Source organism: Cloeon dipterum, chromosome 1 (assembly GCF_949628265.1).
Source record: "Cloeon dipterum chromosome 1, ieCloDipt1.1, whole genome shotgun sequence".
Classification (NCBI taxonomy): Eukaryota; Metazoa; Arthropoda; class Insecta; order Ephemeroptera; family Baetidae; genus Cloeon; species Cloeon dipterum.
The window spans coordinates 39979853-40051488 of record NC_088786.1 but is presented as its reverse complement, the minus strand read 5'-3'; the positions used below and the strand labels follow the sequence as shown (position 1 = coordinate 40051488).

Here is a 71636-nt window from a genome sequence, read left to right as displayed (position 1 = left end):
ATCGTTGATTTTGAGTCGAGTTAAATTTTCCATATTTAAGAGCAAGTCAGTGGCAAGTGGCTCCAGCCGTACTTTTTCGTACATTTTTTTTTCGAGGTATGACATATTTTGTTCCTGAATTTCGAGCTGTCGCAGGTTAGGAACAAAATCAACCAGGTATTGGAACAACTAAAACATAAAAGTTATATTTAAAATTAGATTTTAGCATCATAGGTATGATTTTTACCTCTTCCATCGATACACGACCCTTTGAAATCTCTCCTGTTTTACCCTTCAAGCAGAAAATGCTAGCAAAATCTCCAGTTGAAAAACTTTCAGTCGTCCTGTGTTGGTCAAGATATGGAAGAGCAGCCCAGAGTTGGTCTTCTCCAATTTCTTTTTTCCTTTCCATTGCTCTATCAAACACTATTTTGCGCATGGGAGGAGCTTAAAATTGATAAATATTAACATAAATCCCAAACAAAATGCTATTTTATATTACAAATTTTCTTCTGAATTAGGTCTCTGTAGCCTCCAATATTTGTGACGATTGTGTTGATCGCCGACTCTTGCAGGGAAAGAAGAGCAGGGATGAATCTCGGGGAGTCGTTACCACTCATCTGAAAAATAAATAGCATTAGGTTTTAGCCGGCTGATTGAATCAGACAATTCACGAAAACATAAACCAATATTTTTGGTTTGCTCATTATTTTCGCTCCTTCCAAATTCTTTGTGCCCAATCATTTCCATACCGTCAACATAAATAGATATGATCATTGGGTTAAAGAGGTGCGTCAGGGTCTGTGAAAATTTTAGTAAGTTTAGCTTTTAGTCGTCTGAATCGAGCACGGTGTGGTTACGGTCGTGAAAATTTTGATTGAATCGGCCGATATTTGACGCCCCGGGAACCCGTCCATACATATAATGCAATTACTGAGGCTTCTCAGAGTTGATTTCATCAAGTATAATTCCAAAATGACCTTAAATATTGTTGGAATCGAGAAATTAGAAAAGGAAACAGCGGACACGCACGCGACCCTCCGATAGCGAGTAGAGATGTAAACAAATCCTCTAGTTACGACTCGTTGGCGCTGTTGAGCATGCGAGCAAGAGTTGCCAGCTGATTTTTCATTAGATAATGAATTCTTCGGGTATTCAGTTCCAGAATAGTACACATTTTACTTTCAAATCCGGAGAATTTGATCATATTAAGCAGGTTTTCGGGTCCAACTCGTTTCTATCCTTAATGTTTATGAAGCAAACTATTTTTCGAGGATATATCTCTTAGCATTTTGGAAAGGGAATCAAAGACAACTATTTGTTTCTAATTTTTATTTTCAATCCAAATTAATTGAAATTTAAATGTTTATCAGAGGCGTGTTATTTGTATGGTTAGTGAAACGCTTAACGAGAGTATGTTGACAAGCCACTTCGCGCACTGCTACTTCATTGGAAAAAACTTGCTCGCGACGAACAAACACAAACAAAATGTTTCTCAATTGGATCAAAATAGTACCATCTCTATTCCGGTTTAAAAGTGTCTCTTGGTCAATCACATCGATTCCAACAACAGATTCCAATTTTTTGAAGGAGCGGCGCAGACAATATTGTGTCAAGCTTTACGGTGCCAACATTTTCCCTGTATTAAATAAAATAATACACTTTTTAAAATTCATTTGTTTGAAAATAACCAGCCCGTTGGCTCGCATTGTTAAGGCACTCTCAGGAGTGTCAAAGCAATGTGAGGTATTTGAGCAGTTCGGAGATCTAATACTGGCTACCCAATGTCAGAAATGGCAAAAAGTGGTTAGTTTAGTGACTCGAATTGCTCAAATTGCTCAACGGGCTGGGAGGCGCACCGGCGCCGACTCGCTACTTGCTGGTTTGCACCTTTCCAGCATGCGTGATTTGGCTTCACGGGACAAATGTCTAGCGTTTCAATGCAGTCCTCGGTGCGGAGGCAAGTGGCCCTTCGGTTGGCTGGGTCCCTGTGCGGCCTGGTGCGCCCATGTTATCCGTTCGCGGTGTTATTGGGACCCGGGTTTCAGCATTCGTGCTAGTGCAGTGCGCGCCCTTCCCGGTCCTCGGACGGACAAGGATAAAAAGAGCAAAAAAAAAAAAATGTTATGCTCTAGAAACGGGAGTTTTACTTTCAAATCCAGGGAATTTAATTATATTTATAGCAGAAAATCAGGTCTAACACGATTCTATCCTTTTATAACAACAACCTTTTGCGTCAGTTTTCACACGCGGCAACCCCAGAAGATGATGGGTGATTGCCAGGGTAGTTTTCATTTTTTTTCCTGAGAGCTAGAGCGGGAAAATTAAAAACCTTCCTCCTTTCTAAACACAAAATACATTTTACCCATTTTACTTCAAACACTGTTACGGCGGATTCATGGACGTGGCTTCCGCAGCAGGGTTCTACATTTACCACAGCGGTTTGACCTCTGACCTCCATACAAAATTGATTAATTAAGTGCAGAAAGCATAAAGGGAGGCTGTTCCCTGACGTGCTAAAAAGCACTGCTGCTACATTCTGCTGATTTCTGGTTTAGGGTTGTAATGCAGCCATCTTTACGCTTTAGTTTTCATTTATTTTCGGGAAATTCTGATACACTTTTTAGTTTCACTCTTAACAACACGCTTTCTACTTTTTTATGCAAAAATCTCCCAATTTTGCAGAGTTCTTATTTAGGGTACATGCAGTTTATTGGGATGGTTGATTTTCAGAACGGAAATGCAAACCTAGGGTGACCTTTTTCACTAGCCAATCAATGAAATATTTTTATTTAATATTTTTTTTGCTCTTTTAATCCCTGTCCTCTCGAAGCGGGAAGGGCGCGCACTGCACTGGCACGAATGCTGAAACCCGGGTCCCAATAACACCGCGAACAGATAACATGGCCGCACCAGGCCGCACAGGGACCCAGCCCTCTGAAGGGCCACTGGCCTCCGCACCGAGGACTGCATGAAACGCTAGACATTCGTCCCGTGAAGCCAAATCACGCATGCTGGAAAGGTGCAAAGCAGTCCGTTGAGCAATTTGAGCATTTCGAGTCACTAAACTAACCACATTTTGCCATCTCTGACATTGGGTAGCCAGTATTAGATCTCCGAACTGCTCAAATAACTCCCATTGCTTTGACATTCCTGAGAATGCCTTAAAAATGCGAGCCATTGGCTAAGCTGATTGTTTCCCACATTCAGACGCCATCTGCGAAGTGCAAAGCAATTTTATCGCGAATCCGGCACCCATGCACTGGCAGTAGGGTGGTGAGGTCAACATCAAAGTGTGCAAAAAGTGTCGTTATGGTATGTTTCTGGGGGAAATTTTCAAATCTGCTTGTGTTGCCACATGTGAAAATTAACGCAAAATAAGGTTGTTCTTAATTTTATTAAGGATGATATGATTGTGTTGGGCCCGAAAATCTGCTTTATATAATAAAATTTCCCGGAATTTACAGTAAAATGACCGTTTCAAGAACGGAACACTCGGCAACTTCATAATCTAAAGAAAAATGGCACCCCTGGACCAAGGCAAACATCGGGAAGATGGTTAGAACCCAGAACAGAGCCCTCCACTTCATCCACGGTCGCCACGTCCCGCCACCTGAGAAGCAGAACATGCTGTCCGTACCGGCCCAACTTGGCTACAACGACCTGCTATTTTTCAAGAAGAGTCTTTGTGGCCTCACAGATTACGACGCAGTGCCAGTGGCGCGCATCACCGAGGGCCGCGTGCACCGCGGTGACGACCCGCTGCATCCGCGGCTGCAACAACCACCAGCGCGCACCGATCTCGGCCAGTGTGTGTTTGATTTTCAAGTCATCGCTTTTTGGAATGCTGCACCACCTGCATTGAAAGACTGTTCAGCGGCACAGTTTCCTTCCAAGTGTAAGGCGTATGTGAGTGCGTGTTTCTAGTGCAGCTTAATTCCCCTTCTTTCAAGGCCCATTCCGGCTCTGCCCTTCTGGGTAGAGTTTTAGCGAGATGTTTGCCAGGAATGGTGCCTTTTCTCACTGTGATTTATATTTTTAGTTTTTGACAAATTGTTTTTTAACATGTATGTACATATCTTTTGGTGAGAATAAACAAGCAATAAAAATCAGCTGGCAACTCTAGCTCCTATTCTCGCGAGCGCCGCACCAAGCCGTAACTGTGAGGTGTGTGTTCGTGTTGTGTTTATCTCCTCTCGCAATCGGAGAGTGATCGCGGGCGGTGTTTTCGCTGTGTGCTGATCTCTTCAAATTTCTCAATTTTAACAAAATTCAAGGTGGGATTGTATTTAAATTTGATAAAATAAACTCGATTAAGCCTCACGGATTAATTTAAAAGTGTGTAACTGCGGTTTCCGTGGCCTCAAATATCGGCCGATTAAAAATTGATATCTTTTCGATTTAAAACCTCTCGTATTGTTGTTACAGTTCTTTTGGTTTTTAAAAGAGAAAAAATTCCCAAAAATGAATGCCAATATTTAAGGCTCTATTTTTTCGTTTCTGCTATTACAAATATCATTGAGTACCTATTTTTGAGAGAATGTAAATTTATTTCCAGATGAGTCAGAAAGATAACGATATGATCAAGTGGAAGCAGATGGTTTCCTTGCAAGAAATGGCCTTTGACACTATTGTGAAGAACATCGGTCGCTACAAGGAGTTCCTCAAGTCGAAAATTTGTAAGCTAAAATTATTAACCTGAGTGAGAACTGCGAATTAATTCCGTTATTTGAATTTTAGCTCCACCTTGGCGGAAAAGGTTGAGCGAAGAAATGATGAAAAAATGCGGGAGATAGGAGCGGAACAAATTTGGGCAGCATTTCATTATCTTGAAACGCACAAAACAATTGAATATTTCTCAACTTCAAATGTAAAATGGCTATTAAAATCAGAGGTGAAGCGTGGGAAGGCTGCAAAACCGGAGTTTGGAGTCTCAATTGAAGAAGTAAAATTATAAAAGGAAATCACCAAAATAATTTAATTTACATTTATTTTCAGATTCTTCAGTACCTTAAACAATTTGCGCCGAAACTGAAAAAACTATGTATAGAAGACACGAGGCAGTGGCATGAAAAAAATAAATTCAAAAAGCTTCGGCTCAACAAATGTGCCACCGATCTGATCTGCCAAATGAGAAATTTAACGCATATCTGGATAACGAGTGTCAAAGTCAAATTTTCGGTATTTGAGAGCATCTGCAGGGAGAACAAAATACTGCAAGAGGTCGAGGCAGATAGAATTTTGCTTGATACTGATCTCAAATCTATGAAGATGAACCTGGAGACTCTCGGCTCTGCATTTGACCACCAAGAGTACACAAATTGGAATTTTCCACGGAAATTTGGCATTGTCTTCAAGAAAACAGATGCTGTTCAACACTACCGGAGGGCGAATCACAAAGTTGGCTGTGCTCATCCTCATCCGGGTTTCTTTGACTCAATTCCAGAGATAACGCACCTGGAGGTATATTCAATTTAAAGATCTGTTGAATATCTGTAATGAATGTTTTATTTTTCAGATTTCAACCAAACCTATATGTTGGAGAGGGGAGGCAAAGTCCAGAAAAACCAGCGTCACAGCTGGACAGCCAATTTGATCTGACTGGTTTGTTTTCTTTTTAATTTAGTCTCTTTCTTAAAATACTTTTACAATTTACACCGACCTCAACAATTTTCATTGCAAAAATCGGATAATTTTTTAAAATTTGGCTATCAATATAATTTTCTAGAAATGGAAACTACAATTTCAATCCAAAAAAGTCATGTACGGTCTGTGAGCGGTGTCCCTGATTGTTCCAATCCAATAAGTCGAAAAGTCGTCAAGATGGGCGATCAGCTCGGGAAACGTCTTCTTCTTCTGAAGAATCGCCGACGCCGAAAAGAAAAGGAAAGAATAAGGATTTTAAACTGGCACTCTCATCGACAATAAGCTCTGCTAAGATAAATTTAAAACTCAAATATAGTATGGTTCAATTGTATTTAGAACAGCTGCAAAAGTCGTGCCTGAACATTCGAATGGTTTTCGAAAACCCAAAAAAATCGCCCAGACCAGATTCCAGCCCAGCCATCGACTGGTTTTCCGTAGAAATGTTCAACGCTCAACTGAAATGCCACGCACAGAAGAAATCCAAACAGTTCCGCCTCCACAACAAGAAAATATTTAAAATTGAGATGGTTTCAGATAGAAATCATTTTAATTTTCGGCAGTTCTGGAAATAAATAAGTAAACAAAATGAAGATTCTCTGCCTGAACAAATCCAATAAGAGTTCCATGAAGATTCCGGAACCAAGAGAATTTTCGGTGAGGAAGACCCAAAACTTATTTAAGTGAATTCTTTCTGAAAATTTTTTGTCGATTGGCTTGAACATGGCGTCGAACGAATCGAGACTGACGATGCTCTTGTTGTCTGCTATATTTTCATGAGCTTGGAGCAGAGCTTGTTGAGAGGGGTGAGAAAAAGATAGCCAGACTGAACGACGCCCCGCCTTCTTCAATCAAGATGATGAAGGTTATTCTCTTCCATCGCGCTGAATAATTCATTGCGAATCCCTTGTGACCAGCTGCACTGTGCCCCAACTGGCATTGCCCTTCGTCGCTTCCCATGTTTTCTCAATCCAATGTACGTTTTGTTTTTTAGTCAAGACACGTTTGTGAAAGAGCATGAACCGTATGGGCAAGTGATTCGAGCTGATTGGAATTTGAAAATTCCAGTTGTTGGTTGACATGAAATTGGCACATTTTTTTATCGAAGGTGTTCGAACTCTCGGCATTCTTGGTGCTCAACGCGATCACAAACAAGGCGATGACCCAAAAGTGAAGCATTTTTTTCTGAAAAATAAACAAAACTAAAATATTCGGTTCGTGTGCCTAAATTAATGGCTGCAGATAAACGGCCATGAGATATGTTCCTTTACTGGTGTTTATTCTTTTGGCTTGTTTGAGTAGTGGGTTTTCTCCTTGAAAAAATACCAGTAATTTATTTTTAGCCTAGTGCGCAAGTGTGGTTGTTACTTCTGACATGATAACCAAATTACCTCAGATTCCTTCCATGATAATACATAATTTTCAATAACAGATCGTTATAGTATAGTTGTCTATGAGACAGATTTCGTTATTCCCCATTTACCAATAATTGCGATTACCACTTTGTGTTCTAAAATATATACTTAAATGAAAAAAAAATAAAAAGTTGAATTATTGGTTTATATCTTTTAATATAGCCTTAATATAATTTTATTAGAACTGAAAATTAGTGATACACCAACCACACAAACAATTGTCCACGCAATTTACTCCGATGAACTGCAGGAATAAAATATATTCGTTGTGATGTCAGGGTAGTTGTAACTTGAAAGAATATCTGTCGATCAATATTTCTGTGACAGATAACTGGATTTATCGACTTGGTTCAGGGAGGCATACTACCCCGGCTTTGTTTTTTAACTTTGCCTTAAAAAACTGTAAAATGCAATCCTTATGCCCAGCATTGCCGTTTTCTTTCAAGGATGCGTTGCCGTGTCGTAATCCGTCTTATGGTCTGATTACAATAATTTTCAAGTATCATTCAGTTAATCATCGAAAGGGAAAACAAAGATAGTTATTTAAAATTGATTTTTACTTATTTTTTAACAACACAATACATTTATTTCAATTTCATTCTTCGTACAGAACAGCGCCATTCGTTTTTCCTGTTATTTAAAATTTCAACTTAATCGAGTAAGCTTTCCTGTTTACGCCTTCACTAATATAACCCTTAATCATAACGATTTTCTAAGAACTGATCCTAATCCGGTATCTTAACCCTTACAACGCCACTTGAGCGTAGTACATCGCCCAATTCGTGCAATTCTGCCACGTTGAAGTTGCCTTGTACTTGATGGACGTTAAGAAAAATCTGAAAGTCTCTCAATTTGGTCAAGATTGAAAGATTTCTTATCTGGTTGAAAAGTGACTCTTTGTCACCCAGAACCAAATTGGAGGCACGGATTTCAACTTGTTCAAGTAGCGGCGCACAAAAAATTCTGTCAAGACGTAGGGTTGGGCGAATCATACCCCTGAAAGTTAAATAAGAGTCAATTTGACATTCCTTTGTTTAAAAATATAATTCTTACCAGTCATACCACCAAAATTTTTTCAATTTTCCAAAAGAAGCGATCGGTTCATCAAGACTCAGAACGGAGTTGTATATGTAAAGGGATTCCAATTCATGGCAGTGTTTAAAGATATCATTGAACGTGATATTCAACTCTGGTCCTATATTATGCAGGGAAAGACGTTTCAAAGATCCTCCTACTCTGCGCAGGTTGCGCAGAAAACAGTCTCTTTCGCTCTGTATGTCTGCAGGTTCCTTGGCGCAAATCTAAAATAATTACACACGAGAATGAATAACAGTTCCACAGCCAGGAAAAATAATAATTACGCGTAGTTCTGTCAAAGAAGATGGGATCTGGTCGAGGAAGTCATTCGGTAGAGTTACACTTGCTTCTCGATAAGGTGTAGTATCGTTTGTCCTGATCAAAGTTATGCAAATTTCTCTAGGAAAATTCTGTGCAGTATACTTTTGGTAATCCAACTTTGGGTAGAGCGTCTCCAGAACATTCTTCATCGAACATATTGGTATGTCGACCAAAATATTCTCCGCCTGAAGCAACTGCAAGTTTCGGCTTTCTCTACAGAAACGCATAAATCCCGAAAATTGTATGTGGACACCGTTGATGAAGATTCGAGTTAAATTTTCCATTTTCAAAAGCTGGTCAGTGGCGAGTGGTTGCAGCCGTACTCTAACGAACATTTCCCTTTCGAGGTATGACATCCTTGGGTCCTGAATTTCGATCTCTTGCAGGTTTGGAACAAAATCAACCAGGTATTGGAGGAACTAAATCATAAAAATTATATTTAAAATTAGATTTTAGCAACATAGCTCTGACTTTTACCTCTTCCATCGAAACATGACCCTTATAAATCTCTCCTGTTTTCCCCTTCAAGCGGAAGATGTTAGCAAAATCTTCGGTTGAGAAACTTTCAGTCGTCCTGTGCTGGTCAAGATAGGGAAGTGCAGCCCAGAGCTGGTCTTCTCCAATGTCTTTTTTCCTTTTCATTGCTCTATCAAACACTAGTTTGCGCATGGGAGGAGCTAAAGTAAGATAAATATTAACATAAATCTCAAACAAAATGCTATTTTATAATACAAATTTTCTTCTTAATAAGCTCTTTGTAGTCTCCAATATTTGTGACGATAGTGTTGATCACCGACTCTTGCAGGGAAAGAAGAGCAGGGATGAATCTCAGGGAGTCGTTGCTACTCATCTAGGAAAAGAAATAGCATTTTGACAAGTTATCTGATTATGTAAGTGAATTTAACCAATAATCAAACCAAAATTGATGTTTTGGTCAATTTTTTGCCATTACTTTAAACTCGAATTTTTTCATGTGTTTGATCCAAAACTTGGTATTTTAGTTCTTTCACTAATGATGTTTCTTTATGAAAAAATATACTAAGGGAGGAAACCTGCAGTTTACGCCTAGAAAACGTTAGTATATTTAGCTTTTCAAACGTTGAATCGAGCATGTTGTGATTGCAGGCGTACAAATTTCGAATGAACTGGCCGATATTTCACTCCACAGGAAGCAATCTACCCGTTTTAAGTTATACCTGAAGCTTCTCCGAGTTAAATTAATCAAGAATAACTCCACACTCACCTTGAATTGGGTTGGAATCGAGAAAATATGAAACAAAACACAAACTCGACCCTCCGAGAGCGAGTGCAGATGTAAACAAACACTAGTTTAGACTTGGTGGCGCTGGGGAGCAAGGAGGCTAGGGTTGCCAGCTGATTTTTCTTTAAATTGTGAATATCCAGAGTGTTTTGTCCTTGAATCGGGCACTTTGCTGTTAAATCCGAGGAATTTAATTATATTACGCAAATTTAAATGCTCAACACGACCCTGACCTTAATAATTATAAAACACCTGATGGGTTAATTTGATCATGTGGCAACCCAAGCAAATAATAGGATCTTGCTTGGGTAGTTTTCATTTGTGTTCCTGACAGCTAGAGCGGGTAAATCAAAAATACCTTCCTCCTCTCTTTACACAACAAATTTTACAATGAGCCACCTCAGTTGCTGGAAAAAATATTAAATAATGCCACCCAATTTTTCCCTGGTGATTGCTAAACCACCCTTCCACCGAAATCTCGTGGCTGTGGCGGCTTCAAAAAGGGTTGGCAGCTGCTGTCATACGGCGCGGCTCAAGCAACTCGTTCCTGACATTGAATTTTGTCTCAATTCTAACACTTAAATATTTTTAATTCAATTTCAATGTGAAATCACGAATTCACATAGGAGTTTTCATTGGGAAAAAAGTTATCCATTTCCTCTGTATATTTTTCATCGGTAGAATTAATTTAGAAAATTGAAAAATGCAAAAATATTATTACGACAAAGTCTAGCGGCACGATCAAAATGTTTTTATTTGCTATAGTCTCTAAAGGTTAATTCCAATTCATAAGATTGAAACAACGAAATTCCCTTTTGCTTCTTAATTTTATTTAGCTTTCGCTTGCACAACATTCAAGCTTTCGATGGGCGCTGCCTGCCGCTCGTCCTCAGGATGCTGCTGCTTCTGTGATCCAACCGCCGCTTCGTTAGCCTTGATCTCCGACGCGTCCGCCTCCTCCTCCTCGGAAATCCGCATCGCCTGCACGATCCGGCTCTTCTGGTAGTCGAGCAGGTGCGGCTTCTCATCTCTCATCGTCGGAATACTTGGAGACCACTTCCGGCCGGGACGGTGGCACCAGCGAAATCTGCTCGTCAGAAGTGCTGTTGTTCATTCTGTCAACCTGAAATACATTGAAAAATCAGCATCAATTTACATGTAAAATATTAGTCGAGCCATTTTGGAATTTAAAATTTTGACTTTCTTTTTTTGGTTTGCTTTTTATAATTCTGACTCAGTCAGCTAGGCTCCACCTTGTTTATACAGACGTGTTTAAAATGTTGAGTCCAATATAATAGCAACATTGCGTAGGCAGTATGTGCATTCTAGATTAATTAATTGTCTTACTGCTCACCATTAATAAAAAAGACTCCAGATTGTCAAAATCTATGAGCAATAGCAAGGGAATTCCTTATTACCGGCGTAATCAGCTGTTGGTAAGAAAATAACAACAAACGGCATGTTGACACAACAGCTGTAGAAGGCGACTGTAGAGACATCTGCATACACCCAGTGAGAGAACAGTGAAGCTGAGCAGTCACGTGACTCACTCCCGCCTTCTCATTGGTTAAGAAAAGAGTTTCTTGTTCCATTGCTAACCCCTTTCCTTATTTCCGTGCCTGCTCTTGGCCAATCAGATGGCGGGAGTGAGTCACGTGACCTTTCAACTTCACTCTTCTGACTGGGAATGCGAAGATGTCTCTACTGTCGCCTGCGCACAATCTTTGGCTTTCTTGCGAGGCGAAAGGAGCTCTTTTCAGGCGTGAATTTCTAGGTTAATTCATTTCCCACGGTCATAGTTTCGAATTGAATAATTTGTACCCATTTGTTGGAAAACAATTAAGGCCCAGATTACCCCAGTAATTCCAATACAGAGCCGATAACGAAAATTAATTAAATTTTAGAAAATAAAGGGCTGCGTGAACTCAAATTTTTCTCAAATATTTTTGCGTCAGTAGTTTTTTAAGCGTGAATAAGTAAAGTATTTGATTCATCAGCCGATATTTGACGCAACAAGTTCAAATTATATAAACAAGGTGTTTTACAAAATATACCTCACCTTAAAATTGTTGAAATTGAGAAATTCGAAAGCAAAATAGCGGACACGCACACGACGACCCTCCGATAACAAGAACCAGCCCGTTGGCTCGCATTGTTCAGCGGCACTCTCAGGAGAGTCAAAGCAATGAGAGGTATTTGAGCAGTTGGGAGATCTAATACTAGCTACCCAATGTCAGAGATGGCAAAAAGTGGTTAGTTTAGTGACTCGAAATGCTCAAATTGCTCAACGGGCTGGTTTGCACCTTTCCAGCATGCGTGGTTTGGCTTCACGGGACGAATGTCTGGCCTTTCAATGCAGTCCTCGGTGCGGAGGCAAGTGGCCCTTGAGTGGGCTGGGTCCCTGTGCGGCCTGGTGCGCCCATTCAATCCGTTCGCGGTGTTATTGGGACCCGGGTTTCAGCATTCGTGCTAGTGCAGTGCGCGTCCTTCCCGGTCCTCGGACAGGGATAAAAAGAGCAAAAAAAGAAGAGATTTTAACAATTCCTCTAGTTACGACTCGGTGGCGCTGGTGAGTAGGGGAGCTAGGGCGTTGCCAGCTGATGGTGCTTTAATTTTGAATATCCCGATTTGTTGTTCTTTATACGGGCGTTTAACAGTTAAATCTGTGAATTATAATATTATATTACGCAGGTTTATATACCCAAAACGGCCCTAACCTTTAATAATTGTAAAACACCTTTGCGTTAATTTGAACATGATATTTTCAACTATATTTCATTTAATTATTGAAGAGGAAAACAAGGATAATTATTTAATTCAAATTTTTATTTTCCATTCAAATTAATAATAGTAATTGATTCTATCCTCTACATCAACACTTTCAACTCCTCTGAACTGTAGTACATCACTCAAATCATGAAAATCTTTCACATTGAGGTTTCGTTTTGCTCGATCGGTTAGATATAAAATCCGGATGTTTGTCAATTGGGTCAAAATAGTGTGATTTCTTATCTGTTTGAAAAGCGACTCTTTGTCGCCCAGATCTAGTTTACAGCCAATGATTGTAACTTCTTGAAGAAGTGGCGCTGAAAAAATTCTGTCCAGACGGGCGGTGCAGGCCGAATTACTTTAAAATAGAAAATCAACTCAATTTAATATTCTCTTGTGTAAAAGTATATATCTTACTCGTCATGCCAACTAAAATATGTCAATTTGCCAAACGAAGCTATCGGTTCATCAGCAGTCACACAGGAGTTGCGTATAGATAGGCTTTCCAAATCTCGGCAGTGTTCAAAGATGTGTTTGAACGTAACATTCATTTCTGGCTTTACTTGATTGAGGAGAAGACGTTTCAAAGATCCTCCTACTCTTTGCAGGTTGCGCAGTATACAGTCTCTTTCGCTCTGTGTGTCTGCAGTTTTCTCAGAGTGAAACTGTAATAACAAAACATGAAAATGAATAACAGTTCAAACTGGGTAAAAAATATATTACGTATAGTTCTGTCAAACGTGATGGAATCAGGTCAAGGAAGCCTTACGAAACAACTGCTACTCGATCAGGAGTAATAGCGTTTGTCTTCTTCAAAGTTATTTTAACTTTTTTTGAAAACTCGAAATCAAAATAGAACTCGTAGTCAAACATTGAGCCGATCGCCTCCAGAGTCGTCTTCATAGAATTTTTTGGCAAGTCGACCAAAATATTGTCAGCCAGAATGGACTGCAAATTTTGGAATTTGTGAATGACACGCACAAATCCAGTAAATTTGATGCAGACTCCGTTGATGCTGATGTCAGTTAAATTTTCCAATTTCAAGAGCAGGCCAGTGGCGAGTGTTTGCAGATTTATTTCATTATCAATTTCTCCTGCCATGCTTGGATCATAAATTTCGAGCTGTTGCAGGTTCGGAACAAATTCAACCAGGTACTGGAGGAACTAAAAAGAAAAGGTAAATTTTAAAGAATTGGATTTTAGAAGCATAGCTCTGACTTTTACCTCTTCAATCGAAACATGATCCTTAGAAATCTCTCCTGTTTTCCCCTTCAAGCGGAAGATGTTAGCAAAATCATCGGTTGAGAATCTTTCAGTCGTCCTGTGCTGGTCAAGATAGGGTAGAGCAGCCCAAACTTGGTCTTCTCCAATTTCTTTTTTCCTTTTCATTGCTAAATCAAACACTAGTTTGCGCATGGGAGGTGCTAAAATGTGAGAAATAATAATATTAGCTTTACCCTTAAATAAGAAATGATTAAATATTACAAATTTTCTTCTGAATTAGGTCTCTGTAGCCTGCAATATTTGTGACGATTGTGTTGATCGCCGACTCTTGCAGGGAAAGAAGAGCAGGGATGAATCTCGGGGAGTCATTCTCACTCATCTGGAAAAATAAATAGCAATTAGTTAGCCAGCTGATTGAATCAGACATTCCACGAATATATAAACCAATATTTTTTGTTTGCTCATGATTTTCGTTCCTTCCAAATCCTTGTGCTAAATCATTTCCATACCGCAAACATAAAAATATATATAATTATTGTGTTAAAGGAGCTGCTGGGTTTGTGAAAAATTTTAGTGAGTTTAGCTTTTAGTCGTCTGAATCGAGCACGTTGTGATTACAGTCGTGAAGATTTTGATTGAATCGGCCGATATTTGACGCCCCGGGAACCCGTCTATACATTTAATGAAAATGCTGAGGCTTCTCTGAGTTCATTTCATCAAGTACAATTCCAAACTCACCTTAAATATTGTTGGAATCGAGAAATTAGAAAAGGAAACAGCGGACACGCACGCGACCCTCCGATAGCGAGTAGAGATGTAAACAAATCCTCTAGTTACGACTCGGTGGCGCTGTTGAGCGTTGAGCGTGGGATATATGGTTGCCAGCTGATTTTTCATTAAATTATGAATTTTCCGAGTGTTTTGTCCTTGAAACGGGCAATTTACTGTTAAATCCGAGGAATTTAATTACATTACGCATATTTAAATGCCCAACACAACCCTAGCCTTAATATTTATAAAACACTTTTTGCATTAATTTGAACATGTGGCAACCCAAGCTAACGATCGGGTAATTTTCATATGAATTCCTGACAGTTAGAGCGGGTAAATTGAAAACCTCTCTTCTCTCTGTACACATACAATTTTACAATGAACACGGTGTTTTCATTGTTTTGAACTTTTTTCAGCAAAGTTTTAAATTATCAAACACACAGCCACTCTACGGGAATGCGGTCCAGTATTAAGGCTGGCCAAGCCCGGGAATAACATGAGTGCCTACAGGCGTAACGCAATAATTTCGTTCCGGTCAGGGTGCTAGAGAGGGAATAATTAGTCGAGGAGAAAGGGAGCAAGAGACGAGATTGGAAGTCGGACCAGTGGCGCAAGCAGTAGAGCCATCTCTCTTCCCTCTCGAATCACTGACTTAGCACGCATATTCAAATGTTGATTTTACATTCCAGTGAAAGAAAAAAATGTCTTTTGGCTCTTCAGGCCGTAAAGCTCCTTCCAACGTCACTTCTTTAAAATATTAAAGGCATCCGCGGAAGCTTGCTTATTCCACGTCGAGAATATTTGCTACGAATTTTAGATCCAGATATCGCCCTGTTCCTGAAACTATAAAGTATTAATTATCATCGGAAAGGAAAACAAAGATTATTATTTAATCCATATTTTAATTTTAAAATTAGTTACAAAATGGAGTGATTCAATTTGGAATTTAACCTATTTTTAACAATAAAAAACATTTATTTCATTTTCATCCTGATCTTCGCCCTTTGTTTTTTTCCAGTTTTTTTTTTGTAAATTCGGAAAATTCAGCTAAATCGAGTCAAACTTGCTTGATTACACCTCCATTAGCATATCCCTTTAGTAGCTTCGAGTTGAATCTGATCTGTATCCTATATCAGAACTGTTTCAACGCCCCTTAAGCGTAATACATCAGCCAATTCATGCAAATCTTCCCTATTAGAGGTGCCTTGTCCTGCATGGGCGAAATAATTAATCCGAATGTAAGTCAATTTGGTCAATATTGAACGATTTCTTATGTGGTTTAAAAGTGACTCTTTGTCGCCCAGATCTAACAAAAAGGAAATGATTTCAATGTGTTCAAGAAGCGGCGCAAGAAAAATTCTGTCAAGACGAGGGGTTGTGCCAACCGTAACCATACCCCTGAAAGGTAAATAAAAGAGTCAGTTTTTAATATTCCTTTGTTTAAAAATTTATACCTTACCAGTCATACCACGCAAATTTTTTCAATTTTCCAAAAGAAGCGATCGCTTCATCAAGAATCACAAAGGAGTTGTACATGTGAAGGGATTCCAATTCATGGCAGTGTTCAAAGATATCATTGAACGTGATATTCAATTCTGGTCCTATATTATACAGGGTCAAATGTTTCAAAGGTCCTCCTAGTCTGCGCAGCATGCGCAGAAAACAGTCTCTTTTGCTCTGTATGTCTGCAGGTTCCTCGGCGCAAATCTAAAATAATTACACACGAGAGTAAATAACAGTTCCTCAGCTGGGCAAAAGATTAATTACGGTTAGATATGTCAAAGGTGATGGGATCTGGTCGAGGAAGTCATTTGATAGAGTTACACTTGCTACTCGATATGGTGTGATAGCGTTTCTGCCCGTCCTCTCCAGAGTTGTGCTGATTTCGCTAGGAAAATTCCATGATCCATAGACTTGGTGATCAAACTTGTGGTAGAGCGTCTCCAGAACCTTCTTCATCGAACATATTGGTATATCGACCAAAATATTCCTCGCCTGAATATACTGCAAGTTTCGGCTTTCTCTACAGACACGCATAAATCCCGAAAATTGGATATTAACACCGTTGATGGAGAGTCGAGTTAAATTTTCCATTTTCAAGAGCAAGTCAGTGGCAAGTGGCTCCAGCCGTACTTTTTCGTACATTTTTTTTTCGAGGAATGACATCCTTGGTTCCTGAATATTGAGCTGTCGCAGGTTTGGAACAAAATCAATCAGGTATTGGAGGAACTAAATCATAAAATTTATATTTAAAATTAGATTTTAGCAACATAGCTCTGACTTTTACCTCTTCCATCGAGACAAAACCCTTAGAAATCTCTCCCGTCTCCCCCTTCAAGCGGAAGATGCTAGCAAAATCTTCGGTTGAGAAACTTTCAGTCATCCTGTGCTGGTCAAGATAGGGAAGAGCAGCCCAAACTTGGTCTGCTCCAATTTCTTCTATCCTTTCCATTGCTCTCTCAAACACTAGTTTGCGCATGGGAGGTGCTAAATTTTGAGAAATAATAATATTATCTTTATCCTTAAATAAGAAATGATTAAATATTACAAATTTTCTTCTGGATTAGGTCTCTGTAGCCTGCAATATTTGTGACGATTGTGTTGATCGCCGACTCTTGCAGGGAAAGAAGAGCAGGGATGAATCTCGGGGAGTCATTGCCACTCATCTGGAAAAATAAATAGCAATTAGTTAGCCAGCTGATTGAATCAGACATTCCACGAATATATAAACCAATATTTTTGGTTTGCTTATAATTTTCTCTCCTTCCATATTCTTTGTGCTCAATCATTTGCATACCGCAAACAAAAAAATATGATGTATAATTATTGGGTTAAAGGAGCTGCTGGGTTTTTGAAAATTTTAGTAAGTTTAGCTTTTAGTCGTCTGAATCGAGCACGTTGTGATTGCATTCGTGAAGAATTATAATAAATAGGCCGGTATTTCAAGCTGCGTGATTTCTTTTACACGTTTAATGTAATTGCTGAGGCTTCTCTGAAGTTAATCTCATCAAGTACAATTCCAAACTCACATTAAATATTGTTGGAATCGAGAAATTAGAAAAGGAAACAGCGGACACGCACGCGACCCTCCGATAGCGAGTAGAGATGTAAACAAATCCTCTAGTTACGACTCGGTGGCGCTGTTGAGCGTTGAGCGTGGGATATATGGTTGCCAGCTGATTTTTCATTAAATTATGAATTTTCCGAGTGTTTTGTCCTTGAAACGGGCAATTTACTGTTAAATCCGTGGAATTTAATTACATTACGCATATTTAAATGCCCAACACAACCCTAGCCTTAATATTTATAAAACACTTTTTGCATTAATTTGAACATGTGGCAACCCAAGCAAACGATCGGGTAATTTTCATATGTTTTCCTGACAGTTAGAGCGGGTAAATTGAAAACCTCTCTTCTCTCTGTACACATAAAATTTTACAATGAACACAGAGTTTTCATTGTTTTGAACTTTTTTCAGCAAAGTTTTAAATTAACAAACACACAGCTGCTCCACAAGCGTGCGGCTCTATTCCCGTCCAGGTATTAAGGCAGGCCAAGCCCGGGAAGTAACATGAGTGCCTACAGGCGTAACGCAATAATTTCGTCTCGTTCAGGGTGCTAGAGAGGGAATAATTAGTCGAAGAGAAAGGGAGCAAGACTAGCAAGAGACGAGATTGGAAGTCGGAACAGCGGTGCAAGCAGTAGAGCCATCTCTCTTCCCTCTCGAATCACTTACTTAGCACGCATATTCAAATGTTGATTATACATTCTAGTGAAAGAAAAAATGTCTTTTGGCTCTTCAGGCCGTAAAGCTCCTTCCAACGTCACTTCTTTAAAATATTAAAGGCATCCGCGGAAGCTTGCTTATTCCACGTCGAGAATATTTGCTACGAATTTTAGATCCAGATATCGCCCTGTTCCTGAAACTATAAAGTATTAATTATCATCGGAAAGGAAAACAAAGATTATTATTTAATCCATATTTTAATTTTAAAATTAGTTACAAAATTGAGTGATTCAATTTGGAATTTAACCTATTTTTAACAATAAAAAACATTTATTTCATTTTCATCCTGATCTTCGCCCTTTGTTTTTTTCCAGTTTTTTTTTTGTAAATTCGGAAAATTCAGCTTAATCGAGTCAAACTTGCTTGATTACACCTCCATTAGCATATCCCTTTAGTAGCTTCGAGTTGAATCTGATCTGTATCCTATATCAGAACTGTTTCAACGCCCCTTAAGCGTAATACATCAGCCAATTCATGCAAATCTTCCCTATTAGAGGTGCCTTGTCCTGCATGGGCGAAATAATTAATCCGAATGTAAGTCAATTTGGTCAATATTGAACGATTTCTTATGTGGTTTAAAAGTGACTCTTTGTCGCCCAGATCTAACAAAAAGGAAATGATTTCAATGTGTTCAAGAAGCGGCGCAAGAAAAATTCTGTCAAGACGAGGGGTTGTGCCAACCGTAACCATACCCCTGAAAGGTAAATAAAAGAGTCAGTTTTTAATATTCCTTTGTTTAAAAATTTATACCTTACCAGTCATACCACGCAAATTTTTTCAATTTTCCAAAAGAAGCGATCGCTTCATCAAGAATCACAAAGGAGTTGTACATGTGAAGGGATTCCAATTCATGGCAGTGTTCAAAGATATCATTGAACGTGATATTCAATTCTGGTCCTATATTATACAGGGTCAAATGTTTCAAAGGTCCTCCTAGTCTGCGCAGCATGCGCAGAAAACAGTCTCTTTTGCTCTGTATGTCTGCAGGTTCCTCGGCGCAAATCTAAAATAATTACACACGAGAGTAAATAACAGTTCCTCAGCTGGGCAAAAGATTAATTACGGTTAGATATGTCAAAGGTGATGGGATCTGGTCGAGGAAGTCATTTGATAGAGTTACACTTGCTACTCGATATGGTGTGATAGCGTTTCTGCCCGTCCTCTCCAGAGTTGTGCTGATTTCGCTAGGAAAATTCCATGATCCATAGACTTGGTGATCAAACTTGGGGTAGAGCGTCTCCAGAACCTTCTTCATCGAACATGTTGGTATATCGACCAAAATATTCCTCGCCTGAATATACTGCAAGTTTCGGCTTTCTCTACAGACACGCATAAATCCCGAAAATTGGATATTAACACCGTTGATGGAGAGTCGAGTTAAATTTTCCATTTTCAAGAGCAAGTCAGTGGCAAGTGGCTCCAGCCGTACTTTTTCGTACATTTTTTTTTCGAGGAATGACATCCTTGGTTCCTGAATATTGAGCTGTCGCAGGTTTGGAACAAAATCAATCAGGTATTGTAGGAACTAAAACATAAAAGTTATATTTAAAATTAGATTTTAACAACATAGCTCTTACTTTTACCTCTTCCATCGATACACGACCCTTAGAAATCTCTCCTGCTGTACCCTTCAAGCGGAAAATGCTAGCAAAATCTCCAGTTGAGAATCTTTCAGTCGTCCTGTGCTGGTCAAGATAGGGAAGAGCAGCCCAGAGTTGGTCCTTTTCAATATCTTCTATTCTTTCCATTGCTTTATCAAACACTATTTTGCGCATGGGAGGAGCTAAAAATTGATAAATATTAGCATAAATCTCAAACAAAATGCTAATTTATAATACAAATTTTCTTCTCAATAAGCTCTTTGTAGCCTCCAATATTTGTGATGATTGTGTTGATCACCAACTCTTGCAGGGAAAGAAGAGCAGGGATGAATTTCAGGGAGTCGTTGCCACTCATCTGGTAAATAAATTGCATTTTGATTAGTTAACTGATTCTGTAAGTCAACCATTAAATAAACCAAAATTTGTGTTATGCCTTTTATTTTTTCTCCTTTCAATTAATATATGTGATCAATCATTTCCATACCAAAATAGATGTTATCTTTGGGTCACAGGAGCTGCAGTGTTTGGCCTTGTTATTCACACAAAATTGACTTGCAAATAGTGAAAACGAAACTACTTGTTTTAGATTAGACATTGTAAAATCCCTTCTAACCTTATTTTGTTTGAAACTCATGAATTCTTTAGAAGTGAAGCGACTTATGTTCTCTTTTTGGAAACAGAATCATAAAAAAACATGCTTTGTTCAATTTTTGCCCTCACTTTTAACTCTGTTTTGGTTTAACTTTGCATTTTGGTCCTTTCCCCTTTCACTAATGATGTTTCCTTATTAAATACTAAATTAACGGAGGGAAACTGCAGTGCACACCCAGAAAATACTGGAAATTTTACCTTTCAGTGGTCTGAATCGAGCACGTTATAATTCCAGTCGTGAAGATTTTGAATAAATAGACCGATATTTCAAGCTGCGTGATCCCGTTTTCACGTTTAGAGTAATTACTGAGGCTTCTCTGAGTTAGTTCTATCAAGTTTAATTCCAAACTCACCTTGAATTTTGTTGCAATCAAGATATTTTAAATCAAAACAGCGGTCTCTCAGACGAGCCTCCGATAGTGAGAGGAGATGTAAACAAATGCTTTAGTTACGACTCGCTGGCGCTGTTGAGCGCTGAGCGTGGGAGCTAGGGTTGCCAGCTGATATTTCTTTAGATTATTAATTTTGCAATTGTTCTTTACCTTAAACGGGCATTTTAATGTCAAATCCGGAAAATTTAATTATATTTAGCAGATTATCAGTGCGGACACGATTTTATCCTTAGATTTATGAAACGCCTTTGCGATAATTTTTGCATGTGGCAACCCTAGCAGATGATTGGATTGCCAGTGTTTTTTTTTTAATTTGTTTTTTGAGAGCGAGAGTTGGAAAATTTAAAACATTACGTATCTTTAAACACAATAAAATTTACAACAAACACTGCTCTACCGCAGATTTCTGGGGGCGGTTTCCAGGGCTTTAAAATTACAGCAATTAATCTTTTGCGACCTCCATAAAATTAAGTACAGAAAGCAGACCGTGGACTGTTCCCTGACGTGCCAAACCACTGCATTTACGCTCTGCTAATTCCTGGTTAAAAGGTTCTTGACATTATTAACTTAATTTTAGTCTCGGGAAAATGCAATAATCAACACCTCTCACAATACGTACTTCTTATATGCAAAAATATCTCATATTTTCGGATATCTGATCTATAATTTAGGGTGCAGTTTTCGGACGGTTCATTTTCAGACCAGAAAATTCAAACCAAAAGAAACTCTTCAAGACGAGCTAATTAACGGAATATTTGAAAGTGAATCAAAGGTAAATATTTATTTACAATTAAAATAAATTGAAATTTTGATGTTGGATAAAGGCTATATAATTTCAATGTTTACTGAAACGCCTAACAAGCGTAGTTCACGAGCCAATTCGTGCAATCCTGCTTCTACACTGGGAACAACTGCTTGTTCGCGACCGACAATATACTTAATCTGAACGTGTGTCACTTCGGTCAAAATCTTACGATTTCTAATCCGGTTTAAAAGTGACTCTTTGTCACCCAGATCAAATTTGGATGCAACGATAAAAATTTGGCGAAGAAGTGGCGCAGAAAATATTGTGTCAAGTCTTACGATGCTAACATTTTCCCTGTAAATAAAATAATTCAGTTTAGTTAAAAATACATTTGTTTACAAATATTATATTACCGGTCTACCCATCCAAAAATCTTCAATTTGCCAAAAGATGCAATGTGGTCATCATGTCTCACACAGGAGCTATGCACTCCAAGGATTTCCAACTCGTGGCAGTGTGCAAAGATATTTTGCAACGTGATATTCAATGCTGGCATTAAACGATGGAGGGTAAGAGATTTCAATGTTCCTCCTTCTCTTCTCAGGATTTGACGCATACAGATCCTCTTGCTCAGTATGTCTGCTGGGTATTGGGCATAAATCTGTAATTGTAAAAAAATATTGAATTAAGACAGATCCTCAGCAGGACAAAAAATATATTACTTCTAGTTTCGTCAAACCTGACGGGATTTGGTCAAGGAAGTCATTCGGAAGAGTGAGTTTTGCTTCTCGATATGGTGTTTCATCGCTTGTCTTTTTCAAAGTTATTCCGATTTTTTTAGGAAATTTCTTTAAATCATACTCTCGCTGGTCAAACTTGGAGTCGTGCGTCTCGAGAATGTTCTTGATGGATTTTAATGGTTGTATGTCGATCAAAATATATGCTGTGCCTGAATCGACTGCAAATTTGGGCTCTCTCCACAGACACGCAAAAATCCCGAAAATTCGATTCGAACATCGTCCATGCTGAGATGAGTTAAATTTTCCATTTTCAAGAGCAAGTCAGTGGAAATCTAATTATATTACGCAGGTTTAAATACCCAAAACGGCCCAACCTTAATAATTATACAACATCTTTGCGTTAATTTGAACATGATATTTTCGACTATATTTCATTTTATTATTGAAGAGGAAAACAAGAATAATTATTTAATTCAAATTTTATTTCCCAATCAAATTAATAATAGTAATTGATTCTATCCTCACATCAACTCTTTCAACTCCTCTGAACTGTAGTACATCACTCAAATCATGAAAATCTTTCACATTGAGGTTTCGTTTTGCTCGATCGGTTAGATATAAAATCCGGATGTTTGTCAATTGGGTCAAAATAGAGTGATTTCTTATCTGGTTGAAAAGCAACTCTTTGTCGCCCAGATCTAATTTACAGCCAATGATTGTAACTTCTTGAAGAAGTGGCGCTGAAAAAATTCTGTCCAGACGGGCGGTGCAGGCCGAATTACTTTAAAACAGAAAATCATTTCAGTTTAATATTCTCTTGTGTAAAAAATATATCTTACTCGTCATGCCAACTAAAATGTGTCAATTTGCCAAACGAAGCTATCGGTTCATCAGCAGTCACACAGGAGTTGTATATACAAAGGGATTCCAATTCTGGGCAGTGTTTAAAGATCAGTTTGAGCGTGATATTCAATTCTGGCCCTACACTATTCAGAGTAAGACGTTTCAAAGATCCTCCTACTCTTTGCAGGTTGCGCAGGAAACAGTCTCTTTCGCTCTGTGTGTCTGCCGTTTTCTCAGAGTGAAACTGAATAACAAAACATGAAAATGAATAACAGTTCAAACTGGGTAAAAAATATATTACGTATAGTTCTGTCAAACGTGATGGAATCAGGTCAAGGAAGCCTTCCGAAACAAATGCTACTCGATGAGGTGTAAAAGCGTTTGTCTTCTTCAAAGTTATTTTAACTTTTTTTGAAAACTCGAAATCAAAATAGAGCTGGCAGTCAAACATTGAGCCGATCGCCTCCAGAGTCGTCTTCATAGAATTTTTTGGCAAGTCGACCAAAATATTGTCAGCCAGAATTGACTGCAAATTTTGGAATTTGTGAATGACACTCACAAATCCAGTAAATTTGATGCAGACTCCGTTGATGCTGAGGTCAGTTAAATTTTCCAGTTTCAAGAGCAAGTCAGTGGCAACTGGCTCCATCCGTACCTTTCCGAACATTTTCCTTTCCAGGATTGACATCCTTGGATCATGAATTTCGAGCTGTTGCAGGTTCGGAACAAATTCAACCAGGTATTGGAGGAACTAAATCATAAAAGTTATATTTCAAATTAGATTTTAGCAACATAGCTCTGACTTTTACCTCTTCCATCGAGACAAAACCCTTAGAAATCTCTCCCGTCTCCCCCTTCAAGCGGAAAATGCTAGCAAAATCTTCGGTTGAAAATCTTTCAGTCGTCCTGTGCTGGTCAAGATAGGGAAGAGCAGCCCAAACTTGGTCTGCTCCAATTTCTTCTATCCTTTCCATTGCTCTCTCAAACACTAGTTTGCGCATGGGAGGTGCTAAATTTTGAGAAATAATAATATTAGCTTTATCCTTAAATAAGAAATGATTAAATATTACAAATTTTCTTCTGAATTAGGTCTCTGTAGCCTGCAATATTTGTGACGATTGTGTTGATCGCCGACTCTTGCAAGGAAAGAAGAGCAGGGATGAATCTCGGGGAGTCATTGCCACTCATCTGGAAAAATAAATAGCAATTAGTTAGCCAGCTGATTGAATCAGACAATCCACGAAAACATAAACCAATATATTTGGTTTGCTCATAATTTTCGTTCCTTCCAAATTATTTGTGCGCAATCATTTCCATACCGCTAACATAAAAATAGATATAATTATTGGGTTAAAGGAGCTGCTGGGTTTGTGAAAATTTTAGTAAGTTTAGCTTTTAGTCGTCTGAATCGAGCACGTTGTGATTACAGTCGTGAAAATTTTGATTGAATTGGCCGATATTTGACGCCCCTGGAGCCCGTCTATACGTTTAATGCAATTACTGAGGCTTCTCTGAGCTAATTTTATCAAGTACAATTCCAAACTCACCTTAAATATTGTTGGAATCGAGAAATTAGAAGAGGAAACAGCGGACACGCACGCGACCCTCCGGTAGCGAGTAGAGATGTAAACAAATCCTCTAGTTACGACTCGGTGGCGCTGTTGAGCGTTGAGCGTGGGATATATGGTTGCCAGCTGATTTTTCTTTAAATTGTGTATATCCAGAGTGTTTTGTCCTTAAAACGGGCAATTTACTGTTAAATCCGAGTAATTTAATTACTTTACGCATATTTAAATGCCCAACACGACCCTAGCCTTAAAATTTATAAAACACCTTTTGCATTAATTTGAACATGTGGCAACCCAAGCAAACAATTGGTAATTTTCATATGTTTTCTTGACAGTTAGAGCGGGTAAATTGAAAACCTTTCTTCTCCAGTATTAAAGCAGGCCAAGCTGGGGAAGCACCAGGAAACCTGAAGACGTGAAACAAAAGCAACAATTTGGTGCCGCTAAGCGTGCTAGAGAGGGTATCGAGGTTGATCATTCGAGGAGAATGTGAGCAAGAGACGAGTTTGGAAGTCGGACCAGCGGCGCAAGCAGTATTCTCTCTTCCCTCTCGATAATCACTGACTTAGCACGCATATTCAAATGTTGATTATACATTCCAGTGAAGGAAAAAAATGTCTTTTGGCTCTTCAGGCCGTAAAGCTCCTTCCAACGTCACTTCTTTAAAATATTAAAGGCATCCGCGGAAGCATGCTAATTCCACGTCGAGAATATTTGCTGCGAATTTTAGATCCAGAATCCAGATTTTGCCCTGTTTCTCAAACTATAGAGCATTAATTATCGAAAAGGAAAACAAAGATTGTTATTTAATTCATTTTTTAATTTTAAAATTAAATACCAAATTGAGTGTTTTAATTTGAGATTTATTATATTTTTAACAATACAAAACATTTATTTCATTTTCATCCTGATCTTCGCCATTTGTTTTTCCTGTTTTTTTGTAAATTCGGTAAATTCAGCTAAATCAAGTAAAACTTGCTTGATTACACCTCCATTAGCATATCCCTTTAGTAGCTTCAAGTTGAATCTGAACTGTATCCTAAATCAGAACTGTTTCAACGCCCCTTAAGCGTAGTACATCAGCCAATTCGTGCAAATCTTCCATAATAAAGGTGCCTTGTCCTTCATGGGCGAAATAATTAATCCGAATGTAAGTCAATTTGGTCAATATTGAACGATTTCTTATCTGGTTTAAAAGTGACTCTTTGTCGCCCAGATCTAACAAAAAGGAAACGATTTCAATGTGTTCAAGGAGCGGCGTAAGAAAAATTCTGTCAAGACGTGGGGTTGTGCCAACCGTAACCATACCCCTGAAAGTTAAATAGAAGAGTCAGTTTTTAATATTCCTTTGTTTAAAATTATGTATCTTACCAGTCATACCACGCAAATTTTTTCAATTTTCCAAAAGAAGCGATCGGTTCATCAAGACTCACAAAGGAGTTGTACATGTGAAGGGATTCCAATTCATGGCAGTGTTCAAAGATATCATTGAACGTGATATTCAATTCTGGTCCTATATTATACAGGGACAAATGATTCAAAGGTCGTCCTAGTCTGCGCAGGATGCGCAGAAAACAGTGTCTTTTGCTCTGTATGTATGCAGGTTCCTCGGCGCAAATCTAAATTAATTACACATGAGAATAAATAGCAGTTCCACAGCTGGGCAAAAGAATAATTACGTCTAGATATGTCAAAGGTGATGGGATATGGTCGAGGAAGTCATTCGATAGAGTTACACGTGCTACTCGATGTGGTGTGATAGCGTTTCTCCTCGTCCTCTCCAGAGTTGTGCTAATTTCGCTTGGAAAATTCCATGATCCATAGCCTTGGTGATCAAACTTGGGGTAGAGCGTCTCCAGAACCTTCTTCATCGAACATATTGGTATATCGACAAAAATATTCCTCGCCTGAATATACTGCAAGTTTCGGCTTTCTCTACAGACACGCATAAATCCCGAAAATTTGATGTGAACATCGTTGATTTTGAGTCGAGTTATATTTTCCATATTTAAGAGCAAGTCAGTGGCAAGTGGCTCCAGCCGTACGTTTTCGTACATTTTTTGTTCGAGGAATGACATCCTTGGTTTCTGAATATTGAGCTCTCGCAGGTTTGGAACAAAATCAACCAGGTATTGGAGGAACTTAAACGTAAAAGTTATATTTAAAATTAGATTTTAGCCGCATAGATATGACTTTTACCTCTTCCATCGAAACATGACCCTTAGAAATCTCTCCTGTTTTCCCCTTCAAGCAGAAGATGTTAGCAAAATCTTCGGTTGAGAATCTTTCAGTCGTTCTGTGCTGGTCAAGATAGGGAAGAGCAGCCCAAACTTGGTCTGCTCCAATTTCTTTTATCCTTTCCATTGCTCTATCAAATAGAATTTTGCGCATGGGAGGAGCTAAAATGTGAGAAATAATAATATTATAGCTTTATCCTTAAATAAGAAATGATTTAATATTACAAATTTTCTTCTGAATTAGGTCTCTGTAGCCTCCAATATTTTTGACGATTGTGTTGATCGCCGACTCTTGCAGGGAAAGCAGAGCAGGGATGAATCTCGGGGAGTCGTTGCCACTCATCTGGAAAAACAAATAGCAATTAGTTAGCCAGCTGATTGAATCAGACAATCCACGAATATATCAACCAATATTTTTGGTTTGCTTATAATTTTCGTTCCTTCCAAATTCTTTGTGCTCAACCATTACCATACCGCCAACATAAATAGATATGATCATTGGGTTAAAAAGGGGAGCGTCAGGGTTTGTGAAAATTTTTGTAAGTTTAGCTTTTAGTCGTCTGAATCGAGCACGTTGTGATTACAGTCGTGAAGATTTTGATTGAATCGGCCGATATTTGACGCCCCGGGAACCCGTCTATACGTAAAATGTAATTACTGAGGCTTCTCTGAGTTAATTTTATCAAGTATAATTCCAAACTCACCTTGAATTTTGTTGTAATCGAGATATTTTAAATCAAAACAGCGGACACGCAGACGAGCCTCCGATAGCGAGTAGAGATGTAAACAAATCCTCTAGTTACGACTCGGTGGCGCTGTTGAGCGTTGAACGTGGGAGCTAGGGTTGCCAGCTGATTTTTTCTTTAAATTATGAATTTTCCGAGTGTTTTGTACTTAAAACGGGCAATTTACTGTTAAATCCGAGGAATTGAATTACATTACGCATAATTAATTGCCCAAAACGACCCTAGCCTTAATATTTATAAAACACCTTTGGCATTAATTTGAACATGTGGCAACCCAAGCAAACGATCAGGTTTTTTCCTATGTTTTCCTGACAGTTAGAGCGGGTAAATTGAAAACCTCTCTTCTCTCTGTACACGTAAAATTTTACAATGAACACGGTGTTTTTATTGTTTTGAACTTTTTTCAGCAAAGTTTTAAATTATCAACCACACATCCGCTCCACGGGACTGCGGTCCAGTATTAAGGCTGGCCAAGCCCGGGAAGTAACATGAAGTGCCTACAGGCGTAACGCAATAATTTCGATCCGGTCAGGGTGCTAGAGAGGGAATAATTAGTTGAGGAGAAAGGGAGCAAGAGACGAGATTGGAAGTCGGAACAGCGGCGCAAGCAGTAGAGCCATCTCTCTTCCCTCTCGAATCACAGACTTAGCACGCATATTCAAATGTTGATAATACATTCCAGTGAAGGAATAAAATGTTTTTTGTCTCTTCAGGCCGTAAAAGATCATTCCAACTTCACTTTTTTAAAATATTATAGGCATCCGTGGGAGCATGCTAATTCCGCGTCGAGAATATTTGCTGCGAAGTTTAGATCCAGATTTTGCCCTGTTCCTCAAACTATAGAGCATTAATTGTTATCGGAGAGGAAAATAAAGATTATTATTTAATTCATATTTTAATTTTAAAATTAAATACAACATTGAGTGTTTTTATTTTGGATTCGACCTATTTTTAATAATGCAAAACATTTATAACATTTTCATCCTGATCATCGCCATTTGTTTTTATTTCAGTTTTTTTGTAAATTCAGTAAATTCAGCTAAATTGAGTAAAACTTGCTTGATTACACCTCCATTAGCATATCCCTATGAACTGTATCCTATGTTAGATATGTTTCAACGCCCCTTAAGCGTAGTAAATCAGCCAATTCGTGCAAATCTTCCATAATAAAGGTGCCTTGTTCTGCATGGGTGACATATTGCATCCGAATATAAGTCAATTTGGTCAATATCGTAAAATTTCTTATCTGGTTTAAAAGTGACTCCTTGTCGCCCAGATCTAACATTATGGAAACAATATCAATGCGTTCAAGAAGCGGCGCAAGAAAAATTCTGTCAAGACGTGGAGTTTTGTCAACCGAATTCCTGAAAGTTAAATAATAGAGTCAGTTTAATATTTCTTTGTTTAAAATTATATGTCTTACCAGTCATACCACGTAAAATATTTCAATTTTCCAAAAGAAACAATCGGTTCATCATGATTCACCCAGGAGTTGCCAATAGATAGGTTTTCCAATTCATGGCAGTGTTCAAAGATATCATTGAACGTGATATTCAACTCTGGTCCTATGTAATTCAGGGAAAGACGTTTCAAAGATCTTCCTACTCTGCGCAGGTTGCGGAGAAAACAGTCTCTTTTGCTCTGTATGTCTGAAGGATCCCAGGGGGAAATCTAAAATAATTACACACGAGAATAAATAACAGTTCCACGGTTGGGCAAAAGATTAATTACGAGTAGTTCTGTCAAAGGTGATGGGATCTGGTCGAGGAAGTCATTCGATAGAGTTACATATGCTACTCGATGTGGTGTGATGGCGTTTCTCCCCGTCCTCTCCAGAGTTAAGCTGATTTCGCTACGAAATTCCCAATTTTCATACGTTTGGTGATCAAACTTGGGGTAGAGCGTCTCCAGAACATTCTTCATTGAACATATTGGTATATCGAACAAAATATTGTTAGCCTCAATCAACTGCAAGTTTCGGCTTTCTCTACAGACACGCATAAATTCCGAAAATTGGATGTGAACACCGTTGATGGAGAGTCGAGTTAAATTTTCCATTTTCAAGAGCAGGTCGCTTGCAAGCGGCTCCAGCCGTAGCATTTTGAACATTTTCTGTTCGATTAAAGGGTATGACCTCCTTGGGTCCCGAATTTCGAGCTCTCGCAGGTTTGGAACAAAATCAACCAGGTATTGGAGGAACTAAAACATAAAAGTTCTATTTAAAATTAGATTTTAGCAACATAGGTATAACTTTTACCTCTTCCATCGAAACATGACCCTTTGATATCTCTCCTGTTTTCCCCTTCAAACGGAAAATGCTAGCAAAATCTCCAGTTGAAAAACTTTCAGTCGTCCTGTGCTGGTCAAGATAGGGAAGAGCATTCCAAACTTGGTCCTCTCCGATGTCTTTTATCCTTTCTATTGCTTTATCAAACAATATTTTGCGCATTGGTGGAGCTAAAAGTTTTGAAATAATATTAGCATTAACATTAAATAGTAAATGATTTTATATTACAAATTTTCTTCTTAATTAGGTTTCTGTAGCCTCCAATATTTGTGACGATTGTGTTGATCGCCGACTCCTGCAGGGAAAGGAGAGCAGGGATGAATCTCAGGGATTCATTACCACTCATCTGGAAAAATAAATTGCATTTCGATTAGTTAACTCATTAAGTAAATTCAAACAATAATTAAACCAAAATTGATGTTATGCTTTTGATTTTCACTCCTTCTAAATAATATGTAATCAATCAATTCCAAACCAAAACAAAAAGATGGGATCTTTGGGTCACAGGAGCTGCAGTGTTTGGTTTTGTGATGTTTATTCACACAAAATAATCGACTTGCAAATAGTGAAAACGAAACCACTTATTTTGGACTTTGTAAAATCCCTTCTAAACCTTATTTTGTTTGAAATACATGAATCCTTTAGATTTCAAGTGACTTATGTTCTCTTTTTGGAAATATAACCATAAAAAACATGTTTTCATCAATTTTTGCCCTCATTTTTAACTCTAATTATTTCATTTGTTTTGGTTTATATTTGAATTTTGGTCATTTCTAGTTTCACTAATGATTTTTCCTTATGAAATACTAAATTAACGGAGGGAAACTGCAGTGTGCACCCAGAAAATAACGGAAATTGAACCTTTCAGTCGTCTGAATCGAGCACGTTATGATTCCAGTCGTAAAGATTTTGAATAAATAGACCGATATTTCAAGCTGCGTGATCCCGTTTTCACGTTTAGAGTAATTACTGAGGCTTCTCTGAGTTAATTTTATCAAGTTTAATTCCAAACTCACCTTGAATTTTGTTGCAATCGAGATATTTCAAATCAAAACTGCGGTCTCTCAGACGAGCCTCCGATAGCGAGAGGAGATGTAAACAAATGCTTTAGTTATGACTCGGTGGCGCTGGTGAACGTGGGAGCTAGGGTTGCCAGCTGTTTTTTCTTTAGATTATGAATTCTTCGGGTATTCAGTTCTAGAATAGTGCATTTTACTTTCAAATTCGGAGAATTTGATCGTATTAAAAGCATGTTTTCGGGCCCAACTCGGTTCTTTCCTTAATATGTTTATGAAGCAAACTACTTTCCGAGGATATATCTCTTAGCATTTCGGAAAGGGAATCAAAAACATCTATTTGTTTCTAATTTTATTTTCAATTCAAATTAATCGAAATTTAAATGTTTATCAGGGCCGTGTTATTTGTATGGTTACTGAAACGCCTAACGAGAGTAGTTGACGAGCCACTTCGCGCACTGCTACTTATTGGAATAAACTTGCTCGCGACGAAAAAACACAAACAAAATGTTTCTTAATTGGGTCAAAATCGTACCATCTCTAATCCGGTTTAAAAGTGTCTCTTGGTCAATCACATCGAATCCAACAACAGATTCCAATTTATCGAAGGAGCGGCGCAGACAACATTGTGTCAAGTCTAACGAAGCCAACATTTTCCCTGTAAATAAAATAAAACACTTGAGTTTAAAATTCTATTGTTTGAAAATATTATTTTACCTGTCCTTTCATGCAAAAATCTTCAGTTTGCCAAAAGACTCAATCTGGTCATCATGTCTCACAAAAGAGTTGAATATATATGAAGTTTTTCCAACTCATGCGGCAGTGTTCAAAGATATGATTGAACGAGATATTCCATTCTGGCCTTATACCACGGAGGGCAAGAGTGTTCAATGTTCCTCCTGCTTCTCTCAGGATGCGCAGCAAAAAGTTCCTCTCGCTCCGTATATCTACGTCTGCAGGATTTGGGATGGAAATAAGCTATAATGATAAAACACGAGAGTGAATGACAGTTCCACAGCAGCGCCAAAATTATATTACTTCTAGTTGGATCAAATCTGACGGGATATAGGTCAAAGAAGATGTTAAAAAGAGTAGGGAGTTTTGCTCCTCGATATTTTCGACCATCGCTTTTCTTCCTGACAGCTATACCAATTTTTTAGGAAATTTCCTAAAATCACAATGTTGCTGGTCAAACTTTTATGTTACAAATTTTCTTCTTAATAAGGCCTCTGTAGGCAGCAATATTTGTGACGATTGTGTTGATCGCCGACTCTTGCAGGGAAAGGAGAGCAGGGATGATAATCCCAGAGAGTTGTTACCACTCATCTGTAAAAATAAAAGGCATTTTGGTAAATTAACTGCATGATCACTGATCTGTTTATATTATATGGTTAAGCTCAATCAATCATCAATCAATTAAATCCAAAATTGTGCAATTTTAGCTTAAGAAACATGCGAACAAAAAATTAACTGCCCTTGTCTTTTCCGAACTTTGAATTTCCCCGCTAAATCGTTTATCACACATACAGATCACGTATAAGCATTTAAAACAAATCAATAGGTATAGTGTGTTGTAAATTTTCGAGAAAATCTGCCACAAACGTGTCATCTCAAATCTCAGACTTAGAGCAACACCAACAGTCATTAGCGACGTGCGTCCAGTCTTATCCGGGAATTCAGTGCGATCCATTTGATTGTTTTGTGCATATTCCCGCTCATGGTTGGACGCTTTGAGGAATATGCACATTAATTCTTCAAATTGTGCGAAATTTGGTGTTCGTGGTGCCTCTGTGGTGCTGGATTAAACCAAAAAAGGTTGGACTTATAATGTTCCACGCCGCATTTATTTTTATTCAATTGGGATTAATATCATAATGCAATGCGAACACTGCATGGGGGCGGCGAGCGATTGGGTGGCCACGCTGGAGGCGGCCAGCACCGGGGGTGGCGAACGTAGGAGCGGCCAGCCAGCGGTAGTGGCCAGCACCGGGGGGAGGCGAGCGGTAGTGGCGTGGCCGCAGCAAAGGCGGCCAGCAGCGGCAGGCTACCAATGACGCTTTTGTCATTTTTTAATTGTCAAAATGACGCTTAAAATTTTTAACGAGGCAGCCACCGCACATTAATTGGAAGCGTCCAGCGTTAGCTGCGGCGGCCAGCGTGCGGCGGCCTGCGCAAAGCGGCCGTGGAGCGACAGGCCAGCGTACGCGGCGGTTACCAGACCGTTGGCTCGCATTGTTAAAAGGCACTCTCAGGAGTGTCAAAGCTATGGGAGCTATTTGAGCCGTTCGGACTCGGAGATCTAATACTTGCCACCCAATACGTCAGAGATTGCAAAAAGTGCTGGTTAGTTTAGTGACTCGAAATGCTCAAATTGCTCAACGGGCTGGTTTGCACTGCGGCTGCGCAGCCCTCCAGCCCAAGCTCTGGTGGGGGTTGGTCCTCGGCGCGGGTGGCCGGGCCGGCAGTCTGGGGCGGGGGCTGGGCGGAGGGGTAGACAACCTGAGAGTGTCAGCCATCACGCCAGTGCAGACCAACGGCGGCACCAGCCACCACCCACCTGTGATGCGCCAGCATTCCTCCCCGGCGCCCATGACGCCCAGACTCGCGCTTGTCTCGCAAAATGTCCAGACCAATGGCACTGCCCACAGACACTCGACGGACAGCGCCTCGCACAGTTACCAGTCCCTGCAGAGGAACATCTTCAGGTTCAACGACCCCACGATCAACTGCCCCGCAGAGAGCCTGACCATCAAGCAGATGTCTCCGATGGCCACCAGAGCCTCCACCCTGCCACGAAACTCTCACCTGCCGCCACCGCGTCTGCAGGAGAACGGCCACCGGTCGCTGTTGCCAGTAAAGAGGGAAATCTCAGATGACACCTCGTCCAACGAAGCCGACCACAAGGGCAGCCAACTGAGCATTTCTCAGCTGTCCAACGTCGCTTCAGCACCTTTCCAGCATGCGTGGTTTGGCTTCACGGGACGAATGTCTAGCCTTTCAATGCAGTCCTCGGTGCGGAGGCAAGTGGCCCTTGAGTGGGCGGGGTCCCTGTGCGACCTGGTTATCCGTTCGCGGTGTTATTGGCACTCGGAATTCCGCATTCGTGCTAGTGCAGTGCGCACCCTTCCCGCTCCGAGAGGACAGGGATAAAAAGAGCAAAAAAATATCCCTAATAGCTCCTGCTTCTGTCAGGGTTGAAACAGTGGCCCAAACTGACAGGGTTTAAGAGGCAAAAAGGTAAATTATTTCCAGCGCAGTGGAAATTGCCAACCCTGGAAGCAGCGAAAGCTGTGTTTTAAAGTAAAATGTCTCGGTTTAGGGAGAAGCAAGGATTTCAATTTACCCACTCAGTTCCCAGGATAAAAAAATTAAAACTACCCTGGCAATCCCGTCATCTCATTTGGTTGCCACATGTGAAAATTAACGCAAAGGTTGTTCTTATTTATTTAGGATATGCTGATCTTGCTGGGACCGAAAATCCACCTAATATAATTTAACTTCCCAGAATTTACAGTAAAATGACCGATTCAATAACGGAACAATCGGGAAGTTCATAATCTAAAGAAAATCAGCTGGCAGCTCTATTAGCTCCAATTCTCGCGAGCGCCACACCAAGGCGTGAAGCCGTAACTGGAAGTGTGTTTATCTGTTGTGTTTATCTCCTCTCGCAATCGGAGAGTCGCGCGGGTGTTTTCGCTGTGCTGATCTCTTCAAATTTATTCAATTTTAACAAAATTCAAGGTAGGATTGTAATTAAATTTGATAAAATAAACTCGATTAAGCCTCACGGATTAATTTAAAAGTGTGTAACTGCGGTTTCCGCGGCCTCAAGTATCAACCGATTAAAAATTGATATCTTTTCGATTTAAAACCACTCGTACTGTTCTTGCAGTTCTTTAAAGGAATAAAAATTCTCAAAAATGGATACCAATTTCGGGCTGCAATTTTTCTTGTCAGCTATTACAAATATCATTGAGTACCTCTATTTCTGAGAGTGTATGTAAAATTTATTTCCAGATGAGTCAGAAAGATAACGATATCATCAAGTGGAAGCAGATGATTTCTTTGCAAGAAATGGCCTTTGACACTATTGTGAAGAACATTGGTCGCTACAAGGAGCTCCTCAAGTCGAAAATTTGTAAGCTAAAAATATTAACCTGAGTGAGAACTGCGAACTAATTCCGTTATTTGAATTTTAGCTCCACCTTGGCGGAAAAGGTTGGGCGAAGAAATGATGAATAAAATACGGGAGATAGGAGCGGAACAAATTTGGGCAGCATTTCCTCATCTTGAAACGCACAAAACAATTGAATATTTCTCAACGTCAAATGTAAAATGGCTATTAAAATCAGAGGTGAAGCGTGGGAAGTCTGCAGAACCGGAGTTTGGAGTCTCAATTGAAGAGGTAAAACTAAATTATAAAAGGAAATCACCAATCATTTGAAACTAATTTAATTTTTTTCAGATTCTTCAATACCTTAAACAATTTGCGCCGAAACTGAAAAAACTATGCATAGAAGACACGAGGCAGTGGCATGAAAGAAATAAATTCAAAAAGCTCCGGCTCAACAAATGTGCCACCGATCTGATCTGCCAAATGAGAAATTTAACGCATATCTGGATAACGAGTGTCAAAGTCAAATTTTCGGTATTTGAGAGCATCTGCAGGGAGAACAAAATACTGCAAGAGGTCGAGGCAGATAGAATTTTGGTTGATACTCATCTCAAATCTATGAAGATGAACCTGGAGACTCTCGGCTCTGCATTTGACCACCAAGAGTACACAAATTGGAATTTTCCACGGAAATTTGGCATTGTTTTCAAGAAAACAGATGCTGTTGAACACTACCGGAGGGCGAATCACAAAGTTGGCTGTGCTCATCCTGATCCAGGTTTCTTTGACTCAATTCCAGAGATAACGCACCTGGAGGTATTCAATTTATAGATCTGTTGAATATCTGTAATGAATGTTTTATTTTTCAGATTTCAACCAAACCTATAAGGTGTGACATAGTGCAATTGCAGCCTATCCTGAGCAAAGTAGGAGGTAATTTGAGAGAACTTCACCTTTTAAACTGGAATGGACAGCTAAAATTCACGTTCCAACTCATTTTTGAACACTGCAAAAACTTGGAGTCCCTCGTGTTGGAGGGGCATGTTGAGGGTGACGACAAGCCGATACATTCTTTTGGAAAACTGAAAGAATTACACTGGTTTCTTGGGTAATATAGTTTAAATTGATTTATTTAGAAAATGTAATTAATACCTTCTTCCAATTCACAGTGATTTGAAATACACCTTGCCACTGAAGAGCATTCTCTCTGCGCCGCTTCTTCAAGATATTCATATCATTGCCTACAAATTCGATATGGGTGACAAAGAGGCACTGTTCAACCGGATAAGAAATCGCGAGATTTGCACCAAAATTCGAACATTCATAGTTGAAGACAGGGCAATCCAGGATCCTGACTTGGCAGATTTAGAGGAATTGTTGTATGAAATTGAAACAAATTCTCCAGAGCCGATCTTTACTAAACTTAATGCTTGGAGATGGTTTCCTGCTGGCTATCTTGATTATTGTTAGGCGCCAACGAAAGTTCTCACCGTTATTTTTATGAGATTGCTATCATCTAGCAAAACTAAACAGCCCTTGTGCATGTACCAACGACTTAAACAAAATAGTAGTAAACTTAATTGCTAAGTAGAATATTGTTTAATTTATTTTTCGTTAGATGTAAAAAGTATTTGTTTTAAATAAATATTATTTAATCATGGCCGTATTTCCCAGAGTCTTGAGATTTCTACCATCTTTCCTTGATGAGTGACACGACCTTTTGTCTGGGAAGAAAGCTGCAGTTTGTGCAGGCGACAGTAGAGTCATCTGCTCATAACCAGCCAAAGCAGTGAAGTACACATGCATGCTTTTGGCGGAAAAATTCGCACGTCATGCTGGACTTTTTGCTTAGAAAAAATATCTCCTTTACTGAATTCGACCCTCGAAAATCGATTGGTGGGCTCAGAAACTTCGTCAAAGACGGTCTTTAACAGTGACGATCCGTTGCGTTTATATAATATGCGGCATCATGCAAAAGTAACGGAAATTCAAGGTTCGTGGGAGTTGGCCCTTGGGAGTTGGGACCCCAAAAAGCCTTCTGAATTTTCCGAAATGATATTTTAAGCATTTAAGTAAGCTGTGCATGCGTCCAGTCGTAATTTATTGCACAGCAACGCGGCGACCAATCAGATGCGCAGGCTCTCTAGTCCCCCTATCGTCCATGCATCACTTTAAGGCTCCTTGCCCGTGCTGACGACCGCTCTCACGCTCTGGTGTTACAGTGTAAGGTAACGAGAGTAGAAACTAGCAGGCGACAATCGCAGCGAAGCTGATACTCTGCTACTCCTTACCTTACACTGCGTACCCTACAAACCAATGAAATCCATCCTGGCAAATGAAATGTCGGCTAGGGGTGCCACATGCACGCACAAATTAATGCAAAGAGATATCAGATTAATATAGTTTCGGAGCATGAAAAGCAGGAAAATCTGCTCAATATAGTGAAATTACTAAATTGTAAAAAGTAAAACACCCGTTTCTTGAACACAACAATAGGAAACTTGACATTAAAAGTACCAAGCAGCTGGCACCCCTAGCTCCCATGCTCGCCAGCGCCACCAAAGCATAACTAGAAGGTTTGTTTACATCTCTCGCTGTCAGAGGTTCGTGTGCGTGTTCCCCTGTCCTTTTCTACAAATTTCGACCAAATTTAAGGTGAGATTGTAATTAAACTTGATGAAATTAACCGAGTTAAGCCTCGGTGATTACTTTAAAGTAAATTGATTTCAACGAAAGTGAGCGGGACGAGCGGGTGACACTGACAAATGCACCTGTGGCCGGCGTTTTGGCCACATGTTTCTTTCCCAAGCAGCTGTGCATGACGGCCGGCCAATGAGACGGCTCGATGACGTCACTTGTTGTCTGGTGATGCTTGCCTCACCGACGCCGCTCACTCCTGTTGTAATCACTTTACTTAAATCGAGTAATCGTGTTCCTGTGGCGTCAAATATCAGCCGATTGAATCAAAATATTCACGCTTAAAAACATCATGTGCTCTTTCCAGACAGAGTAATGCACAAGTTTGTAAATACTGAAAAAAAATCTAGAAAAATGCACTGGCTGCGTAGTAAATGGAAACAGCCCTTAAAAAGAAATAGAGTTACATTTAGCAAAATTAAACCAAAAAGTATATTTATCAGTGTTGAGGTAACGTAATAAATTTGAAATCGTGATCCCATATCGTGACAATGCGATTTTTTTTGTTGATCAACCTTGATACTTACAAAGAGACATATTATCCAAGTTCATTCTCAAGTGATTAACCTCAAATTTACATTTTTTCAGATGCTTGGTTGCAAAAGAAGAAAAACAAATTTGGATTTTCCTCTCCGTTCGCTAGGAAATATGGCCATAGACACAATCGTCGAAAACATTGGATGCTATAAAGAACTTATTACCAAGAAAATTTGTAATTTAATTTTTTAATAATTTGTAAGCATTCCAATAAAATTGATGTGATTTTAGCTCCTCCGATGCGCAAAGTGTTGTTTGACAAAGCAATGGAAAGGATCAAAGAGATTGGAGATGATCAAGTTTGGGCTGCTCTTCCGTACCTAGACCAACACAGGATGACGGAAAAATTTTCTACTAATATTTTCCCCAGCATTTTCCATTCGGAACGTAAATCAAGAATGCCAAAAGTTACAATGGAGGAGGTAAAAATTGAAGTTTCTTCTGGAAAAAGATGAAAATTTATTGTTTATATTTCAGTTTCTTCAATTCGTCGCCCAATTTGTCCCTAATGTTCGAGAGCTTGTTGTTGAAGACCCGAGTGTTATTCGGGAAGATGATGATAAGCAAACGCTAGGGCCTAGTGGCACAAAACAGATCTGCCTTATGGAAAATTTGATGCATATCACATTCGTAGATATTTACATCAAAATATCCGGATTTTTGGACATCTGCAAAGCATGCAAAAATTTGCAATTCATCCAAGCAAGAAATATTGTGTGTGACATGGATCCAAATTCTGTGAAGATGAGTCTGGAGGCGGTCAACTCTCGGTTTGACTACCAAGATTATTATGGACTGCCATTTCCAAGCAAACTCAGCATTATTCTTAAGAACGTGAAATCGGATGAGCCATATAGACGTGCACGTTCCAGCCTGTCGAGTTGTTTCCTTGACTTTATTCTACCAAATTTGACGCACCTAAATGTAACGTTTTTCAAACACCACTAAAATATTAAAGACTATATTTTTTATATTTACTTGCAGATTGATGCTCCAAAAGATAGAGAAGAATATGGAACGTGTAAGAAACACTGTATGCAGCGCATCCTGGCCAGATTTGGAGCAAGTTTGAAACACCTAAGACTTTATAATATAAGGGAAGAAGATAAAGTTTCGCTAAAAAACATCTCTGAACACTGCAGCAGCTTGGAGGAACTTGGGATTCATCACTCATATGTAGCAAACGATAACGAAGAACTGACCTCTTTTCGCCAACTGAAACGTATTACTTGGACGGTCAAGTAATAATTGATATTTTGTAGCGGTATTTGTGAATTATAATTCGATTTTGATTTTCAGTTCCTATCGAGACTTTGACCCTCATCTTCGCACCATCAGTCTAAAGAATGTTCTGACTTTGCCACTACTCAATGATCTTTTCATCCACGCCTACGATTTCAAACTTGGCGACAAGGAGAAGCTTTTCGAACGGATAAGAAATCGCGAGATTTTGACCCACCTTCGAAAATTTGCAATTGTTGACCACACGATAAATGATCCTAACCTGTACGAATTGCGTGAAGCAATAAACTCTGTTTCTCTGCACGGAGATATTGCCTGGATAAACACTAGATCACCGAACGGTAGGCATTAGAGCCCTGATGATTAGGGCCCTTGCAAGCATGTGTAAATTAAAATGGCGCAAAATGTAATAAAATGTGTTTAATTCAATTCTATTTATTTTTAAATGATTCATTTTTCCAAAATATATATTTATGAGAAACAGGAGGTAATTTTCAAGTTTAAAAGAACAAAATATTATTTAAAAAAAGCCACACAAAAAAAATTTCTAGTTTGTTCAAGGGTCAGCTTTCTCTCATATTAAATATAATAAATAGCAAAACCAGGATTCTAATGGGATGAACATTGCAATTTTGCATCTTCAGGCTCGACTCGTACCTCTTTCAAAATCACTATCTAGCAGTAAAATATTTTCATAGTTTAATCTTTGATCTCGAGAACAGCACATAAGTCAGAGCTGGCTAGATCTGACAAAAAAGTCATTCGTACAGGTGGTCCCACTGCAAGTGCTCAAACCAGCTCTCACGTATGCGCAGCTCTCGCATTCATATTTTTGGCGGAAAAATTGTTTACACGTCGCGCGGCACATTTTGATAGTAAAAAACATCCACTTTACTTAATTATACCCTCAAGAATCGATTGGTGTGCTCGGAAACTTCTCATCAAAGACGGTCTTTTACCAGTGATGCCCAGTTCCGTTTGTAGAAACGCTTTATTTTTTTGCTCTTTTTATCCCTGTCCGAGGACCGGAGGACCGGGAAGGGCGCGCACTGCACTAGCACGAATGCTGAAACCCGGATCCCAATAACACCTTGAATGGATAACATGGGTGCAGGAGGCCGCACAGAGCCACTTGCCTCCGCACCGAGGACTGCATTGATACGCTAGACATTCGTCCCGTGAAGCCAAATCACAAAAAATGCTGGAAAGGTGCAAAGCAGCCCGTTGAGCAATTTGAGCATTTCGAGTCACTAAACTAACCACTTTTTGCCATCTCTGATGCATTGGGTAGCCAGTATTAGAACTCCCAACTGCTCAAATAGCTCCCATTGCTTTGACACTCCTGAGAATGTCTAAACAGTGCGAGCCAACGGGCTGGTCTTTTATGGTACCATGGGAGAGTTACGGATTATTATTCGAAGTTTAATTAACCCCCGGGCCACACGGCCCCTGAGGCACAAAGGAGAGCTCTATTTTGAAATGAATTTTTGAGCATTCAAGAAAACTGCGTATGCGTCAAGTCTGTTTTTATGGAAAGCAGCGCGTCCATCACTCTAAGCTCTTTGCCCATGCGCGACGACCGCTCTGGTGTTACAGTGTAAGGTAAGGAGAGTAGACACTAGCAGGAGTAGCAGGCGACAATCGCAACGAAGCTGATACTCTGCTACTCCTTACCTTACACGGCATGCCTTACAAACAAACGAAATACCGGCTAGGGAGGCCACATGCACAAATTAACGCAAAGAGTTTTCAGATTACTATAATTTCGGAGAATGAAAATAGGAAAAATCTGCTCAATATAGTGAAATTGCTAAATTTTAAAAAGTAAAACGCCCGTTTCTTGCACACAACAATAGGAAAATTGACATTAAAAGTACCAAGCAGCTGGCACCCCTAGCTCCATGCTCGTCAGCGCCACCAAAGCATAACTAGAAGGTTTGTTTACATCTCTCGCTGTCGGAGGTTCGTGTGCGTGTTCCCCTGTCCTTTTCTACAAATTTCGACCAAATTTAAGGTGAGACTGTAATTTAACTTGATGAAATTAACCGAGTTAAGCCTCGGTGATTACTTTAGAGTAAAGTGATTTCAACGAGAGTGAGCGGGACGAGCGCGTGACTCTGACAAATGCACCTGTGGCCGGCGTTTTTGGCCACATGTTTCTTTCCCAAGCAGCTGTGCATGACGGCCGGCCAATGAGACGGCTCGATGACGTCACTTGTTGTCTGGTGATGCTTGCTTCATCGACGGCCGCTGGCGTGCGATCGTCGCTCTCATTGTCAGAGCGAGCAGTGATATAGGTATTCTCGAAAGCGCTTTTGTTTTCAGGCTCGGGTTCCGAGTTGTGTAATAAAAACACTCGTGTACGTTCGATTGACACCAATAACTTCGCGGTTGGCTTCATGAATTTAGCTGCAGCGCCTACCACTTGCGCTCATTTTATCATGGGAAAAGAGATAGGGTTGCCGCAGTGCGCAGGCCACAGGTGCATTTCTCAGTGTCACCGGCTCACTCTTGTTATAATCACTTTTTTTAATCGAGTAATCGTGTTCCTGTGGCGTCAAATATCAGCCGATAGAATACAAAAAATACACATGCACTTTCCAGACAGATTAAATCCTAATTATAGTTAATAGTAAAGTTATTTTATTTTATTCTAGACTTCAAACGAAATTTGCCTTTAATTATCCATGAAAATTAATGTTACAAATTTAAACCTTTTATTCCAGATGAGCAGGTTTACTCCACGTTCGCTGGAAGATATAGCGATTGACAAAATCGTCGAAAACATTGGAAGCTACAAAAAGCTTATTACGAAGAAAATTTGTAAGATGATATTTTATTTGTGAGCTTTGAATTTTAATTGATGTGATTTTAGCTCCTCCTATGCGCAAAGTGGTGTTCGACAAAGCAATGGAAAGAATCAAAGAAATTGGACATCATCAAGTATGGACTGCACTTCCGTACTTAGACGTGCACAGGATGACGGAAGAACTTACATCTAAAAATTTCCCTGTTACTTTCCATTCGGGGACTTGTCGTGTAGATCATGTGCAAGCTGAAGTTCCAACGGAGGAGGTAAAAATTGAGTTTTTTATGATTACATGATGAACATTTATTGATTTTATTTCAGATTTTCCAATACATCGTCCAATTTGTCCCGAATCTGCGAGATTTGAACATATTGATGAAGCCACATGAATGTTTGTGGTACCGCTATTGTGGCAAACAAACGCTACAGCCTAGTAGCATGAAACTGATCGGTCAAATGCAAAATTTGACGCATATCAGATTTGACTTTGTTCTTTGCATCAAATTTTCCGATTTTCTACAACTCTGCAATGATAGAACAAATTTGAAATTAATCACAGCAGAAAATGTTTTGTTTGACATGGAAGCTCATTCCATAAAGATGAGTCTGGAGGCATTGAACTCTCAATTTAACATCCACCACTATGAGGAAGTGCCATATCGTCGGGTATTCTTTATTGGTCTTGAAAAAACGAATTCTGGTGAGCATTTTAGACGTGCTTCTGCCCGCCTGCTAAGTGTTATCTTTGATTTCATTCCGACAAATTTGACGCACCTGGAGGTAACGTGTTGCAAAACTATTATACTGTTAAAAAGTATTAATTTATATATTGTTGCAGATTGGTGCTACTGCAGACATGAGACGAAATCTACAGTGCGAGGGAAACAACTGTTTGCAGTGCATCCTGGCCAGATTCGGAGAAAGTTTGACATATCTTTTTCTTCATAATATGGGAGATGATGAATTGTTGGAAATTTCGCTAAAAAACATCTGTCAATACTGCAGCAGCTTGGAAAAACTTGAGATTGATGACGCGTTTGTGGCTATCGACGATGACGAAGAACTGACCTCTTTTCGCCAACTAAAATGCATTTGGTGGAAGCTCAAGTAAGAATTGATATTTTATAGCGTGATTTATGAAATAAAAATCGATCTTGATTTTCAGTTTCGATCAAGTTCATTCCACGAGTCTAAAGAATATTTTTTCTTTGCCTTCACTTGAAGATCTATGCATCGAAGGCAACGCGTTCAACCTAGGTGACACAGAGGAGCTTATCGAACGGATAAGAAATCGCGAGATTTTGACCAACCTACGAAACTTTACAATCAAAGATTGGATACATGTGGAAGACCAATGGGAAGAATGGGAACTGCAGGAATTAGTTGCAAGAATCAACTCGGTTTGTCCGCACGAAGATGTTGTCTGGATATGCTACGCAGAAACATCCGATTATGATTCGGACTCTGATGATTAGGGGCATTTTAGGGCCCATGCAAGCATGTGTAAATTGGACAGTTGCCTAGTGTAATAAAATGTTTATTTACAACATTAAATTCAGTTCTCTTTTTTTAAATAATGCTTTTTTTCCAAATTATATATCAAAGATGAATAGGAGGCAATTTTCGAGAGTAAAAAATACGACTTAAATATTAATAGCCACATAACGAACTGTTTTTTCTAAGTATGCTCAAGAGGTCAGCTGTTTTTCATGGAACATGAAAGATAAAATAAATAGTAAAAACAGGGTTCTAATGGGATGAACCTTGCTCTTTGCATCTGCAAGCTCAACTCGTATCTCTCTCAAAATCACTTTACTGCAGAAATATCTTTTCCATCGATTCTTTCTATCGCGGAAATAATTTTATTGGAAATTCACCAGTTGCATAAACCTTAAGTGTTCGAAGCTACGAACAGATGGCGCCACCGTAGACTTTCGATTTTAAGGCACTTCGGTTGCGATTTCAGACTTAATCTAGCTACTGTGCATTCTTCAATTAATTTGCTATTTTTTGACTTTGCTGAAAACCAAGATCGGTTCAGCCAATCACCGTAGAATCGGGAAAAACTATTTTTTGAAATAAAAAATCTTTTCCAACGTTTCTACGGCGGATGGCTGAACCGATTTTGGTTTTTAGCACGTCAAAAAAAAGCAAATTAATTTAAAAAAGCAATATAGCTGAAATCGCAGCGGAAATGCCTTAAAACCGCTTAAAACAAAATTTTTAAGAAAGTCTGTTTTTGCGCCGTCTGTTGGCGGCTTCAATAACTAAGGGTTTATGCAACTGGTCAATTAACACTTTTTAAATGAAATCATTTTCCTGCAAAATGCATAGAAGAAAGTTAGAATCTGAAATCACAGTGCGAAGTGCGAAAGTGCAAATGAGCCTGCTTTGCTGAATAAAAAAATGCTCGAGAATGCAATTGCCTGGGAAGAAAGCTACAGGCGATCGTAGAGACTTCTGCTCTTAAACCCATTAAGAGCAGTCACGTGACTCAATCCTGCCTCCTCATTGGCCACGTCCATGCACTGTTAGGAGGGAGTATGGAAAGGAGTTAGCAACGAGACAAGAGACTCTTAGCCAGGGGGCTACCACTCTTATGGGCCGAACTCGTTCCCGCTAAGAGCTTTCCCCCCCAACCGTTGGTGTCGCGTCGGTCGCTTTAAAACAGGGTTATGGCCGCCATATGCGGTGTTTTGGGGGGCGTAACTTTATGACGTCACAAAGTTACGCCCACAAAACACCGTATATGGCCGCCATAAGACCTGTTTTAAAGCGACCGACGCGACACCAACGGTTGGGGGGGAAAGCTCTTAGCGGGAACGAGTTCGGCCCATAAGAGTGGTAGCCCCCTGCTCTTAGCCAATGAGATGGCGGGATTGAGTCACGTGACTGCTCAGCTTCACTGATCTTGCTGGGAAAGAGCTCTCTACTCTCGCCTGTAAAAGCTTTAGCTTTCTTTCCAGGCAAAATGAGGCACTTTTTGAAAGCGAATTTCTTGTATAATTAGAGCCCGTACCAGCATTTGTAAATTGGACAGGCGCAAAGTGTAATTTTATTTTTCCAAAGCAAGTCCTCTTTATTTTTAAATATTGTTTTATTTCCAAAATATTTATGATGGGATCTGCAATAATTTTAGATAGGAGGAATAGTTGAAGAGTTAATAGCTTGAAAATACATGTCCATTTTAGAATAATTTTGAATTTCACAATAAAAGCTTCAGAAATCAAAATCATGGTCGTGCACATTAACAAAATCGTCAACAAAACGTTGAATTAACTAATAAACAGCTAGTGCATGTATCTTGTTGTTACAACGCGTATACCACTGCTTTAAATTTATTTAAAAATTAAGAGTATACAATAATTATGTTAAATTCCAAGAGAAAAACCTTACTCCGTGACAAAGTTTTAGTTCTTCCTTCAACTACAGATAGCATAATTGTTTTTGTTGAAGCAAGAATGTGTCATATCAGTTCTCACCTTTATTTTGCAATACAGAAAACACTGCCAAAAATTAATGTTTATGCTTAAAACTGACAAACAAGGTGTATTTGGAGCTGAATTCAATGCAAATGTAGAGTTCTTCAACGTCAAATTTACGCAATCGTTTTGCATAGTGCCAAAAAAGATTTTTCAAACTTGCAAAAAAATGTAATGAATGACGACTGACCCAAACTAGGGCTTACAGGCCTAGAGTCATATTTCAATTTAGAAATATCGTACGTGTAAACAAAGGCGTGGTGGAAGCCAACAAAATGTTTTGGAACCTCAGCCGAGGTACTGCACCAACGAAACACTCCTTTAGAGTCTTCATAAATTTCGTCCACAAGAATATTGGGATCGATAGAACCTTTAAATGGATTTTCATTTTAAATATGTATGATACATTATTATTCAGCTTGCTTCTGTTCACCTGCAAGAGAAACCGTGCCGAGGGTTGCCCGTAAATAAAGTTTGTAGACATTCGACGTGATGTTTATGAGGATGGATATATTTCTAAAGTCAGCAGTCGTGATCAAACTTCCATTCGCTTCATGACAAATTGCAGCAGCAGCCATCACAGGGTATGCCTGAACAACTTAAATGAATTAATAACAATTCCAAATACAAATGATTGGACACCTCCATCATTTTCAAATTTTTAATCTTTAAGATGTCATCGTATCCTGCAATAGGCTCAAAATATTTTTCTAGAAAAAGCCTGTTAGACGTCGGCGGTTCAACTGTCTACTCAAAAGCGTACCTTTTGCCAAACAACTGTCATTCAAAGTCATATTTTTTGGTCTCAACAGGTTAAAGGTGCAATTTGAGCTGAAATTTTTTAAAACTGTTAAATTAAAGCTGCCGAATTTTCGAATATTTAAATTAGCTCACCTAATGAACTCCTCTGAGAATGATTGGGAATCAACATATTCGATATATTGCTGGAGCCTCACGTCCTTATTTTTTATTAAATCTATAATATTAATTTATTTTGAATCATGTTAATAAGGTTCATATCAAATTAAAAACGAACCCGACACAATCAATGGCGTTCCATTATCAGAATCCAACGTCGTCAAAGTATCAAGATAAAATTTTGATATTGTCATAGCAAATTCTCTTGAATCAAATAAGTGGTGTAAATCTCTGTTCCAGAATTTTTCCAAGGATGTGGAACCGTTTGTAAAACATTTGAGGAAATTATGTACATATGAGCATTCAACCTCCTGTTGTGATTTAACTGTGAAAACAGTAAATACATTTTTGATAATCGCAAGCATGAATTCAAATTCAAGATAATAGATGCAAATGTAGGACTGAGTAGTTTAAATAACTTGCTAACCGATCGAATTGCACTCCGCAAACTTTTCAAGCGCCATGTTAATGAACAACGTAGATTTCCAAGCTTCTTCCTTGAGTTGCTCTACTAGCATCATTTTTAGGGCGTTCAAATTATCGGATGCTTTCTTAAATAAGCTTGTAGGGTATTTTTTCAAGAGAGAACGGAAATCTGAAACGTAAACATGGAAAGTGTGAGTTGAGCACAAATACCAAATTGGCTGAGTTTATTTACCTAGAAGCGCGTTTGGATTTTTTACTTTTTTAATCGCTTTCTCAACCGCATCTTCCCAAAACGCTCCATTATCATAAACCTGCGACGTGTCTCAGTACTATAGAGTTTAACATTTATTTGAATAAAATTTACCAATCCAAGAAGTTCCGCGATGCAAGTTGAAAAACACTGTACAAGATTAATAAATGTGTCAAGCAAGTGAATTCAAATGAAAAAAACTGTAACCTTCATTTTGAAAGAAAACTGTTCTATTTCGGTGGTGTTGAATTTTTCAATCTCGCCTGAAATATACGAGATAATAAGTATTAATAATTATTAATATGAAAATCTACGTTGCGTGACGCGATGTGTCGCTTTGCACTCGTTGAAAACCTCTTGCAGGTGTGACTGCGCCTTCACGCGACCCTTTTTCCGAATAATGCTTAGAACATATTGCTCAGTGTGTAATTTTATTCTTACTTCGCAAATCGCCTTCAGCTCTGACTCTCCACAAATGTCAACGCCCAAAATTGGCCCCAAAGTCGGAGATTTTTGCAATACAACGCATAAATGTGAAAAGTTCTTTCCTGAAGTTATCGGAACTGAAAGCAGAAATTAAATAAGTGCAAACAATTAAAATTAGATGCAATTAAACAAACTATTAGGATCGAAGTGAAGTGTCCTGTTGTCGAGATTCAAACTCGGTTTGATGAAGTCTCTAAATTCAGGTGAGCACCAACTGGTGTGATTGCAAATTCAAGTATGGAAAAATTTGGTTTAAATTTATATATATATACCGGTATCGCTGATTTGAACAGTTCATGTTCGTTCCAGAAGTCCAGTATCCGTACTCTTCATCCCCTAAAATTTGTTCTAGGCAGACTAATTTTTCAATGGACTGCACAGATATGAGACGCATTCCCAGGGAACAGCAAAAGTTGAGCGCACCAAACCAATTCATCTATAAGAACATTAAAGCATATTTTTTGCCTTAGTCTTATTTACAATGTGCATGCACTTCGTTTAAAAGCTCACCTTCTCATTGTGGAGTAAATATCGAACTCCGCACACTGTTTTCCACTCCCCCAAGAGGTGTGGTTCTGTAAAACGTAAGAAATTTACATCAAAACGCATTCGGATACTAGAAAGATTTGAGTTTAAAAGGTGCCCGGAACCAATTTAAATCTACACTGGTAAATATTTCGATATATTTCCTTAAAAAATGTTCATACTAAAAAGAAGTCGATCTTTGTTTTTATATAGTCCAGTATAAATTTCCTGAAAAACGATCTCAAAATTTTGGAGATGAACCAAAGTAGAGGAGTAATCTTACATCGAGTGAACAGTAATTTAGGTCTGAGCAGATGGGATAGTCGCAAGCTTTCTTGTCCCTCTACAAAAGTTAAATTAGTGCATTTTTTACTAAAAGTCTAGATAGAAACCTCAACATCCATTTCCTGGTCTCCATTAACGAAATCATCGACCCTCTTGCCGTCTAATTGACAGGCGAAATTGGTGCCGCGTGACGAGCATTGCATCTGCCGCACCCCGAACGGCGTTCCGGCCTTCGTGTACTCCCTGTCGACGGCGAGACACGATCCATCGTCGCGTGGGTTTACCATGTCCCAAAACTTGTCCTGCGAGTCCCACGGACCCATGTCGTCGTAAAAGCAGAAGCGGTACTGACCGGCGCACCCTTGCCGCGTGGCCGCCGTCCAGAAAGCAGTTTTTATCAAATATCTCGCCTCAGTTATGTTTGGGTCTGTATTACGCGCAGCGGTCTCCATAACTGACAAATAACATGAAAAATCTTCATTTGTCAGTGAACGAAATGTGCTTATAAATTTATTTGAATAGTGATCTAACGAGAACCGGTGTATTCAAAAGCTGCTATACACTTTAAGAAATATGTCTAGGAATTGCGGACACCGCCATATTGACAGACGGATGATATTTAGCCCCACTACATCCAATGCCGTCACTGACTGCAAGCGTTGTTTTGCTAACAGTCTGTGACGTCATTGGAAGAGACGCTAAAATCTGTAAATATGACGGTTTTCGCCAACCCTATAGTTAATACCGCCCTTATGCGACTCTAATTGTTAGCAAAATGAATACTGACCAGGAGTGTTAAAGATAGTGATTTGATTGCTCTCGTTGCCCACGTTGTTAAGCGCGAAGAGCAGCTCATCCGTCACTTTGATCGGCTTCATTCCCAAGCTGCAACAAATCTTCAAGTTTTCCGTCCAAGTCACCTTTGTAACGGTCAAACAATCATTTAATTATCTCTGAAAATCGAAGCCTTGCGTTACTTTTTTGTGGCCAAATATATAGCTAGTGTATGTATTTGTGTGGAATTCATTCGCCTTTTGCCACTCCGCCCAAACACCACTCAAAGCGCGACCTAAAACCCCTTGAGAAATTGTTAATTAAATGATTTATCATTCTTACGTTTTATTTTTCCAGTCCCATCTTCATAGAGAGATTTCTAAAGGAAGAGTTTGTTATAAATTTATCCTAAACAGTGGATATTTCATACATTTTTACTACTTTCGCACACCTGATTGCTCAAGCATGAAACAGTCTTGCACTTGTACTAAAACAACTTTTTACACACTCGTCTGAATATTTTTAATTTTTATACTTCACAGAAAAAGTGATTAGGAGTGGTGCAACTCATGCGAACGAGCGTCTTGGACATCCTGGAAAGAGCAAGACATCTTTCCTTTTTTGAAACTTCCAGAGGCAGGTCGAACGCTTTCGCGTCGATGCTGGTCCCGTTTCCTGCGCACCACGAGTACGCCGCGTTTCCGCAGTTGCTCCCCTCGGCCATGCCGCTCGTCCAAACGAAAAAGTATTCTAACGAAAAGCTTTTATTTTCACCTCAATTTTTATGTGAAAATTCACTCTGATTTTGTTGCTCCTCTGACGACATTTCGTCCAAATTGGGGACGAGACAATCCAAGTTCTTTTTTCCTTCTTCCACCGTAACCAACTGCATTTTCCTCTTGGCACAAACTAGAGCAGCTGCTCCAAATGGAGCCTTGGGCATTACGCAATTAAATTAGTAGTATTTTTATTTTTTACTGAACAGATATTTAAATAGTTTCAACTTCAATCTCCTTATTTATATTTTCCGAAGCAAAAAGACACTTACTTGATTGTGGCTATTGTAAAAGATGCGTCCGCACTTGTAAAATACATCCCCCAAGTCCACATTAGCCGATATAAATGCAGAATAAGGCGCTGGAATTTTAAATTATTTAGTTTGGCTGACGGAAAGAATTTAAAAAAAGCGTTTTGATCATACTGTCTGCCAAAACTGATACAAATTCTAAAATAGGCAGAATGTAAGTTAATTAAATGATACAATCAAAGCTATTTCATAAATTAACCCTCGGTCAGCGCAGAGCTAAGGAAATTCTGTTCAAAAAATGATTTAAGATAAATTGAAAACGTAAATTCTGATTGTTTTACCTTGAGTCTTGAATGATGAAGGCTGCAATCGCCCAAAGAGCACTTTATCGGCACTTTTTGTGGCACTTTTGTTGGCTTTTTGGTAGTAGTTGCCGCTTGCTACAGAAACGAAATCAAGTGATGATGATTTGAGATTTCTCAGTCTTTACAATAGGTTTCAGCGTTGAGCAGAGTAAAATCAGGAGAATAATCATTGTAGAGCGTGCAGTTGGCGATTCATTTTATAACAGACGAAGCATCATTTCAGCGTTTTCTAGCGTTGTATACCATTTCCGGTCGACGCGATCCACCGGATGCTTTTTGATCGTCAGCGCCCTGTTTCTGCTGGCAGTTGGCAGTGGTTCGATGTGGTTGCTTAAATTTCCGATATACGTGTGTCCCCAATATTGCTATACTTGATGGAGTTAAACAATACAGAGTAATTTAGAAAGGATGAAATTAAATTATGTTGTCGTTTTGGGCGTAGTGTAAAATGTGATGACAGTTATTTGATGGCACTTAAAAATCTATCTCTGAAAAATACCTCGATGCAAAATTATAAATACAAAATATATGCTTTTATAAAAATTGTGCTTCAAAATGTTTCGTTTGATATTACTTATGATTGGAAAGTCCCACCGCTATTTCCCATGTTTTGGCTCGCAGCAGCAGCCCAGAGCGGATATGATGCTGTTGGTCGAACGTTTCCATTTCCACTCACATCTGCATCCAGTTTTATTACCATGCAAGTTCAAGTTTCAGTTATATAACGTGTTTTCCCTAATATTATTTGGATTTTAAATGACCTGACTGTACATTAAAATGTTCTCATTAAAATCTATAAACGCAAATTCAGACAAAGTGTGGATTGCTCTTCTTCATGCAAGAGACTGAAGAACAGTTGAATTAAGGAAACCACTACACTATTTTTCTTTGCAAAAAAACATATACTTCATAGAAAAAGTAATTGAGTTCACTGCCGTCCACTCGCACAAGCGCCTAGATCATTTTACAAAGCGCAAGACACACTTTTCCTTGCGTGAAACTTCTTTCTTTTTGCTCTTTTTGTCCGTGTCCTCGGATCGGGAAAGCAGGCGCTTACTGCACTAGCATGAATTCTGAATTCCGAGTGCCAATTAAATCAAGACAGGTTTAGCAATCATTCTAATGAAACTTAATAATTATTGGGTTAAAATTTAATATAAAATAGTGGTTACGATCATGGTTACCAATATTCCACACAGAAGCTATTTTTTGCTCCTTCAAACGTCATGACATCGGCTTATCTTTGTTGCTTCAATATTTATGTCTCATTTGTCTATAAGCTCTGGTTGTGAGCGGATGTGCCTTTTTGCATAATTTCGAGCTTTATTTTTTATTTTACTTTGCTAATTTATATTTTCCATTCTCTTATACAAAAAACAAAAATTGTTACTCAAGATATGTTCCCGTTTCAACAAAAAATTATCTTATTTTAGATCATCCGGACTTATATCATCTGATCTGAAAAATCTAGAATTGGATAGGAGGTATATAGTTGAAGAGGTCTTCGATTCAAGTCAATCCTTTTTATTTTTAAGTCTCGGTTAAGAAATCAATATCTTTTAGTGGTGCAGCTTAACAAAATCATTAACAGAACATTGAATTGAACACAGTGCATGTAATTTGACATTAAAATTTATGTAGTGCATGTTTAAAATGTATTTAAATATAAAAATTGTACAATGAAGTTCAGTTGCAAGAAAAAAACCATAATCCGTGACAACGTTTTAGTTCTTCCTTCAACTACAGATAACATAATTGTTTTTGTTGAAGCAAGAATGTGCCATACCTTTATTTTGCAATACAGAAAACACTGCCAAAAATTAATCTTTATGCTTTTAGTTATGCGTATTATTAACTAACAAACAAGGTGAATTTTTAATTAAATTCAATGCATTTCGAGTTATTCAACTTCAATTTGATGCAATCGTTTTGCATAGTGCCAAGAAAGATTTGTCAAACTTGCAGAAAAATGTAGGGAATGAGGAGAGATCGAAGCTCAAAGGATACGGAAATAATTTCATTCTAAAGTCACCGTACAAGCAAATGAAGGCCGAACCATCGTTAAAAAAATCATATACTTCATTTGGTGCCTTAGCCGAGTTACTGCACCAACGAGCCACTCCTGTAGAGTCTTTATAAATTTCATCCAAAAGAATATAATGAGTCGCTGAAAATTGAAATGGAATTTTCACCATAATAATGCAACAATGAATATATTCTTATTGCTTCTGTTCACCCTTTGTAATTGCATTCTCTCCCGTTGCAATTGCTTCTGAATACCGATTCAACGCAGCTGTCGTGATGTTTAAGAGGTTTGATACATTATCTAAGTCAGCTGTCGTGATCAGACTTCCATTCGCTTCACGACAAATTGCAGCAGCAGCCATCGCAGAAAATGCCTGAACAACTTCAATCAGTTAGCAACTCGAAATTTTTGGCACAAATGCTTGGAAACCTGTGTTTTTTCCAACATTTTACTCTTAAATATGTCATCGTATCCTGTAATAGGCTCAAAATATTTCCCTAGGAAAAGCCTGTTAGACGTCGCGTTCAACTGCCTACACAAAAACGTACCTTTCGCCGAACAACTGCCATTCAAAGTCATATTTTTTGGTCTCAACAGGTTAAAGGTGCAATTTGAGCTGAAATTTTTTCAAATTTTTTAAAACTTTCAAAGATGTACATAGACTGTTAAATTAAACCTGCCGAATTTTTGAATATTTAAATTAGCTCACCTAGTGAACTCCTCTGAGAATGATTGGGAATCGACATATTCGATATATTTTTGGAGTCTTGGGTCATCCATACTTTCTATTTTAACTAAAATATTAATATATTTTGAGTCGCGTTAATCAAGTTTAAGTAGGAAAGAACAAACCATGTGTGGATAAATCCATTGGAGATGTTAACTCCATCATATATATATCGGTTAACGATTTTGATATCGACATAGCATAATCTCTTGAATCAAATAGGTTGTGTAAATCTCTGTTCCAGAATTTTTCAAATGATGTGGAACCGTTCGTAAAACATTTGAGGAAATTGTGTACATATGAGCATTCAACCTCCTTATTCGATGCAACTATAAACACAGAACATTAATTTATACCAAACTATTTTCTTGAAATGCAAAATCTTGAAAATATGCCACTTTATAGGACTGAATAGTTTCAATAATTTGCTAACCGATCGAATTGCATTCCGCAAACTTTTCAAGCGCCATGTTAATGAACAACGTAGATTTCCAAGCTTCTTCCTTGAGTTGCTCTACTAGCATCATTTTTAGGGCGTTCAAATTATCGGATGCTTTCTTAAATAAGCTTGTAGGGTATTTTTTCAAGAGAGAACGGAAATCTGAAACGTAAACATGCAAATGTGAGTTGTGCACAAATACCAAATAGGCTGAATTTATTTACCTAGAAGCGCATTTGGATTTTTTACTTTTTTAATCGCTTTCTCAACCGCATCTTCCCAAAACGCTCCATTATCATAAACCTGCAAAGTGTTTTTAGTACTAGAGTTTAGCATTTTGATTCAAATTTACCAATCCAAGAAGTTCCGCCATACAAGACGAAAAACACTGAACAAGAGTTTTAAATCAACCAATCAAGCAAGTGAACTCAAATAAAAAAAACTGTAACCTTCATTTTGAAAGAAAACTGTTCTATTTCGGTGGTGTTGAATTTTTCAACCTCGCCTGAAATATACGAGATAATAAGTATTAATAATTATTAATATGAAAATCTACGTTGCGTGACGCGATGTGTCGCTTTGCACTCGTTGAAAACCTCTTGCAGGTGTGACTGCGCCTTCACGCGACCCTTTTTTCCGAAATCAAGTGTAGTATATATTACATATATTGTGTAATTTTATACTTACTTCGCAAATAGGTTTCCGAACCGACATTTCACACCTGTCAACGGTCAAAATTGGCCCCAAAGTCGTTGATTTTTGCAATACAACGCATAATTTTGAAGACGTTTCAGGATTAATAGGAACTTAAAGCATTTTGAGATAAACAACTGCAACCAATTAAAATTAGATGTTAACAAACTATTTGGATCTGGCCTGAAGTTAATAGATCTGTTGTCGAGATTCAAACTTGGTTTGATGAAGTCTCTAATTTCAGGTGAGCACCAACTGGCGTGAAAGCAAATTCAAGTATGGAAAATTATGGTTTTAATTTATATATATCTACCGATATCGCTGATTTGAGCAGTTCATGTTCGTTCCAGAAGTCCAGTAACCAAACTGTTCATCCCCTACAATTTGTTCTAGGCAGACTAATTTTTCAATGGACTGCACAGATACGAGACGCATTCCCAGGGAACAGCAAAATTCAAGAGCATCAGGCCAAAACTTCTATAAATGAACACATTGCATATTTTTCGTGGCTTTATTTGGTTTAAAAGCTAACGTCTTCATTGTGGAGTAAATATCGAACTCCGCACGCTGTTTTCCACTCCCCCAAGAGGTGTGGTTCTGTAACGTAGGAAATTTACATTCAAACGCATATTCGGTACTAGAAAGATTCGAGTTTAAGAGTGTAATGTGCATACTAAAAAGAAGTCGATCTTTGTTTTTATAAAGTCCAGTGTAAGATTCCTACAAAATTAGCTCAAAATTAGAGAGACAAAACTAAAGTAAAGAAGAGTATATACTAACATGGAGTGGACAGTATTTGAGGTCTGAGCAGATGGGATAGTCGCAAGCTTTCTTGTCCCTCTACAAAAGTTAAATTAGGTCATTTTTTACTAAAAGTCTAGATAGAAACCTCAACATCCATTTCCTGGTCTCCATTAACGAAATCATCGACCTTCTTGCCGTCTAATTGACAGGCGAAATTGGTGCCGCGTGACGAGCATTGCATCTGCCGCACCCCGAACGGCGTTCCGGCCTTCGTGTACTCCCTGTCGACGGCGAGACACGATCCATCGTCGCGTGGGTTTACCATGTCCCAAAACTTGTCCTGCGAGTCCCACGGACCCATGTCGTCGTAAAAGCAGAAGCGGTACTGACCGGCGCACCCTTGCCGCGTGGCCGCCGTCCAGAAAGCAGTTTTTATCAAATATCTCTCCTCAGTTACGCTTGGGTTGAAATTACGCACTGCGATCAACATAAGAGACAATAATATCGTGAAAAAAGTGAATTTTATCCGCTAATTGGGACCACGGGAAGTGCTGAGCAGAGATTAAAATAAGGACATTGCAATTCATTTATTCAATTTAAGCAATCGATATAATACATCTGATGATTAAGCGTTTTAGGTGAATTTTCAAAGTTGAATTATATAAATTCAAATACATATATGCCTCGTTGAGCATCCATGCAAATGTTTACTGACCAGGAGTGTTAAAGATGGTGATTTGATTGCTCTCGTTGCCCACGTTGTTAAGCGCGAAAAGCAGCTCATCCGTCACTTTGATCGGCTTCATTCCCAAGCTGCAACAAATCTTCAAATTTTCCGTCCAAGTCACCTTGTAACGGTCAAACAATCAATTAATTATCTCTGAAAATCGAAGCTTCGCGTTACTTTTTTGTTGCCAAATATATAGCTCGTGTATGAATATTTATTGAAGCCAATCGTCTTTTGCCACTCTGCCCAAACACCACTCAAAGCGCGACCTAAAACCCCTTGAGAAATTGTTAATTAAATGATTTATCATTTTTACCTTTTATTTTTCCAGTCCCATCTTCATAGAGAGATTTCTAAAGGAAGAGTTTGTTATAAATTTATCCTAAACAGTGGATATTTCATACATTTTTACTACTTTCGCACAGCTGGTTGCTCAAGCATGAAACAGTTTTGCACTTGTACTAAAACACAACTCTTTTACACACTCATCTGAATATTTTTAATTTTATACTTCACAGAAAAAGTGATTAGGAGTGGTGCAACTCATGCGAACCAGCGTCTTGGACATCCTGGAAAGAGCAAGACATCTTTCCTTTTTTGAAACTTCCAGAGGCAGGTCGAACGCTTTCGCGTCGATGCTGGTCCCGTTTCCTGCGCACCACGAGTACGCCGCGTTTCCGCAGTTGCTCCCCTCGGCCATGCCGCTCGTCCAAACGAAAAAGTATTCTAATGAAAAGCTTTTATTTTCACCTCAATTTTTATGTGAAAATTTTCACTCTGATTTTGTTGCTCCTCTGACGTCATTTCGTCCAAATTGGGGACGAGACAATCCAAGTTCTTTGCTCCTTCTTCCACCGTAACCAATTGCATTTTCCTCTTGGCACAAACTAGAGCGGCTGCTCCAAATGGAGCCTTGGGCATTACGCAATTAAATTAGTAGTATTTTTATTTTTTACTGAACAGATATTTAAATAGTTTCAACTTCAATCTCCTTATTTATATTTTCCGAAGCAAAAAGACACTTACTTGATTGTGGCTATTGTAAAAGATGCGTCCGCACTTGTAAAATACATCCCCCAAGTCCACATTAGCCGATATAAATGCAGAATAAGGCGCTGGAATTTTAAATTATTTAGTTTGGCTGACGGAAAGAATTTAAAAAAAGCGTTTTGATCATACTGTCTGCCAAAACTGATACAAATTCTAAAATAGGCAGAATGTAAGTTAATTAAATGATACAATCAAAGCTATTTCATAAATTAACCCTCGGTCAGCGCAGAGCTAAGGAAACTCTATTCAAAAAATTATTAAAGATAAATCGAAAAGCTAAATTCTGATTATTTTACCTTGAGTCTTGAATGATGAAGGCTGCAATCGCCCAAAGAGCACTTTATCGGCACTTGCACTTTGGTTGGCTTTTTGGTTGTTGCCGCTTGCTAAAGAAACGAAATCAAGTGATGATGATTTGAGATTTCTCAGTCTTTACAATAGGTTCCAGCGTTGAGCAGAGTAAAATCAGGAGAATAATCATTGTAGAGCGTGCAGTTGGCGATTCATTTTATAACAGACGAAGCATCATTTCAGCGTTTTCTAGCGCTGTGTATACCATTTCCGGTCGACGCGATCCACCGGATGCTTTTTGATCGTCAGCTAGTGGGCAGTGGTTCGATGTTGTTACTGAAATTTCCGATATACGTGTGTCCCCAATATTGCTATACGTGATGAAGTTAAACAATACAGAGTAATTTCGAAAGGATGGAATTAAATTTGTAAACGTAATATGTTTGCGTAATTTTGCCAATTTATTCAAAACGGTTTTTAACGGGAGAGAAAATGTGATAACAATTATTTTATTGCTCTTAAAAATCTGACAAATACCTCGGTGCAAAATTATAAAAGCAAAATATGCTTTTATAAAAATTGTGCTTCAAAATGTTTCGTTTGTTATTTCACAAAATCGGGAAGGCCCACCGCCGTTTCCCATGTTTTGGCTCGCAACAGTATAGCTCAGAGCGGATATGATGCTGTGTTGTGTTGCCCGTCCTCCGCTGAGCAAAAGTAGAGATTAAAATATCCGTAAATCATTTCACAAGTTGCAAAAGCCCTTTTTACTTTTCGAAGTCACTGGATTTTGATGCATTTCCGCTGCGAATTTAGACTCAATCCTGCCGCTTCTATGGATTCTACTCTTAAAATCAGAAAAAAATTGATTGATGATTGAAACAACAGACCATTTAAAGAAATTTATTTATTTAAACCCTCTGCTCAACCTCAGCCACCACCATTTATAACACCAAAAATGATTGAGAAACATTTAAAACTATACGGCCAATGAAAAATTGGGATTCAAACGGAAGAAATAACATATTCGGAAAAATAAAAGGTCAAGGTTTCTCACAGATGTAAGAGCAAAAATATCCTGAAGGGAGAGTGTAATTTTGCGGATTGATGTACATATCATGAATGTTCATGGTATCCATGCGTACAATATGCAATTTGAGAGACTTAAGATACACGCTCATTATCGACTCGCGACAAGTATACCTTTGAAATGTAGGGTTATTGGCATTGACAGTATCGTACATATTATCTTGCAAAAGAACGCGGCTGCGACACCACACCTCGTGCGTTTGGTTGATGAATTCCGTCTCGCCGGCTATAACGACGAACTTTTGAGTTGGTGACCCTTAAACACAACAGGAATAATAAATAATATTAAGTCGTATCATAGTGAGTTTTTTTTTTTTTAAATGAAATTACATGTAAAGTTAACCCAACCGACCTACCAAAACAGTGCCGCAAAATCTAATTTTTCGAATTTTACCAGTTTGGAGCTAAGAATATTAAAATTGCTTCCGCGGAGAAAAAATAAAAAAATTGTACTTTTGAGTCTTAAAAGTGATTTTTGTATTTTTTTTTTTCTTTCAAAAGTTATTGATTTTTGAAAGAGGTCTGTTGCACAATGTATATAATTAATCGTTTTGCTCTATTTTGCCAGCAGAGATCGCCGATTCTGTCCAAAAACGTTATGTGATTTTATTTTATGTATCTATATGACAAAGGCAGAATAAACAAGAATATAAAAACCGCTATACAATCATTAGTAATTACAGAATAATTTAGTATAAATATAAAAGTTTAAATTTCGAGACAGTTCAAATTCTTTACCGAGAATACGGTCAGCAGCTTGAACATCAGCGAGGGTTGCTGGCTCGTAAAGTTTCATTCCAAGCTCACAGCATCGTTTGAACGCCGCAACCGGATTCTTCAGGGATCGATTTTCAATCTTTCAAATAATGGATTAAATCACTCACCACATTGCCAGCAAGGTCCAACTTTCCGATATAAAATGTCTTGTTATTAAAGAAAACCCTGGACCCAAAGTTGTCTTAAAATAAAAAATAGATTATCTTGAAACATAGAGAGTGAAGTGTCTATACCAAATCCATTGCTGTTGAGCGTATCAATTGCTGTTTGCTATGAAGTTGGAATTTTGTTAATCAACCGAATACGCTTGGTAGCAAAAGATTTATTTTACATTTATTTCACAAGGCAAATGTTCCGAATACCAGCACGTCCGACGCAACGGAACACACGGAGTCGGTGGAGCGTACTTTAAAATTAAGTAAAAATGAATCATTTCACTCTCCCACCTACACGTTTAAATTAGTTCTGACAAATGTTCCGTTGCCGAGGTTATTGTTGATTATCTTAGAAACCAATTGCGGTGCCTTCTCCTGACCGCACTTGTAGGTTTCATGAGCAGTCACGCACTCATCATCAAACTCTAAGTTTCAGAATTAAAATGAAGATTACGGTTAAAATTTAGTATGATTTAAACTTTTGTCGCTGCATTGGTCGAAGGCTACAAAACCGTCTTCCAGTTTCGTAGGCTCCTCTTGGGAAACGAATTCTATTTGTCGCAGCATCGGTATTTTGTTCAGAGCACCCAGATTAAACTGAAATTACATTTTATTTATTTCTTAAACCATTAAGTTTCGACATACCAATCCAACTTCTACTCCGACGCATTTTAAAAAACACTAAAACACGTACAATTAATGTAGAGTTAGAGACCATCTTTGACGAAGTTTCTGAGAACACCAATCGATTCTCGGGGGTCGAATTAGGTAAAATGGATATTTTTTCCGGCGAAAAGGTCCAGCGCGACGTGCGACCTTTTTTCCCGCCAAAACAATATGAATGCGAGAAGTGCGCATGAGTCAGAGCTGTCTGAATGTGATCAAGAAGTCGTTCGTACAGGCGGTCTCTCGGCTCAAACCAGCTCTCACGCATGCGCACTTCTCGCATTCATATATTGTTTTGGCGGGAAAAAAGTTCGCGCGCTGGACCTTTTCACCGGAAAAATATCCATTTTACCTAATTCGACCCTCGAGAATCGATTGGTGTGCTCAGAATATTTGTCAAATCGATCTTATTTAAGCACTTTCTGTAGTTATTGAGAATAACCTTTAAATTGATTGATAAGCTTGCAGTCAGGAAAGCAGTGACGTTCATGAGCAAGTCAATTTGAGCTATTATACATATATAGAGCAATGTCAAAGATATCAATTTAAAAATATATAAAAATCACCGCTGGTGATGTTCCAAATGTTAGCACATTCTGCCTGCATCGCTTTTTGAGTGGTTTGGTTTTTCCTGACGTCGCAAAGGAAAGTTTTGTTTTCGCTGCAATCGGCGGTGGCCAACAACACGGATCCGTTTCTCACTTCAAGATAAACGCATCCTAATCCTGCAACGGGGTGTCCTGCCTTCCATTTCAAATCGGAGTCGATGAAATCGAGATTCCGTGAGCACCAACGGAAGGTTGAAGGGCAGTCCACGTTTGTACCTGATATCCAGAAATCTCCAAAGGTTGTAGGCGCAAATTCTTTAGAAATCAAATTCAAAAAAGAAGGACGAAAGTTTAAATTATCTTCGCACTGGAGACAATTTTGGAGTAGCAGCTTATTTTCCCGGCAGACTCCATGGAAGCCAGGGTTAAACCAATGCTGCAACACCAATCCCAAGCTGTGGTCCAGTTTGTCTATTTTTCAAGTATTTGTAGAAAGAAATTAATTAAATAATAATCTTAATAATTCACCGAGTTTGAGGTAAAAGTTAAGAAGTTGCGGCCGCATCCGTCGTACCAATCACCGTACGAGAGAAAGTCTTTATTTGGAATTATTCAGATTAATATAATTTACTTTAAATTAAACTTTACTCATTAATGCGTTAGTTGCATCAAAAAATTTTTGCTATAAACCAAAAAAATTTGAAGTTTGTCTACATGGAATTTGACCCTTAATAAATATATTTACATCTCGTTTGCAAACATTTTTAGGACAAGAAGCAACGCACGGCTTAGGAGTTGCACTGATTGGCATCTGAAAAAAACCACATTTTAAAATTTTCCCAAGAATTCTTTGAAAATTCACCTTGCAGGCGTAAATCAAACTGTTGCTGCAGTTTCTGTCGGTCAAGACCGTGCCAGTGGAGTTCATGATGAAGCGGAAATGGACGCAACTCTCGTTTCCATTTTTGTTGTCAGGCTGACCACGTTCCCAGGTCAGACCCTGGTCAAAAATCACGGGACCTGAGGGCTCGCACCACGACCAAAGTCCCACAGGAGACCCCTTCCACGTTCCAGATGTCCAGTAATTGAAGTTTGCTTTCCAGGTGGCTAAACCGCAAATATATATTATATTTATACGATTTTTAATAAAATGAACTTGTGTTGAAGCCGCGAGAAAATGTTGTCAGGGCCAGCTGCTCGGCAATGTTGTCGATGTTGAGTGCCTCCATGCCCAAGGCACAACATTGTAGATAGTTTGATAGCCAAGTCATCTGACCATAAAGAAAATTAATATTTATAAAAACTAAAAAAGTGAGAAACCGGTCTGTTCCCGAGGAGATATGTGTAGATGCCAATGTCAATCCAAAAACCATAGGAATTTTTGTCTAAGAGGTCAAAAAGGAGGGTTAACAAATTAATTTTTAAAGAGTTTATACACCTTTTAAATTTCCAGTTGAGTCAAACAGGGAAGTCTGTACATGATTAATTATTCTAGATAAATTTTCCTATTTTTTTTCCATCAAATACTGACGTTTTTAATGCACTGCTGAGGACAGTCGACTGGGTATTGACAGATGTAGGGCAAAGTATCCTTGCAATTTCTGTGAACCATTCCTTTTTGGGCAGCGTTATTGGAGTTGACCAGCGCCAGGCAACGTTCAAGGGTGGAAGGAGCTGCGGTGGTTGACAGCCAGAATTTGGGCGAAGAGAGAAGCGACGATGACACATTGTACCCCGTTGAGCACCACGCGTACTTCTTTTGCAAGTCACAAGTAACATCTTCATTTGAGCCACTCGTCCAATATGTTTCCGCTGATCAGTTTTAAAATCTCAATCTCTGTATGAATATTATTTATGCATCATCAGACCTTTTAAAGAAGCCAGACAGTCCATTTCCTCAAGAGAATTTACGGTCAGAAGTTTCATGTCCAACGCCTTGCATTTTAAAGCTGCTTCATTTCTCGTCAACTAAATTTATAAATTTTTCTCATTCTTCCGCCTTCAAATATCGTTGCAATGTTTTACTTACGGACGCTTTAGAAACGAAGTATTTCTTAGTACATTTTGTCACGGTTTCTAATGAACCATCCACTATAATTTATACATTTTATTTTATTGTTTAATTTTCTGTCTAGTCCAATACTCACTTGGAGAGGGTTTTTCCGTTGGGTTCTGATAAAAAATTCAAAGCTGATTTAGAGATCGTTTTAACGAAGTTTTTAAGCACACCAATCGATCCTTGAGGGTCGAATTTGGTCAAGTGGATATTTTTCCAGACCAAAAAGTGCAGCGCGATGTGCGAACTTTTTTCCCGCCAAAGCAATGCGAACGTTTATTATGCGAGAACTACGCATGCGTCAGAGCGTGCGTTCGAGCACTTTTTCTTTGTGCCGGCTGCTGCTCGTAACTCGGAGGGCTCGGTTAGCGCTCTCGCGCTCGCAGCACTAGAGCGTATTCCAAGACAGGAAATTGAAACAGGAAACAAGAATTCCTGCTTTTTCCTGGAATTCCGGCAGGACAGGAAAATATTTTTCAGGAACAGGACAAGACAAGAATTTTGTTTCAAAACAATTCCATTCTTGGTCTATTTTAAATCAAATATACCTCATTTACAGACAGCATTACTTTTCATTTTGATACTGCCTTACAATGTTTACTTTCTTTCATGTAACTATAAATATTTTTCCAAAAAAACCTAAAAATTATCCACGACGTTTACAATTTTGCTCTAAAGCTTTAATTAAAATGCACAACTCTTTAATTACAGTCAGCGGTGTTTGAAAAACAAGCGTTTTAGGGAAACTATCAACTGTATCAAAAATAACATTTTTTAGGGGTTTTCTGCAATTCTTTTTCATTTTAAGCACTTTTTGTGATAATTTTTGTTGGATACTAAATTCTGTGCGGGGTGCATATTATTTTTTCCGTTTTGTTCATAAAGGGGAATTAGATGAATTAGAAATTATATACTCGATCAAAATTTAAACACTTAGAAAATCTGTCAAATGTAAGTTTCAAATAATTAAAAGCAAACAAAAAACAGGTATACATATTAATATGGAAGAATTAGAAGACCATTTTGTAAATTGGAATTAAATTTGAGAAAATAAAAACAGGAAAAAACAGGAACAGGACAGGACCAGAAATCCAATTTTTGAACAGGAACAGGACAGGACAGGAAATTTTTTTCCCGGAACAGGTCAGGACAGGAACAGAAAAACCTTTCTTGAATACGCTCTAGCTCGCACCCTCGCTGGGAGGGTGCGGTCACAGGGTTGGGGTTGGTGTCTAGGGGGAAAGATGACCTCACTTTGGATTCTTTGCTCAAGGCACAAATTGTTAACTTACAAAATCTATAAACCTTAGCGCTATGTGCAAAAAGAAACAACCTCCACAGGTCACCATGACCGCCCTGAACGCACACGAAAGTCCTGGATTGGCGCTACTCCGCCTGCATCCAACACGCGCGTTCGCTCAACTCCAGCTCTGGACTGATTGGCGTTCCCGCGCTGCGCATTGATTGGCCGAGCGCACCACTGACCTGTGGTGCTTTTGATCCTAACTAAACTTTTGACTCAGGCGGGGCACCGGGCGGGAACACAGGGGTATCACGGCTACAAATTGCAACGAACGACTTCTTTGTCACATCTAGCCAGCTCTGACGCATGCGCACTTCTCGCAAAGAGGTTCATATTGTTTTGGCGGTAAAAAAGTTGGATGTTTTGATTGGAAAAAATATCCACTTTATCTTATTCGACTCTCAAGAATCGAATGGATTGCGTGACGGTCTTTAAATAGAAAATTAGATTACCAAAAGGTAGTTGTTGAATTCCGTGCAGGTTAAACGGCATGGTGCCGGAGGCTAAACCATGTTTTCTGAACCTTTTCACAAAACCAGATCCACTGAGCTTACCGTAGTTGTTGTGCTAATTGATGTTGATGCTGTCGAAGTGGTTGACGTTGTTGCCACAGTTATTGTTGCCACAGATGTTGCAACAACTATTGATGGAGAAGTGGTTTTCACTGTTTCTGCCGTCGTTTTAGTTGTTGAATCTTGACGAGGGATTTCCAAGGATGAAGCTGTCGACCCTGTTAACGAAGTTCTGCCGATGATTGCATCAGTTGTTGAACCAATAATGGATGGAGATTTAGGCAATTTGGTTCCAAAAATTGGTTCATTTTCTTGACCTGCAGTCATGATGACGTCACGAACCGTAATATCTTCTGTCCCTTGAGGCGTGCTGTTGTCCCCGTTGCTCACACTGACGCTCGGGCTACCTTTTGCATACGTTATTTTACTTTCGGGGAACGTGATGATTGTACTTGACATACTTGTTTCAACGTTTTCATCTAATGCTGTTAGCTCGTCGCTCGCAGTCAGGCCTGCACCGGAATTAATGCTTCCGCTCGAAGCAGGGGCCCCTCGGGTGGGCAACATTGTGGATATGCCATCGCTCTTAGAGAATAAATTTCAAATATATGTTAATAATATTAATAATTCGTTATTTCACAAAGAAAGTTGTTTTATTTTAAGTCAACACAAAATCAAAATTTATTGAAGAGAAAGAAATGGAAAATTAAGAATGTTAAGACGATATTAAGTCAATAAAGGAAATAAATCCATCCTCTGAGTCCTGCTGATCTGGATTAGTTTGTACATGTACAAAGAAAGAAACTATCCGTGTGTCGTGCTGGATCTTGGATTAATTTCTTCATTTAAATTTTAAATTACTTGAAATTGTCCGGCGCTTGTCTTTGTTGAAGATGTCTTTCTATTTGCCGTCCCGTTTGCAGTCCCCAGGCATTTTTTGAATCCGCAACACTTAACGATGTTCTGCCTTCGCGAATAAACCTTTGAAATTCTTACTCGAACTGGAGCTGTTAGTATGAATCTCCTATTTTAAAAATTAAATGAAAACGAAAAATATAAATTACCATAATTTGCACCGGGAAGTCTAATTTTTACTGTTTTAATCTTTTTATCCTGTGAAAATGGATTTCCTGATACAATTTTTAATTCTAAATGTGTATACTCACTTGATTTTTCGGTGCTCCATTAACAAATAACAAATAAATCAAAGCTACTGATGCCACATAGAAAGCACAAAAATTCATGTCTCTCTGGCGAGCTTTTGCAACCGACTGAAACTTTTGATTATTATTTGAAATAATTAATTTTACGGTCCGTATCAGCCATGATTTTTCCAAATGACGTCTATCATATCCTGTTTAGCTATTCCTTGAATTTTAGTAACGTCGAATAGACTGATTTTAAAATCATATATGACGGTTCGTTCGGGGACATAATATTGTGGTGACTCGCGCTCTACACACTGCAGCGCCACCACAACTCTTGCACAACTAGTGCCACGCCCTCATCTTAGAGTTCCGCAACCATCTTTCCAGAACCAGGCACAATCTGTCCTGAGCTCCCGGAGTATAATCTTCGTTAATCGGACCCGACTAGGGGAAAGCGTCAACATTAATTATAATAACAGTGCCCATAGAGATTCTCAAAGTGACAGTGCATAATTTAATCCGTGTAACTTTTCGCGACACATCAATTCTTGTCCAATAATTCAATTCCAATGTTACCATGTGATATTCATTATTGTTATTTATTTGTTCACAGTTCAAATGCTATCTTTATAATCTAACTTCAACTTTTTAATAAACAAGCATGAAAATCATCGGCTCTCGTTTCGATCAATCGAATGGTGACCATCTATTCAATTAATATATGCATCCGCTGGAAATCCCAAACCTCTGACATTCCCACAATATCATAATATTTTAGAATAAGCAGAAGACAAATAAAGGATTTAGCCTAGCTGCAGAAGAGATTAGTATAAAGGAGCTTTCAGGTCATGAGACACCTGACACCCCCTCCCCCGTAAAACCGATAATATGTAAACTAAGGTTGCCATCCTAAAAAATGCCCCAATTTATTTCATTTAATTAGATTATAAGGGATGTCCGACGCTCGAAAGTTTGGAAATTTTAAAATTCATTAACTCGCAATCTTACAACTTTAAACTCTATAAATTGGACCTGAAATTGAAGTGCAAAACTAGCAAAGTCAGAGAAATTAAACAGTCAAAGCGTAAAATAAGATCAAATATATTTACAAAACATATATTTATTTAAATCAAATGATAAAATACAATGCAAGGAAATTTCTTTAAAAATTTCAAAAAGATTCAAAGTTTCGACATTAATTGGTTTAAGTCAGTATTAATGTAAAAATTATAATCGAGTCCCACTTCTCTCCGCATCAAATCAATGCAAGTCCGTGCGTCCTCAGCGCTATCGTGGCCATCATTGCCTGTAAATATATTGATTTAATTTAATAAATAATTCAGACTTGTATTTCATTAACAGTCATTCGTACCTTGCTGGATGTTCCGACCGAGTTTCCTGTCTGCCAGCCACCGCAGAGAATTTCTTTTGTAGGAATCTCGATGCGGGAAAACAATAACAGTGTCGACGAGCATGTCGTGGCGGAGCTGGAAATAAATTCAAAAGATTAAATTTCTTTCAAAGACTACACCAATCGATTCCTGAGGTGAAGTGGATCTTTTTCCGGCCGAAAAAATATGTATTTCCAATGATAAATAAAGAAATAGCCACAGATATATTCTTACCTTCAGTGACTTTAAATCATTGTTGACGCTGTGGCCCATCAAAATGGTGTCCTCCTTAATAAATTCCAGCAAATCGTCTTGAACTTCTTTCAATGACTTGCTCGGTCCTTTCTCCATGGTTTCTTCATTGATTCCACTAAATTTTGTCACGTAATCGATGATGAAGTCCTCCGGCTTGACCAGCGACTCGTAGACGACAACATTTCTCTCGTCCACGACGGTGACTCTGCAGCACTCGTAACCGTTTACAGTGACGCACATTTCGCAGTCGAGCGCGTACACTGCTTTATTTGATCCACTGCTACTTGCGGTGGACACGATTTCACTCTCCTTGGTAAAAAATTCCGAATATTCAGACACGTGGTAGTTGTGCGTCTTGCAATAATCTTCTTCGTCACCATCGAGATTGTAGTTCAGCTCGTCCACAAACGCCTCGCAGCACGAGTAAATGGTTTCACCGTAGTTGCGGCTGAAGAACGGTTTGCCTGGGTGAAATTGGCACAGATTTTTCGCGTCGAGGGGCTTCGGGACGCCGTTCGAGTCCATTTCCACTCTGTATTTGCATTGGCAGCGCTCGCACTTGCGCTCCTCCGCCGTGTTTGCAGCTCTCTCTGCGTTTTTCCTGGCGTCGAAACGGTTCGAGTGCTCGTCTACTTGCTCATTGCTCCGGATGTAAGGCTGCAGCTTCACGTAAAATGAATCTGAAACAGATTTAATTGATTTTAGTGAAAAATTGTGATCATTTAAAAAAAAATAAACATTTCAAATCAAGATAGGAATTAAATAATATCGAAATATGATTCTTACCTGCTGGCAACGAGTCGATTTCATTAATAGAAGCCATTTCAATTCCTGACGAGGACGTTTAAAAGCCACTTGGAGCGATAAAACCAAACTGACCAAAGCTTTAATTTCGTCATTGTATTTATATCTGCGGTGGTGTTTTGGAAAGATTTGTTGTTGCGTTTTTATATTTTATTATTTAATGCGATGTTTGTAAATTTTATTGTTTTTGACTAACATAATAAACTGACAACAAATAACACTCCATAATTTTAACTTTCTGTAGACATGAATAAATCCCTGCATGAAATCGCAAACAATGGCAGCAGAAAAACTGCAAAAACGATTAAAAACTAAAAAGCAATCTCACGACGCGCCGCACTAAAAAGCCACAGTAATGAAATTTCCCCTTTTGTATTTTACTTTTTTGTTACGTATTTACGTGTGACATGAAATAGCATGTTTTTATATTCGACATAAATGTAAATAACAACTTTCTATCAATAACAAAATAATGAAAACACAAAATTTATTAAAATCAAATTTAAATTTAAATAATTTTGTTGAAATAAAATTCAGAGACGAGCTATTCTCTGTATCAAACAGCATCATTGATTAAAACACAAAGGTTGGATGTTCAAAAAACACATAAAAATTCTAAATAAAATAGGAATTTTCAATTTTCGTTATTTTTGCAGCTCTGCCTGTCAGAATTGCACAAACTTCCAACCGTTGGACTCGTTTCGACATTCTTTGTGCAGAAAAAGGTTTCAGGGGGTGCACAAATCCAACCCTATTCACCCTTCACCCCTCAAAAAAAGTGACTATCGATCCTGGCGCCGCTCACTGCGTTGCATCTTTAAAGCTGTTTGCCAACTTAGGTGTGGAAAGCAAACACCCCTAAACCCTTTAGCTACTCAAAGAAGGTTGAGACGAGTCTAAATGGTGGTTATTTATTGCAATTGAGATGCTTAGAACCCCAGATATAGAGCAGCAAAGTTTAAAAAACGCGATATTTTATTAATTTATAAAAAGGTTTAAGCTTTAGTTTGTAGGGAGATCGATACCCCGATTCTGTCAAACAATGACCATTCAGCAACACACAATTCACAAAAGAAACAAATCACATTGTTGGACGAGACACAATTCAAAAGAGAGAGAATTCCTGCAACAGAAAGAACAAAACGATTCGTGAAATGTTGTCTCTCACGAAATACCACCTAGGCCATAAATTTCATCCTTTCAAAATTTTGTGTGAAAAATTTCTTACAACATCAAAAACAAATTCCAGAGACGAAAAAATAATGTATAAATTTCGTTTGTCATCTCGAATTCTGCTCAGCATACACAGTCGTCCAAGAGAGAGGATCAGGTGTGGACGTATTCAACACGATCACTGAAGCTGAAGGGGCAGAAAAAGCTTGTGCGAGAGCGAGTATACTTATTTTTTTCCATTTAACTCTCTCCCCAATTTTTTTCCATTTTGTTTTTCCGGTTATGGGTGAAGAAATTGTGTTATTTTATTTGTTTCAAAATATTTGTAGCAGCAGTGACACTACATATTTGTAATAATAACGAGTAAATCAGCTTATTGTGAGTCTCTTCGCCGGATATTGTGGAATTTTTTTTATAATATTTTGCAAATTAATATAGGACGAATATTGAATATAGTTAAGACTATTACTGTTAATGGCGGATAATTCTTTTATAATTATTTTGTGGTAAGCCATAGAAGTGTCCTGATTGTTGAATTTTTTTAAATTTTAAGACATGTTCCGATGCGTAGTCTTTCATTTCAATTTTTTCATCAGCGTGTTGAGATCTCAACTTTCGAATATTCCTCGTTGTATTTTATCCAGGCAACTATTGAGAGTTAAGTAATTATTTAGATGCAATTTTGCGTGCATATTATAAGCCAACAATCGTTTTTATCCTTGCAAATATTTTGTATATTAACAATCTTTCATATATATTTATGTCCTCGGCATGAATGCAATTTTTTAAAATATATATCTCTAGAATACTTTTACCTTTGACAGAGGCTTCTGAATGTTTATTTTTCTACCAATTTTTTTTTTATAAATTATTGAAACCAAAGAAAAATACCGTGAATATTTTGCATTCCAGACGACGCTCACTCGATTTCCTCAATACGATGATCTCTCCTGTCTTTATTGTTCGAGTTTGGGGATAGAATTCTTTCTGCTGAATAATGTCTCTCGACAAAGAAGCGTCCGGCAAAGCGTTTTCCCCCATTTCAATGGTAGTAAACAGGTAAAAAAATTATATTTGATTCAAATTGAAATTTTGTTTATTTTCTACTTGATTGTAGCCCTGAGGCCGGAACAGAGGGATTTAGGCAAGAAGGAGGAGATCAAAATGAAGATCTCTCAAAGGAATTAATGGAATTCCTGGAATTGGAGCCAGGACTCGAAATTCCATGGGCGGAAATTGATGTTGCAAGCAGAGAGCTTGATTTAATATTTCCACTAGAAAAAGAGAGGTGATTGATTTATACTGTGAAAAGTATTTATTATTGTATTTTTTGATATCAGCTCTGAGGCAGAAATGGATGATGGTTTGCTGTTGCTGAACGAACTTGATCACAATGAACTTTTTCCTGAAATCAACCAATTCCTGGAATTCGATGAGGATGAGCTCCAAATTCAAAGCACTGAAACAATGAAAAATTAGCAAGATCCCCCTCCGGAACCTTCATCAGGAGAAAACAAAGACTTGAACTTGAAGGAAAACAACAATCGTGGAAAGGAGGAATTTCAAGAAACAGAATTAAAACGGAAATCTTCTGCTCCCTCTAAAACTGGATCAAACAACATTAAAAAACAAGACAAAAGAGGCAAATGCTGCGAATGCAACAAGGTGTATAGCAATTTATTCATGCATTCCAGGAATAAGCATGATGGAAAGTTGGAAAAATGCACCACCTCCGGTTGCAAGATATATTTCGCCTCTGTTCAAAAGAGAATCAAGCACGAGCAACAGGAGCATCAGGAACGAAAGGGATTCTGCTGCCAACTTTGCCATTACTCTTCAGAGAAGACAAGAGACTTGAAAAGACATGTTCGACGGAAGCACACGGAAAAGAAAATCAAATGTGGACAGCAGAAGTGTGGCAAGATGTTTGCTTCAGAGGCAGATTTGAACAAACATGTCAAGATGTGTCACAAAAAGGAAAAATGTCCTATATGTGGTAGAGAAACGAGCCGTGCTTCAATGTATGCGCACAACCGGTATGGAAGATGTCCT

The 71636-nt window shown here is 38.6% G+C and overlaps 3 protein-coding genes and 3 long non-coding RNA genes across 6 annotated transcripts; all 6 read right to left on the bottom strand.

Annotated features, from left to right (window-relative positions):
* Positions 1 to 45675: 45675 nt before the first annotated feature.
* On the bottom strand, positions 45676 to 47604 carry LOC135934228 (uncharacterized). Its single transcript, XM_065475810.1, has 8 exons — positions 47531 to 47604; positions 47300 to 47467; positions 46991 to 47197; positions 46849 to 46930; positions 46718 to 46785; positions 46597 to 46664; positions 46388 to 46544; positions 45676 to 46324 (listed from the first exon to the last, which is right to left on the bottom strand). The coding sequence occupies exons 2-8, from the start codon at positions 47391 to 47393 to the stop codon at positions 46071 to 46073; spliced, it is 930 nt and encodes a 309-aa protein (XP_065331882.1). The 5' UTR covers positions 47394 to 47467; positions 47531 to 47604; the 3' UTR covers positions 45676 to 46070.
* Positions 47605 to 48168: 564 nt separating this feature from the next.
* Positions 48169 to 48657, bottom strand: LOC135939919 (uncharacterized). Its single transcript, XR_010574794.1, has 3 exons — positions 48545 to 48657; positions 48307 to 48470; positions 48169 to 48248 (listed from the first exon to the last, which is right to left on the bottom strand). It is a non-coding gene; the product is annotated as an uncharacterized LOC135939919 (long non-coding RNA).
* Positions 48658 to 53574: 4917 nt separating this feature from the next.
* Positions 53575 to 54589, bottom strand: LOC135933899 (uncharacterized). The gene is made up of 6 exons (XR_010574033.1): positions 54555 to 54589; positions 54427 to 54505; positions 54197 to 54364; positions 53889 to 54092; positions 53746 to 53830; positions 53575 to 53652 (listed from the first exon to the last, which is right to left on the bottom strand). It is a non-coding gene; the product is annotated as an uncharacterized LOC135933899 (long non-coding RNA).
* Positions 54590 to 54697: 108 nt separating this feature from the next.
* LOC135936634 (uncharacterized) lies at positions 54698 to 55322 on the bottom strand. Its single transcript, XR_010574349.1, has 4 exons — positions 55209 to 55322; positions 55065 to 55150; positions 54890 to 55008; positions 54698 to 54831 (listed from the first exon to the last, which is right to left on the bottom strand). It is a non-coding gene; the product is annotated as an uncharacterized LOC135936634 (long non-coding RNA).
* Positions 55323 to 60019: 4697 nt separating this feature from the next.
* On the bottom strand, positions 60020 to 62868 carry LOC135943052 (uncharacterized). Its single transcript, XM_065489446.1, has 11 exons — positions 62811 to 62868; positions 62474 to 62754; positions 62099 to 62213; positions 61805 to 62049; positions 61744 to 61753; positions 61471 to 61538; positions 61311 to 61413; positions 60961 to 61257; positions 60837 to 60901; positions 60208 to 60325; positions 60020 to 60153 (listed from the first exon to the last, which is right to left on the bottom strand). Exons 1-11 carry the CDS (start codon positions 62866 to 62868, stop codon positions 60020 to 60022), a joined length of 1494 nt encoding a protein of 497 aa, XP_065345518.1.
* A 3988-nt stretch (positions 62869 to 66856) lies between these two features.
* On the bottom strand, positions 66857 to 68430 carry LOC135943042 (uncharacterized). The gene is made up of 4 exons (XM_065489435.1): positions 68394 to 68430; positions 67587 to 68287; positions 67334 to 67448; positions 66857 to 66870 (listed from the first exon to the last, which is right to left on the bottom strand). Exons 1-4 carry the CDS (start codon positions 68428 to 68430, stop codon positions 66857 to 66859), a joined length of 867 nt encoding a protein of 288 aa, XP_065345507.1.
* Positions 68431 to 71636: the final 3206 nt, after the last annotated feature.

Coding starts and splice junctions, on each gene's coding strand:
- LOC135943042 (XM_065489435.1), bottom strand. CDS start 68,430: ATGGCTTCTATTAATGAAATCGACTCGTTGCCAGCAG. Junction 68,288..68,393: donor AATCGACTCGTTGCCAGCAG/GTAAGAATCATA, acceptor AATCTGTTTCAG/ATTCATTTTACGTGAAGCTG. Junction 67,449..67,586: donor ATGATTTAAAGTCACTGAAG/GTAAGAATATAT, acceptor ATTTATTTCCAG/CTCCGCCACGACATGCTCGT.
- LOC135943052 (XM_065489446.1), bottom strand. CDS start 62,868: ATGAAACTTCTGACCGTAAATTCTCTTGAGGAAATGGACTGTCTGGCT. Junction 60,902..60,960: donor CATTTGGAACATCACCAGCG/GTGATTTTTATA, acceptor TATGTATAATAG/CTCAAATTGACTTGCTCATG. Junction 60,326..60,836: donor GCTTATCAATCAATTTAAAG/GTTATTCTCAAT, acceptor ATGTAATTTCAG/TTTAATCTGGGTGCTCTGAA.
- LOC135934228 (XM_065475810.1), bottom strand. CDS start 47,393: ATGATGCTAGTAGAGCAACTCAAGGAAGAAGCTTGGAAATCTACGTTG. Junction 47,198..47,299: donor TGCGGAGTGCAATTCGATCG/GTTAGCAAGTTA, acceptor CTGTTTTCACAG/TTAAATCACAACAGGAGGTT. Junction 46,545..46,596: donor AAAATTTGAAAATGATGGAG/GTGTCCAATCAT, acceptor TAAGTTGTTCAG/GCATACCCTGTGATGGCTGC.